The following is a 72,089-nucleotide window of genomic DNA, read 5'->3' on the forward strand; positions in this document are numbered from 1 at the left end:
GTTGTAATTGTTTTGGGGTGATTCATATGTGTTAAATGATTTCAATGTTTTAACGATGGTTTTTTTTTTTTTTTTTTGAAAACGATTGAAATGGTTTATATTAAATTAATAACGATTTTGATAAAGTGAACAAACTTGTTGGTTGAAATTACATAACGAATAACATTCATTAATTTTGGCCAAACCGACCAGTATTAGGTTATGGTACCATAGGATCTGACAAATCCCGTTATCAGACTGCACCCATGGTTATGTGTGGGTTAGGTGGGTAGCGACCGAATCTGTGATTGTTAATTTACCCTTTGGTGGTTTATTAGTGCGAAAGGCGAGATAGTCGAGTCACGAAGGTTTGAATGTTATTAGCGAGATGACCAAAAGTAGTTTCACTATTAAAACGAGTTAAACGATTTTGGGAGAAGTTAAACGATTTGAAACGACTTAAACGAGATAAACGATTGGTTTTGGGTTGTGATTAGATAATGGGACAGGTATAGCATGATAAAAGCATGGTAGATACGCCGCTGGTACATCTTATATATAAGTGCTCTTATCATATTACATTTTGTGTCATTATTTGGCTCACTGGGGAAACGATTTTAAAACGATGTTACACAACGAGGTTTTGAAATAATATAAACCATACAAGTTTTATTAACGAGTTTTTACGAGATGTTTTACAATTTGATTAAATAAATGATTTGGGTTAAGAATCATGGCTACGAGATTTTATAGATTATAACCAACTTGATTTGAGTTGGTTAATTATGTCGCAATACTATATTTTTCAAAACAAGGTTTTAGTTAAGTATTGCAACATGTAAACTAGCCATGAATCTGACACTCTCATAAAACCATGTACTCGCCAGCATTTCTTTGCTATCTTTGTTTTCACATATGTTTCAGGTATTGTTGAATGATGTTGATTGCTAGGATGCATACTCACATAGGACTGGACGAGGCCTTAGTGACTTAATAACAATAATAGACTATGTTTAACTTGTTTCTTAAATCTCAAGACGATGTAAATGTTTAATAAAACGAAACTTCAAATTTCCGTGTGTTTTGAAACAATGATTTTGTTACAACACTCCCCGATGTTTCCGCCACGATTTGTTGTTTTATCGTGATCGGGGTGTGACATGAATGAAATCACAGACCATGTATCCAAGCACCAATTCCAAAAAGAAGAAGAACCATATCATATGGTTGTTCCTATAAAGAATTCTTGTCTTGCAAACCCATAGAATTCTCAGGCAATGAGGGAGCCATTTCAGGCTTGCGCTGGATAGAAAAGACAGAAGCAGTCTTAAAAATAAGTAAATGTGCAGATGAAGATAAAATCATGTTTGCTTCTAGTCTATTTAAGAATGCAGCCTTAGAGTGGTGGAATACCATTCTTCAATACAGAGGAAGTGACAGAGTTTATAACATGGAATGGACTAACTTTAAAGAGATAGTTGAAAGAAAATTTCGTCCTTCTCATGAAAAGGAACAAATTGCTAATAAGTTCCTAAATCATAAAATGGTTGGAGTATATTGCATGGAGTACACTACCATATTCTTTGAATATGCTAGGATAGTACCAACCTTAATATCACCAAAATCAGTATTAATCTCCCGTTACATCTGGGGATTAATTTGTGAAATCAGACATGTAGTCAAAGCAGTTAGACCCCAAACCATAGAAGAAGTGGTAGAACTGGACAACGCTCTAACCGATGAATTGGTACGTACGCAAGAGGAAAACTAGAGAAAGAACCTAGCTTAAAAGCTTTCCGAAGAATTACGTTATGGTAATTCCTACTATGGGAATGGGACAGGTTCTTCCTCTTCACCCAGCTGCAAGTATTGCAAAAGGAAGCACTCTGGAAGGTGCTCAATATATTGCAATTTCTACAAACTATCTGGACATAAGGAAGAAGACTGTAGGAAAAAAGCCAGCAATCGATTATGCTACAATTTTGGAGAAGCTGGTCATATTAAACCGAACTGTTCGAAACTAGCTCTAGCAGCAAACAACAAAGCTAAGGCAACCGAAGGACCCAAGAAGAATGCCAGAGCATTCGTTCTGACAGCTGAAGAAGCCAAGATGATTTCGGATGTGATTGCCGGTACGTTTTTAGTTAATGATGTTTTTGCTAAAGTATTATTTGACTCTGGTGCAAACCAAAGTTTTATCAATACTTCTTTCTCACAAACTTCTCAATCAATTATTAACTAAACTTCAACAAGTCAGTCGGGTGGAAACGGCGAATGGAGATTCCATTAAGATAAGCGAAATCCTGCAAGGAGCCAGGATAGAAATTCTAAACCATAATTTTACTGCTAACCTTTTTCCAATGAATCTAGCCGGATTCGATGTCGTATTCGGAATGAATTGGTTGGTAGTCAATCATGCCAATATTTTATGTGATCAAAAGTCTGTGCAAGTAAGTACACCAACTGGTGTAAAGAACACCATTAAAGGAGACAAGCCAACCAGGTCAACAAAATTCATCTCTGTGATGATAGTTGCAAGCTATGCAAGGAAAGGAGGAATGGTGTATATGATTTGCATAATCATTAACACTAAAGGAAAAGAGTTAAAAGATATTCTCGTAGTATCTAAAATCTCCGACATTTTTCCAGAAGAATTACCTGGATTACCGCCAGATCGAGAGGTTCAATTTAGAATTCACCTAATACCAGGAACGGCACCGATCGCCAAAGCCCCATATCGACTAGCACCTACGGAGATGCAGGAACTGAAGAAACAGTTGGACGAACAATTTGAAAAAGGTTTTATACAACCTAGTTCATCACCATGGGGAGCACCGGTGTTATTTGTCAAGAAGAAGGATGGATCGATGCCTATGTGCATTGATTACCGGGAATTGAATAAGGTTATGATTAAAATCGGTACCCACTACCGAGAATCAATGACCTATTCGATCAACTTCAAGGAGCTCGATTCTTTTCTAAAATTGATTTACGCTCAGGATATCATCAATTGAAAGTGCAGGAAGAGGACATTCCTAAAACTGCTTTCAGAACAAGGTACGATCATTATGAATTTACAGTCATGCCATTTGGTTTAACCAATGCCCCAGCCGCATTATGGACATGATGAACAGGATATGTAAACCATAACTGGATAAATTCATAGTAAGGAGGATCACGCGGAATATTTGCATATACTTTTGACATTATTGAGAAAAGAAAAGCTTTATGCTAAATTCTCAAAATGCGAATTCTGGTTGCAAAAAGTGCAATTCCTTGGACTTCTGGTTAATCATGAAGGAATTCATGTGGATCCCACAAAGATTGAGGCGATCACCAATTGGAAAGTCCCAGAGACACCAACAGAAGTAAGAAGTTTTCTTGGACTAGCAGGATATTATAGACATTTTATTCAAGATTTCTCTAGAATAGCCATTCCATTAACCAAACTAACCTGCAAAACAGTTAAGTTTGAATGTGGACCAAAACAGGAGGAAGCATTTAGGATTTTGAAGCAAAAATTAACCAACGCACCCATACTCGCGTTACCAGAAGGAACTGAAGATTTCTTGGACTAGCAGGATATTATAGACATTTTATTCAAGATTTCTCTAGAATAGCCATTCCATTAACCAAACTAACCTGCAAAACAGTTAAGTTTGAATGCGGACCAAAACAGGAGGAAGCATTTAGGATTTTGAAGCAAAAATTAACCAACGCACCCATACTCGCGTTACCAGAAGGAACTGAAGACTTTGTAGTCTATTGTGACGCGTCTAAGTTAGGATACGGATGTGTGCTGATGCAACGTCAAAAGGCTATAGCTTATGCCTCTAGACAACTTAAGAAACATGAAGAAAATTATACAACCCACTATCCAGAGTTACGAGCCATAATTTTTTACCTTAAGATTTGGAGACACTATCTTCATGGTAGTAAGTTTGTTGTATTCATCGATCATAAGAGTTTAAGATATGTCTTCGGACAAAAGGAATTAAATATGAGACATAAACGTTGGATGGAAATTCTTAGTGATTATGACTGTGATATCCAGTATCATGCAAGAAAAGCTAATGTAGTAGCTGATGCTTTAAGTCGAAAGTATCATGAAAAGCCAAAATGAGTTCGCTCTCTCAGACTAAATCTACAGATAGATTTAAATGAGCAAATTAAAAAAATGCACGAAACAACAATCAAGGACGATGCTAAAGGTTAAAAAGGAATGATTAAGGAATTAGAACAAGGAGCAGATGGAATTTGGAGATTCCATAAGAAAAGGATCTGGATACCTATTCAAGGGAACCTACGAAACCAAATTTTAGAAGAAGCCCATAAGTCTAAGTATACGATACATCCCGATAGTGATAAGATGAATCAAGACTTAAGAAAGAATTTCTGGTGGATAGGAATGAACAAGGATATATCAAACTATGTTGCCAAATGTCTAACCTGTTCACAGGTTAAAGCTGAACATCAGAAACCTTTAGGATTATTACAGCAATTAGAGATGCCAATCTGGAAATGGGAATTGATAACAATGGATTTTGTTACCAAATTACCCAAGACATGAAAAGGCAATGATACAATCTGGGTGATTGTAGATAGATTGACCAAATCTACTCATCTCATACCAATGAAGGAAACTTTCAGTATGGAATAGTTAGCTAAGTTATAGGTTAATGAAATAGTTTCATTGCATGGAATTCCTTTATCCATTGTGTCTGATAGAGATAGCCGTTTTACATCTCATTTTTGGACAAGTTTCCAAAAAGCAATGGGAACCAGGTTAAATCTAAGCACAGCTTATCGTCCTCAAACGGACGGACAAAGCGAAAGGACAACTCAGACAATGGAAGATATGCTTAGAGCCTGTGTAATCAACTTTGGAGGAAATTGGGACGACCACTTACCATTAATAGAATTTTCCTACCACAACAACTATCATATCAGCATTAATGATGCACCTCTATGGATGAAAATGCCGAACTCCAGTCTGTTGGACATAGATTGGAGAAAAACAACTATCTGGACCAGAGATAGTACAAGAAACAACGGACAAAATTATTCAAGTCAAGGAAAGACTAAAAGCAGCACGAGATCGTTAAAAGAGTTATGCAGATAACAGACGAAGACCATTGGAATTTCAAGTTGGAGATAAGGTATTGCTAAAGGTTTCTCCATGGAAAGGAGTAGTCAGGTTCATTATAAGAGGAAAGCTAAGCCCAAGGTATGCTGGACCTTTTGAGATTATCAAACAAATAGGACCAGTAGCTTATCAGCTACGACTGCCAGAGGAAATGGCAGGAATACATGATGTTTTCATGTATGTAACCTCAAGAAGTGCTTAGCGGACGAATCATTAATGGTACCTCTTCAGGACATAGAAGTAAATGAGAAGCTTAAGTTTGTAGAGAAACCACTCAAGATCGAAGATAGAAAGATCAAGAATCTCAAGCACAAGAGATTAGTTCTGGTCAAAGTAAAATGGGATTCAAAGAGAGGACCAGAATACACATGGGAACTCGAGTCAGAAATGCGACGAAAATATCCACACCTGTTCTAGTGAATCTCGAGGACGAGATTTAAAGAAAGGTGGGGAGGATATAACAACCCTCATAAAATGCCCGATTATACCCCGTATACACTAAATTAGACCCATATAACCTTAGTTTTAATAAGAATTAAATAAAATAAACATTTTAACTCGCTTGCGAGCTGCTACCAGCTTGGCCATCTGCCTCGCGGGGCGCGAGACCCCTTTGCTTGATGGATACACAATTTTGAAACGTGTCCCATCCCGTGTCAAGCCTACTTGGGGATCTACCACACCTAGCCGTAGCTAGGTATGACTCGCGGGCCGCGAAAGAAAGACCATAGCGGGTCGCAGGGCGCGAGGGCCTCCGATTTCAGCCTATAAAGGCTTCCAGTCTCAGTTTCAGTCGTTCAATTTTCTTTTCTCTCTCAGTTCCTATTATAGCAATATAGCAGCTCGATATTATACCCCTAAAACACGTAGCTCTGCCTCGTTGTAAGTATTTTAACCCCCAATCAGGTAACCCCTATCGATTGATCTAGGGCTCCGTAACGCATGTTGAGGCTTTGCCTGACTAAGTTTGTTGGAGTTCTGTCTCGTGTTGTATGGCTAAGTGACTTGGGTAATCTTACTAACACGTGTGTATTGTCTATTTTTAATAGAAAATAATCAGGAACACCAATAGGAAGCTGTAGAATTACCTAAGTCTACAAAGTGAGTCATTCTCTTTTTCTACGAATCTGTTTTACCAAAACCTCAAATATTTTCAGTTATACTTATAGTGATTGAGTCGTTGTATTCTACAATTGTTTCCGGTATGTGGGGTTTTGTATACACTACTAGTAAATCGTTACTATTGGACAAAGAGTTAGCCAATAGCAATAGTAATATGACCACAGTCATGGAACTGCCAACATGACAAATACTGAATGAGTACATTGGTAGATATAAACATTGTAATCGCTCTCTATACTGTAAATTTATAAAAGCTTGTTTTGATTAAACTGGGATGCACTCGCCAGTATTTCTTGCTGATAAAATCTTTTTAAAACGTGTTCCAGGTAACTTAATGTGAAGCTATAAGAAGCCAGCTATGGAGCACTGAAGGCTTAAAGAAGTGGCTATAAAAATTACCTAAACAAAAGTTTATGTTTTCAGCAACTAGGGTTTATCCCTATAATGTACTATTAATGGAACATGGGTTTTATCACATTTAATTATAATAAAAGTTTGGTGTTTTGAAACTCTGAAATTATTTCCTAACTACGATCCTAATGTCTCATTTTCGCTGCCAAATTGATAAACACCGATACCATCAGCTGCTGTTCTCGCGGCTCCCGCTCTCGGGGTAGGGGTCGGGGGCTGCGACATCATGGGTTATAAAAAAACATATATTTTTTTAGTTGTAAGTGGGTAAATTAAGGTGTACGGTGAATGCATAAACTTGGCAAATGTTTATGCACCAAACGATCCCGCAGCACGACGGGTACTATAGTCAGATTTGATAGGGATTATAAGGTCAACACCAGGTTCGTGGGTCTTGATGGGGGACTTTAACGATGTTCGGGAACGTTAGAAAGAGTGAACTCAGAATTCATTCCGTCTGATGCCGAAAAATTTAATGATTTTATTACGCGGGCAGACTTGGTCGAATACAACATGCGGGGATTTAAGTTTACATACATGTCCGACAAAGGGGAAAAGTTAAGTAAACTTGACAGATTTTTGTTTTTTCATGATTTTATGGCAAGATGGCCGCTTACATATCTGATAGCATTAGCAAAAGAGGCATCAGATCACAGGTCATTGTTATTGTCCTTAATTGAATATGATTATGGGCATGTACCATTTAGGTTTTTTAATTCATGCCTAGAAATTCCAGGTTTTGTGGATTTTGTCGGAGTATCATGTAGAAATTTCAGATTTTGTGGTCCAGCAGATTTGGCGTTGGCAATTTAGAATAAAGGGTTGGCTAAAAGTTGTGAAATCTAAAAGAGAGGGCCGATATAACTTAATGAAAGATAAGGTGGAAATCTTGGAAAAGGGAAGCTGAAAATTGAAATTTAGATGAAGAAGAATTAAAGAATCGTGTAGAATGTAGAAAGTTTATTCAAGATTGGGACCATTCTCATTGTCAGAAATAAAGGAGGCTGTGTGGGAGCGTGATGGAGATAAGGCCCCGAGGCTGATGGTTTTAACTTCATTTTCCTAAAACGTTGCTGGGATAGGCTCCAAGAGGATTTTATAAAGTTATTTCAACATTTTTATAGTAATGAATCACTGAATCCGGGGTGTACCGCATCGTTTCTTCTGACGTTAGTCCCGAAAATCAAAGACCCGACAAGTTTGATGGAATTTCGTCCAATAAGATTAATAGGAAACATTAACAAAGTTATCTCAAAAGTCTTAGTGAAAAAGGCTAAAAAGTGTGATTGTGAAATTAGTTTCTAATGAGCAGTTGGCATTTCTCTCAGGTGGAAGTATCACAGATGGGCCACTAATACTCAATGAAGTTATCGCATGGATAAAGCAGGCAAAAACGAAATGTATGATCTTCAAAATGGATATCGATAAAGCGTGTGATTCACTTAGTTGGGAGTTTATAGGGTCAATTCTCGATCAAATGAATTTCCCATTAAAGTGGAGAAGTTGGATTTCGGCTATACATGTTTCCAGTTGGGCGGCGGTTTTAGTAAATGGATCCCCAACGCATGAGTTCGATTGTTCAAGAGGGTTAAGACAATGAGACCCCCTCTCGCCTTTCTTGTTCATTCTTGCAATGGAGGCAATATCTTGCATGGTAAAAGAAACTAGTTTAGTTGGTTTAATACACGGAATCAAGTGCTCTCCGATTGGACAGCCTTTGACACATATTCTATATGTGGATGACATCGTGTTTCTAGGGGATTGATCAAGAATAAATGCATTAAATCTAGTCAGAATTCTAAGGTGTTTTTATTTAGTTTCAGGGCTAAAAATAAATTTGGCAAAATGTAGTGTATTTGGAATTGGAGTGGGTAGTGGGGAGATTGGGGAAATCACGTCTTCAGGTGCAAGGCTGGAAGTATCTCGTTCAAACACCTCGGTTTACAAATTGGTGCAAACATGAACCTGTTGAAGTCGTGGAAACCGGTTATACAAACTTTTCAAAGTCGATTATCAATTTGGAAAGCAAAAATACTATCGAGCGGAGGAAGACTGACGTTAATAAAGTCGGTATGAAACACCTTGCCCACTTATTATTTTACTTTGTATAAAGCACCTGAAGGAGTGATAAATGCATTGGATAAAATTAGGCGGGTGTTTTTCTGGCCGAAGATTATTGGTCTAATGAAGGGAGGCGGTTTGGGGTTGGGGTCACTGCGAGAAGCAAATCTATCAATGCTCTCTAAATGGTGGTGGAGATTCAGAGTGGAAAGGGATGGGTGATGGAGAAACGTGATTTGGGATATGCATCAATCATCGAGAATGTGGAATTTCATCCTAGCAAAACTCACATATGGGGGGCCGTGGAAACAAATATATAAAATAAATGAGATTTTGTCAAGGCGAGGTATTAACTTACAAGATTGCATCACCGGAGAAATTGGGAGTGGGAAGGCCATCCAGTTCTGGACAGATGGGTGGATCGGGTTCCTAGCATTGTTTCGACAAGAAAAATATAAGTCTTGTTTTGTATCAGATAGGATTATTGGGGGAGTGGGCAATACCGGATATGTGTGGGAGTGGAAAAAACACCAGAATCTACAGTGGAGGTACATGAATTTCGTCAGTTAGTTTCTACTTGCAGTAACATATCTTTGTCCTCATCAGACGATCAATGGAGGTGGGGATTAGGTGGAGTAGAGGGTTTTCAGTAAAAAGTATAAAAAGAAGGCTACAAGAACAAGGGTTAGAGGAAGTGACTGAACGCTATGGCTGGAATAATTGGGTCCCGAAAAAGTGGTGATTTTTGGTTGGAGGGCGTGGTTAGATCGGCTGCCAACACTGTTTGCTCTAGAAAAAAAGAAATATTTATGTCTCTTCGGTTATATGTCCGTCATGCGGGTTAGCTCGAGAAACAGCGGAACACATTTTTTTCTCATGTCAAATGGCTCAAGATACATGGCAGATGATCGCTCAATGGGGTAAGTTTCCAACTTTTTTTGCTTTCAACACATCAGACTTGTTTATAATGCATAAACATATAGGTTTTTCAAAGAAAAAAGCTAAGGTGATACACGCAGTAATCCTTATCACAATGTGGTGTTTATTAGTGACTGATCAGTCACTAATAATATTAGGGACTGATTTTTATGCACCATATATTAGTTACTAGTTTATAGACCCGTGTATTACACGAGTTTTTACAATATAAATAATTAGTAACGAAACTTTATATAAACGAATTTCTATTACAATATAATGGTTCACACAACTAACTTGAATTTATCACAAAAACAAACAACTGGCCCATCTTAATTAGTAATACTAAAAATATCATAATAGTTGTGTATTACAAAGGTTGAATACTGAAAAACATGTAATAAACAAATTTATATATTATTAATATGAATGAAATTATGTATTACGTTACATATAACAATGTATAAATAATAATAAATTTTATTATTGTGTATCTTTTAAATATAACTTTTATTAAAACTAAATCTCTAAGACCTCAATTTTGTTTACATAAATTTATTATTTAAGTTGTTCTCTTTCTCTTTCTCAGTAAAAAACCTATTTTATTGGTATGATTATATTAGATTTGTTATTCTTACTAATAATTGTTACGCGGATTTAATTAACAAATAGTATTTCTAAAGTTATGAAATAAGTTAAAGGTTTATATATATGATTAATAAAATCTTTTCATTATTAAAGGTAATTGACTATGTCACAAATGGGTATAAAATGAAATTAATATATTTCTTAACACTATTAAATTGAAAACACATCATAAATCAATGTAACTACAAATCTTAATATTATCTCATCTATAAAACTTCAAAACCTTAAGTTCTCTCTGTCTATCAATTTAAAACCGAGTTCAATAAAATTTTAGTCTTGTTGCGAGATAGTCCTCTGGTTAGTTACACTTTTTTAGCGTTTATTTATATGTTATAAAAACTCATATATTGATTTTATAGATAATCTCAGATAAGGATAATAATTTTTTTCTTTTGTAATTTTAAATATTTTATTTTAAGAAGTACTAAAATCATAGTTTTAAAAGTTATAGATCATTTATGTACTTTTTTAATCATAAATTAGAAATAGATATTAATTATTATGTATTATTAATGAATTATCATAAATTAGAATTATTAATTATTATATATTATTAATGAATTAAATATGAAAATGCCATGTGGCATTAATTAGAAGGGTATTAGATGAGAAAATGCCATGTGGCATTTCAAGTATTCTTTTATTAGTATTAGACTAGAAATCAGTCTCTAATATCTAAACACCTTATTTGAGACTAAATTTCAGTCGCAAATATGTTTTCATGGTATAGCGTTTTGGAAGGACGATTATTGACTACTAAATTTTTGTCTCAAATATGTTCCCTCTATAATGAAAAATGACACGTCTATGTTTGAGACTAATATTCTGTCTCCAATATAGATGGAACATATTAGGGACTGAATATAAGTTATTAACATTTTCAAGACAACCATAATTAGGGACTGATATTCAGTTTTGAATACCTTTTTATATAGAAAATGATTGGTGACTAATTTTCAGTGTCCAAATATGTTTAAACTTTTCGAAAACTTATTAGGAACTAATTTTCAGTCTCCAAAGTTTTATACAGACATAAGAAACAGTGATTGATAATTAGTCTCTAATAATCGATACAAATCATTGTATTTTAAAGAAGAAATTACAGGCTCAAAATTAGTCTTCATATTTATTGCAACATACTATATTGTGGACTAGTATTTATTTAAGAAAAGAATTTTTTTTTTTATATAAACAAGCCCAACACGAGCTTCACTTATCAGGCTCCAGCATAGTTAAGTTTGGGCTCGGCTCGGCTTGTTTACACCCTAGTTAATTCGATCAACTGTTATAAAAGAACTAAAGACCGGAAATCAGTCTCTAAAGTACTTGTAAAAACCATATTGGACACTATTATTTAGTGCACAAAGCTTATTTGTAGACATAAGTTCATGGATAACCAAAACACTATTTAAAAAAAAAAAGCATATGCATTATACGTTTAACATAATACATGATATTTCCAAAATTAGTCTAAATGAACATAAAATAAGTGCAAAGTTCAAGATAATACATAATAAAAATTATTAGCATCTAAATCAACCAATTGTAGCACATTAACAACCTTCACATGTCCAAGTAGCACAAGCCTCTAAAACACATCATTGAGCCCAATCCAAACCAAAATCGAGTGTTGTACAACTTTGCCAAACTTTATTAAATACTACGTGTGATTCCTTCCTTGATAATTAAACTTTTACCTGCAAACATAATATTTATACTAAATGATTAGATAACGTAAAACAATTATACTATTACATATATATTAGTAAGAGACAAGTACTTAGTGAAATTTAAATAATCAAAACTCTTACAAAATTTATAGAATGAACATTATCAATCATCATTGTCTGACTCGTCATTTTCAATTTCATTATTGGGCTTATCAACATCTGACTCATCCAAATTTGTCTCTGAACCAAAATCTTCCATGCTATGATCAGAATCATCTATTTCATCAATAATAAAACCATCTATAGTGTCATCAGAATGATGTTGAACATCAACAGTTTCAACAATTTGATCTTCAACATCTTCACGATGAAGGTTGACATCTACTAACATATCTTCTTCATTCTGATTTTCTGGAATATCCCACAAGTGCCTATGGGTAATTCTTTCAATGATTTTCCATTGTGAATTTGGTTTAAGTATATCATTTATATAAAACACTTGTTTTGCCTGGTTTGCTAAAATGGAAGGATCATCCTTATAAGCATGTCGGGACGTGTCTATGCTTATGAAATGAGGTTCAAATATCACGTGCTTTCTTCGTCGATCAGTATCAAACCATGTGCATTTGAATAAAATAATATGATAACCTCTTATGAATGACAATTCAATGACATCATCAAGGTATCCATAGTAATCGTCCTCGATATCATTATGAACGCCCGGTACCGTAACTCCACAATTTTGTGTTTGTCTGCAGTCATCGCTTGACTTAACTAAAAATTTTACTCCGTTCACTATGTATCCCCTTTGTGATGAAACTCGACTATCAGGAAGGCAAGACAGTGCATATAACTCCTCATTAATTTGAGATGGATTTAGCACATACATCTCTCGAACCTGTTGTCAATTTTAAACATAGTAATCATGTTATTAGAGTGCAGTACAATATCACAAAGTAAAGTAAGTAAAATAGAGTGGATTGTTACTCGTTTTGCAAACCAATCCGGGAATGTAGACTGTTGCATCTCAGAAAAATCTGATGATTCCGGATGTTGATTTTTTAAAATTTGTAAGTGTTCCCTGCCACGTGTAGATAAACTATAAATTTACTAACATGTGACACTTAATACTAATATACAACCAAATATTAAAAAAAAAAAAAAACTTACTCTAATTACGGTTGAACCTCTTGACAATTGTTGAAGATAAACCATATTGCTTTCTTCATAAGATTAGTAGGAAGCATATGAACTTCTTTCTTCCCAATACCTCGACCATTCAATCTAAAAATATCTAACGCAAAGCTTCGAGCATCACTAGAGGTTTTGTCAACATTTCTATCACGTTTATCCAACTTTGATTCAACACCTCGTAAATAGTGTGAACAAAATGTTATAGCTTCCTCAACAACATAACCTTCTGCTATCGAGCTTTCGGGTTTTGCTTTGTTTCCAACATATTTCTTTAAATGGCCAAGGTATCTTTCGATCGGATACATCCACCTTGATTGCACAGGTCCTCCCAAAATTGCCTCTTGAGGAAGATGCACACACAAGTGCATCATAACTGTAAAAAATGACGGGGGAAATATTTGTTCAAGCTTGCACAAAATCTTGACTATGTCTTTTTGTAACGCTTCCAACTCTGTGACGTGTAATGTGACTTCAGTAAGTTTCTTGAAAAATTGAGACAGCTCCACTATCGCATCGCGAATTTGTTTTGTCATAAAGGGACGAATTGCAATAGGAATGATGCATTGTATCAAGACGTGACAATCATGTGATTTAAGCCCATATACCTTACCTTCCTCAACACTTACATTTTTAGCTAAATTTCCAGCATACCCATCTGGAAAACGCACTGAGCTAAGTAAATTGCAAAATTTTTTCCTCTCATCGCGAGTTAAAACATATGAAGCATGTGGTTTAACCCAATGATCATTCTTCCTCACCAAGTGAAGCTCTTTACGTATGTTCATATCTTCCAAATCTAGTCGAGCTTTGTCAGTGTCTTTCGTCTTTCCTTCTATGTTTAACAAGGTTCCTAACACGTTCTCACACACATTTCTCTCAACATGCATCACGTCAATGTTGTGACGAATCAACAACTTAGGCCAATATAGGAGTTCGAAGAAGATGCTTCTCTTTGACCAATTTAAATCGTGTGGGTTCCGTTTTCTTTTTTACCTCCATGAGCCTTATGTTTTCCATGCTGATGTATAGTGAGATGTTCTAACTGACGTAAGCAATCATCTCCATTGACAGGTTTAGGTGCAAGCCTAGTCTCTTTCTGTCCATTGAAATCTCGTGCTTTCCTCCAAGAGTGATCAAGTGGGAGAAATCTCCAATGGCCTACAAATGCTATTTTATCTCGTGTATATACATACTACTTGCATCTTCATTGCATATTGGGCATGCCTTGTATCCACTCGTGCTCCATCCGGATAGGTAACCATACGCAGGAAAATCATTAATTGTCCATAGAAGTGCAGCACGCATGTTGAATGTCTGTTTTGATTCGCAATCATATGTTTCAACACCCGTATCCCACAGAAGTTTCAACTCATCTATAAGCGGACGTAAAAATACATCAATATCCTTTCCTGGTGAATCTTTTCCAGGAATCAACAATGCTAACATAAATGAAGCATCGACCATAGACTTCCAAGGAGGCATATTGTATGGTATGAGCACAACAGGCCACATACTATAGGAAAGACTCTTTGCACCGAAAGGATTAAAACCATCACTTGCAAGCCCTAGGCGAACATTTCTAGGATCATTTGCAAAATCGGGAAACGTTGTATCAAAGTGTTCCCATGCCTTTCCGTCAGCCGAATGCCTAAGAACTCCCTCTTCTTTGGTTCTGTATTGATCGTGCCATAACATTTCCTTAGCAGTGTGTCTCGATGCATATAAACGCTTAAGTCTACCTGTGATGGGAAAGTAACGTAAGACTTTTACCGGCTTCTTCCTCCCTTTACTGTTTTCTTCATAACGACTAGTGCTACACACTGGGCAAGTTTGTAAATTTGCATTTTCTTTCCAAAATAATGCACAATCATGTTTACACGCATGGATAGATTCGTATCCAAGTCCGAGAGTACGTAAATACTTTTTCGCTTCATAATGGTTCTTCGGCAAGTTTGCGTCCTTGAAAGCCCGACTAAATAAATTCGGAATCATATCCATTGACACATTTGTCATTTTACATGTTACCTTGACATTCATCAACTCCAATAAAAAGCCTAGTACAGAAAACTCATCACACCCTGGGTATAAAGGCTTCATCATATCGATAAATAACTTCTCCACATTTGGGTTATTACGCTGATCAGCACCGTCCCTAAAGTTTTCGGCTTCGGTATTGCCACCCGTAGGAAAAGCATCATCAAGTAACTCACCAACACCTTCGTTTGATTCGTTATCACTTTCTTCAAACTCAATGTTTGTTTCGTCTGTGTCTGTTTCATAACCCGGCAGATGTTCACCATGATATATCCATACATTGTATGTTGGTTCAAAACCATATTGTATGATATGAACAGCAACAACATCGGGAACATGTCTTCTTGCATTCACACAATTTCTACATGGACAATGTATCTGACCTTCAGTATCAGCATATCTTTCAGCCCATTTTGCAAAAGCTATGGCTCCTCTTATGAACTTTGGATCTACTTTATTAGTGATTTTAGTCCAGCTCTTATCCAAATTCATTGTGAAGTCCTGGTTAACAACAAACATGCATAAACTAAGTAGGCTAATAATGAGAGAAAATAAATTATTTAAAATAACTAAAATTTATGTTGGTATTGAAGGAATAATGCTGGGCCGCTGGCTAATAGTAAAACATGTCCTGCAAAGTTGACCTCCCCCATCACTTTGTTCACTATTTTTTAATTGTCTTAATCTTGTATGTTTGGGTTCATTTGACCCGTTACAAATAAGCTTTAGTAGTTAGACCAAATATAATGTTTTGGGTTCTTTAATTTGACCTGTTACAATTGTTTTTGGTCACCAGAACCAAATAAAGTTTGACATGTTACTGGGGTGTGTTACCCAGTAAGTGTGTTTGTGTTCTTTCGACCCGTCACAAGTGTAATTGCAAATTAAAAGAAATAAAAAGTGCAAGGGCAATCTGTGAATTTGCTTTTATATGGTAATAAACTGCAGATTCTTTGTAACCTGGGACTTGAACGACAGTGCATAATTTTGAAGACCGCTGTTTCAAACTAAGACATTATTTAAGTTCGCTGTTTGGATCCAATACGGTATTTAAGTCCGCGGTTTCAAAGTAAGAAGTATAAAAGTTCGCTGTTTCAAAATAAGAAGTATAAAAGACCTACGCGCGTTATGGACGACTTCGACTAATAATAAAAATATTATATATTTACGACTTCTTACGTTTCGACACTCGTTACGGACCTGGGTCAAAACGGGTTCGGGTCGAAACGGGTCAATTACCAAAAAAGTTGTTTTGGTTCGGATCGAAACAGCTATCTTCTACAAGGTATAACATCCAAACAGCAGACTTCTTAAGCTATTAACTTCAAACAGCGGACTGCGGACTACCTAAGAACGCTTATTATTTTGCAGCCCACCTAGTTTCACTCTTTTGGGGTTCAACTCCCCTATTTATGCAAAAACTCCCTCTAACTAGAATGACTTATTATATAAACATGCAAATTGAAAACTACATGGCATACTAAAAAAAAAAGTAAATTACCTTCTGTAGTGCTTAAAGTCAAACAAGTTTGTCGACCAACTGCTGTTGACTTCCCACCTGAAGAATCTACTCCTCCTTATCACTCAATCACCTTGCAAGAGACCTTTGATCGTTATGAATTTAAGCTTCCTGACATGTTAATTAAAATCCTAAATTTTAAATATATAAAAAACACAAATTGTATTTATATAAGAAAATATGTGTATATATAATCTAGAATTCCATTTAATTTATTCAAAACTTACTAGTACAACAGTGGCGTCAAGCTCTAAAACTCGAACACAATCCGTGCAGTGGCGTGAGGCAATGAGGTTCACAGTGACGGAACAGAGGGGTTCAAGTGTTCAACATCAGAAAGCGATGTCGAAGTGATAGCGATTTGATTTCTAATTTGATCGAGTAATGCCTTTGCAAATTGTTGGTCGATTTGTCGAAGTGATAGCAATCTGATTTCTAATTTGAGAGGGTGATACGAAAGAATGACGATTTAGATAAAAAAAAAAAAAAAGAAAACAATTCTAACCAAAGGGTGCCAATTTGATCGAGTAATGCCTTTGCAAATCGTTGGTCGATTTGTCTAAGAGATAGCAATTTGATTTCTAATTTGAGAGGGTGATATGGAAGAATGACGATTTAGACAAAAAAAAAAAGCAATTCTAACCAAATGGTGATACGGAAGAAGATGACACAATCTTCACATATATAAGTTATAATAATATTGTCTTCAAACATTAATATAATATATTAATTAAGTCATAATAAGATAACACAATCTTTACATATATCAATTTATAATAAAAAAACTAAGTTATAATAAAATCAAATTATATAGTCTGTTATTTTATTATTAATGTTATTATTATTATTATATTATAGATTTTATTTATTTAATTTATTATTAAATATTACAAAAGGGTACATGCACTAATCGGTCTTTCTGGTCTTTCTCCCGATTGCTGAGTGTTATGTGCCTTATGTCCAAGGCTTGATGCAAAAATACTATCGAGTCAGGGGTCTCACTGAAAGCAGCCTCTCTATTCATACGGGGTAGAGGTAAGGCTGTCTACATCTTACTTCCTTAGATCCAACCTTTGCTTTGTTATTGGTGGGATTAACTGAGTATGATGATGATGATAAATAATGGGTTTTTTTAGGCTCGCGGGCTGATGCTTGATAAGTGAAGCTCGGCTCGGGCTTTTTTACTAAACAAGCTTATTTTTAGGCTCGAACTCAAGCTCATTAACAGTAGCTCAGTTCGTTTACCCTCTAGTCACGAGTGATTGGATTTGACTAAGTTTGACTTTGATTAATGAAGTCTAACTTTGGTTGACCAATGTAAGTCGTAATGAGTTATAATGACTCGTGTAACAACTGATGCTCAATGAGGATCAGTTTTAGTCAATGAGGACCAGTTATAGTCGATGTTGTCTATTAGCAGCAATATCACTTGATGATGGTTAAACAAAAGAACTAAAGGTTGCTGGTAGTTAACCTTGATAAAGTGATACGTTATGAATCATTTAGATATATATGACTTAGTTTAACTCGTAGCATCATAATAGAACATATGATCCATTTAGATCACCAATCTTTCGTTTAGGAAAAATGATGAGTAGTTGGTGCAATTGGTGGTCCTTTAATGGTCGTTTAGGGGTCAATGGGTTAATTAGAGATTTTAAGCGTGGTTACGACTATTAAGACTAACATAGCTCACATGACATAACTTATTATAATCAATAACAAGTCCACATCACCAAATAGACTTCTCAGGTGCTCGAGCCTGAAATAGAGTTCGTTTAGTTATCGAGCCCGAGCTCGAGCCTGAAATACCAAGCTCGTTTAGGATCGCGAGCCCAAACGAGCCTAAAAAAAATTTTAGTTTTTTATATATATATATAATATAATAAAGATGATAACATTGGTGAGTCGAGCTCGAGCCGAGCTTTGGCTCGCTTAATCCCTGTTGAAACGAGCTCGAGCCGAGCTTCTAGCTCAATTGAGGTTGTTCTCGAAATAGCTCGAGCCGAGCTCGAGCTTTGTGTTTTACTCACGAGCCGAGCTCGAGTTCAGAGAACTAGGCTCGAACCGAGCCGACCTCGAGCCTATTCGGGCTCGGCTCGGCTCGTTTACACCACTAGCAGTATATGACGTTATACAAAAATCATTTACTTTGACTCACAGGTATAATTATCTAACTAAAATAAGCAGGGGCGTGGATCAAGCCGAACAATCAACGACATGTCATTTCTTTTGTAAGTTTTGAGAATGGAACGCGAGCTACTCAAGCTCGACTCGAAAAAAAAACTCGAACAAGCCGGGCTTAAACGAGCTTGAGCTCGAACCTGAACCTAAAAACAAGCTTGTAATAAACGAGCCCAAGCTCGAGCTTCACTTATCGAGCTCGAGCCGGCTCATGAGCCTAAAACGAGCATACCGTTTTATGTATTTTTCTATATGTATATAATTATTAATATTTAGGGTCGACTCCGCTCGTTTGCACCCCTACACAAAAAGTTAATCGAGCCGAGCTCAAGCTTTAAAAAGTTAAATGAGCTCGAGCCTAGTCAAGCTTAGGGTCGACTCCGCTCGTTTGCACCCCTACACAAAATAAACCCAAGTTTTATATTGGTGTCACAACAGTATCGAATCAAACTAAAAAATATAGATAACATGGAATCAATTCGTTTCACAATATCAAATCAAAAAAAACTTAAAGATATGATGGCATCATTTGTTTAGAAATAAAAAAAACACATATCACACGGTATTATTTAATTTGGGAAACAACATCTTTACATAATTCACTTGCTTCATCCTATGGAGAAACTCTTGCAACAAATAACCAGAGAAATCGGGATGTCAATCCCCTCTATATTCGACGTTCCTTTCCAATTATTTAAACCCCCATTATGCGCCAGTTACTCCCTCACAAAACCCTCTACTCTGACTCCCCTATTTGTCTTGAAGTCGTGCGAAGAAGTTTTGACTTAGACTCACCAAGTCGATCGAGATTTACAGAAGATTAAGGTATCAATTGAACGTTTTTTCCGTATAATAGCATATTCAACCAGTAATAGAAGATATGATTTCTGAATATATTTACTTATTCACGTGATAGATGATATGATTTCTAAATATATCTACTTATTCACTGAATACCATTATGTATGGCTTTCCATTGTCGAGGATTTTGTTTTTTAATTACTGAATTGATAGCTTTCCACCAATTGGCATTTAGGATTTTTTTTTTAATTCAATTTTGCATCAGGTGATTGTCGGAATCAAGACGATTGGAATCGTCTATGCGACTATTGGGAGTCAGAAAAAACCCGGGTTAGTATGCTGATTTATTTACAAATCATAATTTATATTCACTAATTATGTTCTTATTTATTCGGGTTCTGACATGTATGTTGAGTTTTAATTTTGTAGAAATATAGTGATCAAATGGAACTTAACAGAAGAAAACAAGTAAATATAAGCAGGGGGCTCTCGGTCGATAGCCAATCATGCATTCAAAATTGTAAGTTTACGCTTTTCGACCCGTAATTTAATAAGTTATTGTTATGTAGTAGTAGAATGTTATAGAAAATTTCACTTGTTTGAATAAGCAACTAGTAGGTTTATATATGTTATAAAAAGATTGATTTCACTCTTTTTTAGAATATATTTATTCTTCATTATATACGTTTTATGATGGCAGAGAAATCCCAAGACTCAGTTGTCACCTAGCCCATTAGAAGTTTACTACAAGCTGCACTATAATGCCAAGAAAAACGGATGGCTAAATGAAGATTCACGTATTATATATGTAAGCATCTCCCTGTTAAAAGCTTTTGAATTAGATTTTTTTGTCAAATATTTATATTTATTTGGGTCTCAAAAAGTTTTAAACTTATTCTTCTACCTTCTATTATGTTAGGATAATATTTGTAAACATAAAGAGGCGGCCATGGCTAGATTGAATACCGAAGGAACCATCGTTACTACTGCTATGGAACACGACGTGGAGAGAAAAGCCATCAAAAGTGTATGTGGCAGGGCTAAAACAATACAATCAGCATAGGAGGTAGGTGTTGGTCCTATGTTAAGGGAATAAGATAACTGGATGAAATCGGCAGTCGAATCTTCTCAACGAGATTCAACTGAGAACGAAGATTTGAGAAATGAGGTTACTGAACTCAAGGAGGAATTGAAACAGAGTAACGAAAAATACGAAAGAGTGACAGAGTTCTTGAGCCGAAAATATCCAGATTTCGAGAGCACGATATCTACAAATGATGCCGGTGAAGATGATGGTTTGAATGGACTACACAACGAAAGTGACAACACTATCTAGGCAGTTAGTTAAGACGTTTATTACTTTTTTTTTTCTCTAATACTCTTCTAAATTTCAGAATTGTTGAAGTGGTGTTATTTTGATTTTCATTGGCTATTGTTATGACATTAATGCTTGAGTTTATTGTGAGTTTAAGAAAGCTAGAATCATTTTGACAAATAATATTAATGTTGTGTTAATGAGAATGGTTTAATATATAAAACTATAAATTCTATCGGGGACTACTTTTTAGTCCTAGAATATAGTTGTTAGGAATTGTAAATACATGTTAGGGACTCAACTAAAATTGTATTTGCAACTATTTTTCAGTATGTAAAAATCCATATTTAAAGTGACACATAGTATTAGAGACTAAAAGATAGTCACTAAAAAAGATATTTGGGACTAACTTAACCGACTAATTTTCAGACCCTAAATAAACATATAGGAGACTAAAAATATTTGTTATCTTAAACTAATTATCAGTCCCTAAAAGTACATATTAAGTATTAAAATAACATAGTATGTGAGACTAATTTTTAGTACTTAATAGAAGCATATTAAAGACCGAAATCATGTGGTACTTGACACTAATTTTTAGTCTCTAAAGCATCTTATTGGATACTGATTTGACATGGAATCACGAACTTAACAAAACTTATTAGGGACAATACAGACATGTTTATAGGACCGATTTTCAGTCCTTAAAGTAATACGCCTGGGACTAAACTATCATAGTATCCGAGACTAATTTTTTAGTCATCGAAGAAATGCATCGGGGACTGAAATGACATGGTACCGGGAGGTAAGTTTAGGACTGAATTTTTATGTATCTGAGACCGACTATTAGTCCTGTTTGGTGTTGTACAATAGGGACTGATTCTTAGTTGTTAAAACTAGTATCTAGTACTAGGTATCCAGGACTGGCTGGCTGGGGACTGGCAAATCAGTCCCTGATAACCATTAGGGACTGATTCTAACGCATCAGATACTGATTTTTCAGTCCCCAAAAGTCATTTTTTTTGTAGTGTAACCCCGTGTTCAATGCAATCGGGGGTCGTATTGGTACTATGGCAAAACCGTCGGACATATCATATGAAGAAGAAGATTTGTCATATGTGTGTCTTGGAGTGCTATGTGGTGAAGGAAACCGTAAAGTTCTTTGTCGCTTAAGTGGCAAGATAAGTTGATTCGGGTTTGGGTAGAGGAGGAACCAAGGGAGTGGATACTGGATTATTTAGAGGATGTAGGTGATGAGGATTGTATGTCGGAGTCGAAAAAAGATGAGGAGGTGGAAGTTATTCAGTCGGAGTTGAAAAAAGACGAGGAGGTGAACGATAATCAGTCGGAGTTGAAAAATACTAGGGACGATGATAAGATTTATGAGGCTGTAGAGCAGAACACTGAGGACACCATTTCAGCGGCGAACAAAATCGTAAACACAGCTGTTAATCTGAATGTTAATGGGGCGCTGGGAACTAATACTGTGATGCATGAGAATCTAAATGTTAATGAGGAGAGTGAAACTAATAATGTGATGCATGAGAAGAGTCACGAGGAGCACTCATTTGGAGGGGATAATACTAATCAGGGGGTACACAAGAATGGTAATATAGATAATTTTTTCGGCTATGCTTTCGGTACTATTAAAGCTGGGAAAAAAGTTGATTTAAAGAAATTTAAAAAGATGGGTAGGAAAGGAAGACTGCAATCAAAGTCTCCGCAGGATCGGGTTCGACCAACTAAAAGGGCCAGAAGTGGAGACAATTTTGGATTAAACGCTTTGTTGGGCATCACCGATGATAGTTCTGTGTCAAGCCAAGAGGGTCTTTTGGGCATTAGTATGGTTAATGCAGGTGCAGAAAGTAGCTCGATGAATGAGACGGCTGGTTATTGTACTCCTGATTTGTAAAAGACATTGAATAGCGACTCGACTAAAGATTTATCTCAGTCGACGCAGCTGAATACGGAGCAGGTTATAGATGAAGAAGCGAATGATACAGTTGATTTAGGCCATCGGTTGGGAGCCGAAAACATTGGTGAGTTCAAGCAACATGTTATTGATTCCACTGAGAAAGAAGGTTTTCAATCGGTTCCCTCATGAATTTCATATCGTTAAATAGTTAAATATTCGAGGTTTGGGAGTTCAAGCAAAAAAAGCATGGTTGAGGGATATAAGGGTTGAACAACAAGTGGGGTGTGTCTTACTTCAAGAGACGCTTTGTACTAATGTTGTAGCAAAAATCTTGAAGGATTTTGGGGTAGAGATAATTTTGTATTCGGTTTTGTTGATCCAGTTGGGAGGTCCGGGGGATTGGTTACTATGTGGGATACATCGATTTTTGATCTACAGGTCACAGACAGGAATAGGAACTATTTGGTTTGTGCGGGTGTTGTGAAAGGTAGTGGGGATATTATTAATATTCTTAACGTTTACGCGCCTTAGGTGGAAGTAGATAAGCGTCAGTTGTGGGCGAATCCGGTTAATGTCATCAGGGGGAAAACCCGGTTGTGGGTTGTGGGAGGTGATTTTTACTCGGTACGCAACGAGCACGAAAGGAGGAACTCTTTTTTCAATGTGGCGGCCTCTAGAGATTTTAACGGTTTCATAGAAGATTCGGGCTTACACGAATTATCTCTAAGAGGTAGGAAGTTTACGTTCTCTGTCGGTAACAAGTTAAGTCGAATAGATAGATTTTTGGTTTGTTGGGAATTCTTTTGTAAATGGCCCTCAGCTGAGTATAGGGTGCTACCGAAAGGAATTCCGGACCATTGCCAGGTTACTCTTAAGACGTTTAATTACAATTATGGGCCGAAGCCATTCCGGTTCTTTGATTCATGGTTGGATAGAACTGATTTCTAGCAGTTGATTATCACGGCTAGTAATGATTTTCAAGGAGTTCGGTTACCGGATCGAATTTTACTCCAAAAATTTAAATGCTTTCAGTCTTGTATTGGTGCATGGCATAGTATTATTAAACAAAAAGAAGCTGAGGAGATGTCTATTCTTAAGGAGGAAATGGAAGCCGTGGATGAGTCCAAGGACAATCGCGACTTATCCGAAGAGGAATTATGGGTCTGGGACGAATCTCGTAGAAGATTGAAAGAACTGTAAGATTTTTATTATAAAGACATTCAACAAAAAGCTAGATGTAAATGGGCTTCAGATGGAGATGACAACACAAAATTCTTTCATGGGTTGATCAATAAGAGGAAGGCTTCAAATAGTATACCGAGGTTGATGATTAATGTGAATTGGGAAACGAGACCTCATAAAGTTAAAAAAGAGATATATCGATTTTTCAAAGACAAGTTTGTGGAGGATATGAGGTTTAGACCAAAATTGCGGGGATATAATATGAAACGGTTGAATGAAAATGAAGCCGCGTCTTTAATCGCCCCCTTCTCCGAAATTGAGGTCAAAGAGGCAGTGTTTGGTTGTGGGAATGATAAGGCACCGGGTCCGGATGGTTTCCATTTTAAGTTCTTTAAAAAATTTTGGGGTATCCTTTCGGCCGACTTTTTGAATATTGTTAATGAATTCTATGAGACATGTACTATTAGCCGAGGTGTTGGGTCCTCCTTCATAACCCTTATACCTAAATCTTCGGCCCTGTCAGGTCTAGGAGATTACCGCCCCATAACTCTTATCGGAGTTACGAGTAAGGTTATTTCCAAGATCCTTGCAAATAGAATGAGGGGAAGATCATGGGAAGCATCACTTCAGATACACAATCGGCGTTCTTGAGTGGCAGGTTCATTTTGGATGGTCCGATGATGATTAATGAGCTTATCGCTTGGGCGAAACAATTGGGGAAGGAGATGTTTATTTTCAAAATTGATTTTCAAAAGGCGTATGACAATGTGCATTGGGGTTTTTTATTGGATATGCTTCAACAAATGGGATTTCCCCCACGATGGTGTTTATGGGTAAAAGGTGTTCTCCACTCAGCTAGGGCATCGGTTCTAGTTAATGGTTCTCCTACTTTCGAGTTCGATTGTTAAAAAGGCATTCGCCAAGGTGATCCTTTGTCGCCTTTTCTATTTATTGTCGTGATGGAGGCTCTTTCAAGTTTATTAAGGAAAGCTAAAGACATTGGCGCTTTTGATGGTATTCGTCTTCCGAATGGCGGCCTTGAGGTAAATTAGTTTTTATATGCTGACGCTGCTATGATTTTGGGGGAGTGGTCTACTTTTAATTTTAATAATTTGAGAAGAATATTGAGAAATTTTTTTCTCTGTACGGGTCTCCATATTAATTTACAAAAAGTCGACTCTTTTTGGTTTTGGTGTGGGTGAGGAGGTGGTTTCTAGTAGGGCCGAAACTTTTGGGTGCATGGCGGGTCGTATTCCGTTTGTTTATCTAAGAATTAAAGTGAGGGCTAATATGAACCAGATTTCTTGTTGGGAACCGGTTATGGAGGTTTTTCGAAGTAGGTTTTCGAGATGGAAGGCTCACGTCCTTTCTATCAGTGGTAGATGCACTCTAATAAAGTCAGTTTAAGAAAGTTTGCCATGTTATTATTTTTCGTTATACAAAGCCCCAAAGAAAGTTATATCTAATTTAGAAGCCTTAATGAAAAAATTCTTGTGGGGAGGTAGTGAGGAGGTGAAAAAGCTCCATTGGGTGGCCTGGGATAAGGTGGCGTTGCTTATAGACAAAGGGGGGTTGGGTGTCAATAAATTGGAAAATTCAAATATAAGTCTATTGTTGAAGTGGTTATGGCATTATAGATGCGAGAAGAATGCTCTATGGAAGAAAGTGATTGATTCAATCCATATATCGGCTCAATAGTGGGATTTATATCCGGTTCAAAATAGATTCAAAGGTACTTGGTTCAATATTGTTAAATTGGGCCGGTTGATGAAAGTAGGTGTCGTGGGTTTTAATAATTTGATTTGAGCTGATATTGGTGGTGTTGGGTTGTGGAGGATTTGACTAGAGTGTGTCAAAGCCACTGATAACCCAGATGACTAGACAAATCGTCTGGGTTATGACTTAGCTACAACTGATAATCTAGATGCCCAAATAACTCGTCTGGGTTTTGGCAACTGATATGGGTTGTGAAGTTTTTTCTCCAGAGATGAGGTTTATTTGTTACTATAGCTTAAAGTCAACAACCCTAATATGTATCCCCTATAAATACTTCTCATTCATGTACTGTAACTTTTTAAGCACCTAATACAAAGAGCAAACTAGTTGTGGAGAGTGGACGTAGGTCAAGCTTGATTGAACCACTATAAATCATGTGTTCTTGTTCTTGTGATTTAATGTGTGTGTGAGAGAGCTATTGTGAGTGTGTGTTCTTGTTGATTGTGTCATATATCCCTAGCAACTGGTATCAGAGCTCAGGCTCTTGATCGATTCACACGAACTAGGTAAGAGGTGAAGAAGAAGAACACTTACCTGTTGAAGAAGAAGCCGTGGTCTCGGGTTTCAGTCACAGTCGCAGACATAGCGTCTAGGGTTTCTGAACCAGTCGCCGCTAGCACAGCTGCCACCATCGCCGTTAGTTCCTAACTCCGATTAGGGCTCCGATTGAAGACTCTGCTGTAGATTGCGACTAGGGTTTCGATGACCCAGTAGCCGCCGCCACCTAGGATTACAAAATTGAAGACCATTGTTGCTAGATATCCAATATAGGGTTTCAAAATCGAAGATTAGGGTTTTTTGTTATTGGACTTTGGTGACTGACTTTGTGGAGTGCAGAGAGCAGAGCGTGCAAAGAAGGAAAAACCAGGCCTTTTTTTTGTTCCTTTTAAGGGAATCAAGTTTCCCTTATTTGCAAAAAGACCCCTCAATCTTTGTTAAGATCAATTTTTTTTCTACCAGTGAACCAGCAGGTGTTTAGCCCGTCTGTTTGAAGATCAAAGAAACGTGAATCAGGTGTTTTCTGCTTCTATTTGTTTCAGTGTTGGTCTTCTATTTGTTTCAATTTCAGTTTCGTTTTAGTCGTGCTTGTGTTATCATGGCAGAAGACGGGAAGGTGCAAATCGAAAAGTTTGACGGGAAGAAGTTTGGTTGGTGGAAGATGCAGATTGAAGCACTACTTTGTCAGAAAGACTTTGATTTAGTGCTCGAAGATGAAAGGCCAGAAAAAATGCCACAAGCAGATTGGGATAGGATGGATAAGAAAGCCAGAGCAGTGATAACGCTTTCTCTATCGGAGAATGTTGCATTCGACATCCAGAAGGAGACCTCAACTAGAGGAATGATGGCAGCATTATCGAATATGTATGAGAAGCCTTCTACAGCAAACAAGGTTTATCTTATTCGAGAGCTTGTGAATACCAGGATGAGGGAAGGTGATTCAGTTACAGTGCACATCAATAACTTAAACTCGATATTGTCTAGATTGGTGTCTGTGAACATCAAGTTTGATGATGAGGTTCAAGCCCTATTGTTATTGTCCTCATTACCCGATAGTTGGTCCGGAACCGTAACTGCTGTTAAGAGCTCTTCAGATACGAGCAAGTTTAAGTTTGTCAAGATGCGGGATCTTATTCTGGGCGAAGATGTCAGAAGAAGAAATTCGGGTGGATCATCGGGTGATTTAATGCATGTTGGCAGAGGAAGGAAGAATAACAGATGTAGTGGCAGCAAGAATAGAAAGAGGAGTCAGTCAAGGGCTCGAAATGATGTGACCTGTTGGAATTGTAAAGAGGCTGTACATTTTAGGAATCAATGTCCAAACGACAAGAAAGAAGTTAATGCTGCAGTAGACCATTCAGATGATGAAGTTTTGATTTGTAATGTGGAGAACAGTGTGGATTCTTGGGTTATGGATTCGGGTGCTTCATTTCACGCTACCCACAATAGTGAAGCATTAAGGAATCTTAAAATTGGGGATTTTGGCAAGGTACGACTTGCAAATGATGAAGTCTTAGATGTCACAGGCATGGGTGATATTGACTTAGTTACTCCAGTCGGATCTACGTGGAATTTAAGAGACGTGAGAGTTATTCCAGGCTTGAAGAAAATGCTTATTTCAGTCGGGCAGCTGGATGATTAGGGTCACGAAGTTAAGTTCAGTAGTGGACAGTGGAAGGTAATTAAGGGAAATTTAGTAGTTACACGTGACAAGAAGAGGAGCTCATTGTACATGGTCAGTGTATCGCCTAAGGGAGAGGTTCTCCCAGTTCAGAAGAAGACCAAGATCCGGTTCACAGAATCTCATGGGTAGAAGAAGGTTTGTTTTGCAGATGGCAAACCCAGAGTCACAGGTCAGATTCAGGTTGAACATGCTAGAAAAGGTTCAGTAAAACCAGTCAGGGGCATTCGTGGCAGTGGGAGCACGGGTCGTGCTTCAGTCAGAGTTACCAGATGACAGTGGGTTAAGAGAACCAGTATTCTAGCTGTCAAAGTCTCTCCAGTTGATTATCTGCTTTATTCAAAGAGTGTTTGTTCTCAGAACATTCCAGGATCGGGCAGTTCGTGTCAGTGGGAGCCGACAGGGACAGAGAACGAGTCACGAGTAGTGACTGATGAGTTGAAGCTCAGTGGGAGCTTCAACGAGCCTTCAGGTTAATTGATGAGAAGGCAGCCCACAACTAGTAAAGATGAAGAGGTTACAAAGGTACTTATGAAGTTGCATGGAGTGCAATTTGATGTCGTCAAAACCTCCAAGTGGGAGATTGTTGGGTTGTGGAGGATTTGACTAGAGTGTGTCAAAGCCACTGATAATCTAGATGACCAGAAAACTTGTCTGGGTTATGCCTTAGCTACAACTGATAACCCAGATGCCCAAATAACTTGTATGGGTTGTGGCAACTGATATGGGTTGTGAAGTTTTTTGTCCAGACCTGAGGTTTATTTGTTACTGTAGCTTAAAGTCAACAACCCTAATATGTATCCCCTATAAATACTTCTCATTCATGTACTGTAACTTTTTGGGCACCTAATACAAAGAGCAAACTAGTTGTGAAGAGTGGACGTAGATCAAGCTTGATCGAACCACTATAAATCCTGTGTTCTTGTTCTTGTGATTTAGTGTGTGTGTGAGAGAGCTGTTGTGAGTGTTTGTTCTTGTTGATTGTGTGATATATCCCTAGCAGGTGGAGGTGATAGTATTCGGTTTTGGTTGGACCTATGGATTTGTGATATACCTCTTAAAGTGCGCTTTCCTAATCTATTTAGAATCGAAACCGAAAAATTTTGTAAGGTGTAGGAAAGAGTGTTAAAGGTTGGAGGCGCAAGTAGTTTTGCTTGGCGCTGGAGACATGACCCGACATCTTTAGATGAAACTTTGGAATTGACCGATTTTTTTAATTTGCTTGCGTCTGTGACACTTTCTGAAAAGAAAGATTCATGGACGTGGCATGGTACCGGCTCCGAGTTCAATGTGGCGAATCTGAAGGCATGGATTACAACTAATGAGGTGTCAAATACAGCGGCTATCTTTGATTGGTGCAAATGGCTTCCGCAAAAATGTAATATATTCATGTGGAGGGCTAGATTGGAACGGTTACCTACTAAGGAAGCTTTGAGCAAGAGGAACATTCACGTTGAAGATAATTTATTGTTTTTTTGTGAAGATAGAGCAGAGACGGCAGAGCATATTTTTACAGGTAGCATTTTCTCTAATGTGTTGTGGCAGGCTATTGCGAGATGGTGTCGGCTCCCGGTGTTTTATGTTTGTGATTTACAGGACCTTACGAGCATTTATAAAAGTATGAGAGTAAATGTGACTACGAAGAACATGGTGCATGGCTTGGTGATCATCGGATGTTGGAGGATTTGGAAGGCTCGGAATGACCGTATTTTCAATAATAAGAATACAAAGATTGACGAGGTCATTTCAGATGTTAAGGCTTATGGGTTTCTTTGGTATAATAATAGGAATACAAATGTAAAATGCACTTGGGACGAATGGTGTAACTGTGATATGTTGTAATTTGGTCGTCTAGGTCCTCGCCTTGGGGATCTAGCGGCTTCTGTTTTTTGGTGGTTATGAAGTTCAATTTTCAAAAAAAATATATATATATAGTTAAATTAAAGTTAAAGAGCAAGTACAGACACAAAAAGAGTCTGAAAAATGGCAAATAATTACATCAAACCAACACATAACAAATATTTGTCAACAAAAGATTCTTGAATACACGATATGATCAAACAACTTAAGCACCAATGGTTCAAAAGTTAAGCCACGAACCACATGAAGAACATCGACCAAAAGGTAAGTGAGAACGATGCCAAACCATAAGTCCACAACATAATCACCGAACACTCAGTCTCACCAGCTCCAAACAACTGTGTAATCGTACCTATCATATGAACGTACAAGTCTCACAAACTGTGACAAAAATCCAAGAAAAAAAAAGATAGTCAAATCAGCCACCACAACACGTACCAATGTTCATGGCCGGTGGAAGCGCATACTGTAGTAGAAGAACAAAAAGATAAAGAGGATCTACATGCACTAAGCTAAAATAAATCGCTCCTTTGACGATTAAAATTCCAAAAAATGGCAACAAGATAAGTCGTACTACTACTATTCCCATGATAAGTGACGATGAGACGCCAGATCGTTTGAGACCTGCAATTTACATCTATATATATCATTATATCTCATGAAACTGTTCATGGAGGAAGCGAAACTTTTTAGTGAGGGGGTCATCATATGGTTGTCTTCTCTACTAGTTAGAACCAGTGGTCCAACTCATATTTTGTTAATAAAACACAATACTTTTGTTATAATAATCCAACAAAATCTAGTCATCAGAAGGTTGGCGGACCCTATTGACCCCCCTGTTCCATCACTTGTTCAAGTATGATGGATGTCAATTTATGTTTAACGTTTACCTCTTAAGAGGTTGCCACCTACAATCAATGTCATGGTTGGGATTGATGCGTCCCTAATACAACATCATAGTACAAAACCACTTTTTGGTGGTGTAAATTTCATGTTTTTTGTGCTATTTTATAATAGAAAGCACCAAATAACAAAACACACCACTTAAAAATAGATTACACACCATACACCACCAAAAAATTAATTATTTGAGGCTTACAAATTATACACCACCAAAAAATTAATTATTTGAGGCTAAGGTTGCTAATAGCACCAAAATAAACAATAAAATTGATTTTTTAGGCGTAACAACAAGTTGATTTTTTGAGGCTTAACTTTTAAATAGCACCAAAACACCAAAATAATTATCTTTAACTTTAAGTGATAAAATTCAAAATCTATATCTAACTTCTTTTTCTCTTCTTTCTCTGCAACTCATTTTTTTTTCTCATTCTAATCTCATAACCTATAAGCCTTCATTCTTCTTCAATCTATAATACCATCAAATTAAAATAAGTCATTCTAATTCAAGGTATCATATTTGTAATATGTTTTAATTTAATTTCATATTTCATTTTTTATGTTTTAATTGAATATAAATTGTTATTTGTAGCTAAAGGTGGAATTACTCAAGTTTCTTTAAATCTCATTCAATCATCACTTTAAGGTAAGAAATTTAAATTTTATTACCTTTATTATGATTTCTTTATGTATTATATGATTATGTATGAATAATATTTGTGTATGTATATTTGTATGTATGATATGTCATGAGTATACGCATATTTGGAGAGTTAAGGGAAAATGCTACCATTTTTTCTTAGATAGTGAACCCGTTAAGATGTATACATATGAGATAGAATATTCAAAAAGTGGGTTAGGATCCACCATCTTAAAGCGTTGGTTTACACACTAGTACAAAACCTGTTTTTAGCAGCTGTGTATTTGGTTTTTAGAAGCGTTTATAGAATGCTCTCAAAAAATAGCGTTGCTTTTGAAGCGTTCAGAAAAGCGCTGCTAATAAACAAACCCATCAGAAATAGATAACATCTTAAGCAGCGGTTTTGAAATAATATGATAAATAATATTAGTGGTTTTAGGGGCAGTTCCTAAATGTTTTTGAAAAGATAAATATGGGACGTTTTTAATGATTTCCAGCTAAAAAACAATTTTGCTAAAACCTGCAATTAATAAACCACAATCCAGTATCTGCAACTCAATACACCAATCCAATATTTATATTCAATAGGGAGTAGCACAAATACAAATTTTTATAAATTCAACGACATTAACATGTACCAGATTTAGGTCCAACTTCAAATACAGATATAGAAAGCATCGGCATTATGATCACAAGTAAGTCGTCAATATCTCTGTGTAGCAACTCTCGTTTCTTGCCAAATCTACAAAGAAATAAATAGAAAAAACAAGTCAACATAACCATAGGTGCAAATGAGCTGAGCTACTCGCGAGCTTGGCTCATTTAGCTAGGGGTGCGAATGAGCGGAGCTACTCGCGAGCTCGACTCGAAATGAGCCGAGCTACGACAAGCCTGAGCCCAAGCCTAAAAATAACCTCATTTAGTAAAGGAGCCCGAACCCGAGCTTCGCTTATTGAGCTTGAGCAGGCTCGCAAGCCTAAACAAGCCCAAAACACTTGTTACAAATACCATCTTGTTGCATAGAAACATAAAAATGCCTATACGAGCTCAATTCATCATTTCGAACGCACCGACTGGTTAATAATAATTATAATTAATATAACTTAACTAATTAGTAATAAACGAGCTAAGCCCGAGCCGCGCTCGATCTTGAAAACTTCCCTACGAGCCGAACTAGAGCTTTAAAAACAAAGCTCAAATAGAGCCGAGCTCGGGCTTGGATGGTTCATAATAGATAAAATCCCTAAAACAAAGCAACAAAATGAAAATACTTGTTTGGTGTAAACCTACTAATTAATACTTGAGCCCAGTCAGTCCACAACTTCACATAGGTTCTCACAGTTGGCTTCTTGGTTTCCATATCTGAAATAATTTAAATAATCAATTTTATTTGGGGAGATCCAAGTATGCTATCATCGGCTCATTTTAATTGATGTCGATAATCCAAAATTAGAGATGTCAAATTCCAGATGAGAAGACCACTCAGATTCAGAGGTATGGACTTTGTTCTTGAGATCTTAGAAAGATAGATCTCAGGTTGTAGAAGATATAAATAAACCAAAACATGAAAATAGTACCTGCATGGATGTTGAGGATCATGAACATTTGTAAGACTTGGATCTTCTGTAAACTGACCACCATTTGTAAGACTTGAATCTTCTGCAAACTAACGAGCGACAAGATATAACAAGGACTTACATTATTAAACTGAACAAATTACCCCTTCATTTCTACTAGACCTGTCAAACGGGACGGGTTTGGGTCAATTAAAAAAGGGGTTGTTTTGGGTCGGGTAGAAACGGGTTCGGGTTAAAACGGGTAGAAACTAGTTCACATCAAGAGTAATTACTCACTACGTTGAGTATTATATCACTTTGGCTGGATTTCAATGTAACTTGTAAATATAACATGGACAATAGCATGATTAAACACATAAGAACTTACAGTTTTACCATCTTCATTATAACCTCAGTTACTTGTCTAAAAGAATTAGCATTCTGTACAATCAAAATCAGCAAGAAGAAAAAAATATAAAGAGATCATTTGCAGCCACGAAACAAGAAAAGATGAAATACAAAACAATCAAGTTTAAAACCCATAATCTCATTTACTGGTTTTTTGAGTCAAAACATATAATACTTTCAAAATCAGCATAAATTAAATTAATTAATGATTTATGGAATATAAATCAACATCTGACATCAATTTACTACTAAAAGTAGAGGTCCCCAATGCATTCACCTCTGACACGGATACGAATCACGCACACGACAGTTAAATTAAACATGTCGTTAACCCAAACATGAACATAACCATGTTTAATTAATAAGTTACACAACCCATTTCCCAAACCCGTTCACAAATAAATACAGTAAAATAAAATGGCACATCGAAACCCTAAATCTGTTTTTATTTTTTACAAAAAAATTCATGAGCATATATAGGAAATTAGTAACTAAACTAACTCTGAAAATGAGTAACTCACCAGCAAATCAAAGAAGATGAACCAATGAAAAAAGAAAGGCGAGTAGGGATGATAATGAACCCATAAACCGACGTCCGAAGATGGCTGCTTCAACCATCAGCAAATCAAATCGAAATCACAAACAACCATTAGCAAAACAAAGTACATAGAAAGAAACTTTAGTGAAATTAGAACAATGGCTTGTGAAATCGATGAGTTACCTGGTGGGCTAGGCTAGGGTTCGAAGAAGACGAAGACCGATCGTTGATTTAACACCTGCGAAGATTAGGGCTCGGTTATCATGAAACGAGATATGTGAATCTATAATTCTAGGGAGTTAAAATACGTGGAGGGAAAAATATTAAGGGCGGGAATAGCCAAATATTTTACAATGTGTTTTTGAACCACGTTAGGAGCGATGGGAATTAGGGATAAGCTCGGTACCAACCGGTATCGAAAATACTAAAAAATGTGTATTGGTACTCTCAACTTAAGTCGCTTGTCTCATTGTCTCATTGTCTTCTACTCTCAACTTAAGTCGCTTGTCTCCCACTCTCGTCGTCCATGAAATGTGGCTACTTTGTAAGATTAAAAAAAAAAAAAAAAAACTTGAAACGAGTTGCTTTCTCTATCTCTTCATACATGCCCTAAAGAGTTATATTAGGCCTTGATATCACTTAATGAACATTACGGCCTTTGTTATGTAACATTATGTATTAAAGGGTTATATCATGTTATAATGAGTCACATTTAATCATACTTGACAATAACACGTCATGGATCATATTGGGCCTTGATGTCCCCATTATGGCCGTTGTTATGTAACATTAGGTAATGAAAGGATATATCATGTTGTAATGAGCCATATTAGATCGTACTTGACAATAACAAGCCATTCATTCACTAAAAACCATATTTGTACTTAATATCTCATAAGTTTACATCATTTGTTTGTTTATTTTAATTTTTAGATGGCACGTGCTTATTGGATGTACGAAATTTCGCGTGCTTCATCAATATATATGGAGGGTGTTAAAAGTTTTCTTAAGGCTGCCGAAGCTAATCGGGTGAATAAAGGAAGCAGGATGATTTATTGTCCTTGTCAAGTTTGTAATAATTTTATGAGCTTTAATGATATCACAGACATAGAGTTTCATTTGGTGAAAAATGGTTTTATGCCTAAATACACTTGTTGGTCAATGCATGGAAAGTCACTACTTGATCATAGCACGTCGTCGATCAACTCACACATTAATGATAACAGAGAGAACAACGATACAGACCTAGATGCCGATAATGACCATTCAAATTCAAATGAACCCGATAGCAATTTAAATGAAATGTTACATGATATGGAGACTAATATTAGTGATGATGAGCAAGAAAATTTACAACACCTAATTGAAGAAGCAGAAAAACCATTATATGTCGGTTGTAAAAAATTTAATAAGCTTGATGTTGTGTTGAAGTTGTTTAACGTAAAGTCGAAAAGCGGATGGAGTGATAAAAGTTTCACAAATCTATTAGTGCTTTTGCATGACATGCTTCCGGAAGGCAATGAGTTACCAATTTCGACATACCAAGCGAAAAAATTGATGTGTCCAATGGGATTCGAAGTTGAAAGAATACAATGCTTGTCCAAATGATTGTATGTTGTATAGAAAGGAGTTTGAGGATCTACATGAATGTCTTATATGCCATGCATCAAGGTATAAACGTAAAAAAGAATCAGATGAAGATGCATATGACAATGATGTGACAAAAAATGGACCACCGGCTAAAATGTTGTGGTATCTCCCCATTATACCGGGACTCAAAAGATTATTTTCAAACGAAAAAGAAGCAAAATTATTACGTTGGCATTCAGATGAGCGTGTAACTGATGGTAAACAAAGACATGTGGCAGATTCCCCACAGTGGATGAACATTGATGACATGTATCCAGAATTTGGAAAAGAGATTAGAAATATACGGTTTGGGCTTAGTTCAGACGGGATCAATCCTTTTGGGAACAGGAGCAGTTGCCATAGTACGTGGCCGGTTCTTTTATGCATCTACAATCTTCCACCGTGGTTATGCATGAAACGAAAGTACATTATGATGTCATTGTTAATTCAGGGTCCAACACAGCCCGGCAATGATATTGATGTGTATTTGTCTCCTTTGATTGACGACTTGAAAACTCTATGGAGTTCAGGTGTCGATGTGTATGATGCTTATATGAAAGAACGCTTTCAGTTACGGGCCATGATTTTTTGCACTATAAGTGATTTTCCAGCATACGGTAATTTGTCAGGATACAGTACAAAGGGTAAGAAAGCTTGCCCTGTTTGTGAAGAGGAGACAAGTTCAATATGGTTAAAAAATTGCAAAAAAACGGTATACATGGGACATCGAAGATTCCTTCCAGCTGGTCACATTTTCCGGAAAAAAACGACTGAGTTTAATGGAAGCACCGAGCTCGGATCGGTGAGGAAACGATTTGATGCATTTTCACGAGTCGAAAAATTAACTACTGTGTTGGGAAAAAGAACTCGTGTTAACAAAAGAGCCATTGATAAAAAAGCCGGTAAAAGAGCCATTATCAGAAAAGCCGATAAAAAAGCAATTGATACAAAAGCGATCTGGAAAAAAAAAGTCAATTTTTTGGGTTTTGCCTTACTGGAAGCATTTAGATGTTAGACATTGTCTAGATGTTATGCATATTGAAAAAAATGTATGTGATAGTTTGTTAGGCTTATTGTTAGACATTCATGGAAAAACTAAAGATGGGCTTAATGTTCGCAGAGACATGGAGAAAATGGGAATACGTAAGGAGCTTGCCCCCGTTGAAAGAGACAACCGTTTATATCTGCCACCTGCTTGTTATACTATGTCAAAGGCAGAAAAAGAAAAATTTCGTAAATGTTTACATGATATCAAGGTTCCATCAACTTACTCGGCAAACATTAAAAGGTTGGTGTCGATGAAAGACCGTAAATTGCTTGGAATGAAGTCTCATGATTGTCATGTTTTGATGACACATATGATTCCCATCGTTATTCGTGGACTGTTACCAGATAACATCCGACATACAATCACAAAGCTTTGTTTGTTTTTTAACAACATCAACTCAAAGGTTATTGATTCGGAAACTTTGGATGAATGGCAAAAGGACATTATCGTTACCCTTTGTGAACTAGAGATGTACTTTCCACCGTCATTTTTTGATATAATGGTTCACCTAATATGTCATATCGTACAAGAGATTAAGGCTTGTGGTCCTGTATTCCTACGGTACATGTACCCTTTTGAAAGATATATGGGTTTCTTAAAAGGTTATGTAAGAAACACAAATCGACCTGAGGGTAGTATTGTCAAAGGATATACTTGTGAAGAGGTGACTGAGTTCTGCCAAGGTAATTGTATCACAACAAGTATAATATATTCCAATATTTTATATACATATTAATGTTATTAAGTATAACTTACAATACAATATTTTGTTTTTTTCACAGGTTATTTGGAAGGTGCCGAAAGTGTTGGTGTCCCTAAAAGTCGTCATTCGGGTCGACTTGATGGTAAAGGAGTAGTTGGTATGAAAACATACAAGCCAAATCATGATAATTTACAACTAGCACATTTAGTGGTCCTAAAACACATGACGTGTCTTTCTCCATATGTTGATGAACACTTGAACACATTACGGTCTACATACCCGGGTAAGGAACAAATGTGGTATGTAACGAAGCATAACAAAGAGTTTTCGAGGTGGATGAAAAGTAAGGTAATGGGAGCTGATATTGACAAAACGGTGAAAAGGTTAGCACAGGGCCCAAACTTTATAGTTAAATCTTACCAAGGGTATGACATTAACGGTTATACATTCTACACCAAAGATCAAGATCTAAAAAGTACAATGCAGAATAGTGGAGTTACAATAATAGCATCAGCCACCGAATTCGATAGAGTGGATCATAATATAATGAGACAAATCGCCAACAATTCTTATTACGGTGTTATACAAGAAATTTGGGAATTGGACTACTATGATTTCATTATTCCTGTGTTCAAATGTAAGTGGGTGAATAACCGTACAAGTGTTAGAGTTGATAAATATGGTTTTACACTTGTTGACCTTACAAGTAATGGCTATGCATCTGAGCCATTCGTTCTTGCTAGACATGTTACACAAGTGTTCTATGTCAATGACCCGAGCAAACCAACACACCACATCGTATTACAAGGTAAACGGCGGATTCTTGGGGTTGATAACGTCGTTGACGAGGAAGAATATGACCATTTTGATGATCTACCACCATTTTCTGTCGGTATCGAACCGGGTAACTACGATAACATTAATGGCACCCCATACTTACGAACTGACCACACCGATGGGATATATGTTGATTAAGGCGTGTTTGATTATTTGTGTTAAAAGTTCGTTACTATCATCGACTGACAACCCAAATTAGTGTTTTGATTATATCGACTATTTTTGCTTTTTTAGTTTAAATGGATTTGATTTTCATTTAATACAGCTCAAATGAAAGGATGTATTATATATTTTGGTTTCACTATTTTTATGAGTTCAATTAATACAGCCCAAATGAAATGATGCATTACTTCATTTAATACAGCTGCCGAGGCGCTCGCTCCGGTTGCGCTCGCTGCGGCGATGTTGCGGTTGCGGCGCTGCGGCTATGGGTGGACAGTTAAAATGTGAGTAAAAACGATAAGATATATGCCATGTCACTGTAACCCATCTCCATACGGATGAAAGCACCACTTTTATCCCTTGGTATAGACGCAGCCCTGCAAACAATGCATTGAGACAAAATATTCATCCACAAGGTAAACCATACAAAGATTTCACTACATAATTGTCTGCAGTTAGAATTATAGGCGTTTTGAACACTGGAAAATGGGCCCAGCAAATTTCTGTTTCAATCTCTTGGGTTGGCTCAGCAAAGTCAAACTATATAAACAAAATAATAACTTATATGATAATCTCAAATTTAAATATTGATCTTGCAGCTGCATTACATAATTGAACTAATACCCTTGCAAAAGGTATTCCAAAGTCAAACAAACTACTTTTTAATAGTTATCCATCATAAATCAAAAGTCCCAGTAACCAAAACACACCCTTTTTCTTCGAATCCAAAATAAAAAAGAAACTAAGGGCAAAAATTTCATGTTGCGGTTGCGGCGCTGCGGCTATGGGCACTCGTTGCGGCTGCTGCGCTCGATGTTCAAACACACAAGATCAAAACTTACTGAATGTCATGAACAGACTATTAATAGTAAAACCAACCCTACCTATTTATTCCCCAAAAAATGGATGAAACAGAATATATATAAGATTCAATTACCTACTGTCTGATGCGCTACGGCTGCGCTCGCTGCGGCAAGTTGTCTCCGCTCGCGGTTCTAGATAGTCTTGTACAAATGTATTTATTTATTTTATTTGATATGATATTCTTATAAGAACATATTAATTTAGGGGTGCTAAACGGGTCAATTGGCGAGTTCAACCCGAGCCCGAAAATTTTAGATGAACCCGAGCCCGACAATCTTGTCATATATAAGAACCCGAACACGACCCGACTATTAGCGGGTTGACCCGAACATGACCGTACAACCCGAATTTTCAAATTTTTAATTTTTTTTGCCAAATTAATATATTAATATTAAAATTTTATCATAAAACACAAAAGTTTATAATAAAATTGCTTTTTAAATATAAAATTTTATGTCAATATCTCCTTTTAAAGTTATAAAATGGGTTAAACGGGTCAACCCGTCAACCCGATCGGGTTGAACCGAACCCAACCTGTTTAACTAAACGGGTGCGCGGATTCAACCTGAAACTGACCCGAACCCTGTTAGACTAAACCTAAACACGCGAATTTCGTGTTAGGTTCGTTTTGGATAGTGTTAGAAATTCACACCCCTCTATTAATTAATGTTAACATATATTAATTTGTGAGGTGAAATACACACTACCCCACCAAAAAAATTATAGGGCACCAAAAAAAAACATTAATTTAAACCAAACACTCACACTCCGATGATAGCCCATATGTTTATTTGGGATCATACCCATTTGGTATATTCTCCTCGACCTTCATAAAAAATAAGGGTAAATTACATTTTTCGTCCTTTATGTTTCTATCGGATTGCAATGGATGACCTTTAACTTCACTAATTACAATCACAGTCCTTTATTTGAAAAACTCATTACACTATAGGTCCTTTGGCCCTAACCTGATTAAATTTTTCAGTTAGATCCAGTCATGTGCATTGCACATGAGGGTAAATTCGTCTTTTTACCATCTTAGGGACTATTTATGTAATTTCTTAAACTTTTAAACCAAAAAATAAAATAAACTTGTTTTACTCTTTAATCCCCAGCGATAACAACCACCATCATAGTCAAACTACCACCATCTTCAACCAGTTCAACCCTGTCTATGAACCAAAGTAAATCCCCAATAAAAATAATGTTGCAGACCAAAAAAATTTATGCCCGGCAAGACGCCAGAGCCACTTAATCCGCCACTACCGTTGTTCTGATGTGTCTCACCCAGCCCCACCAGTAGTGAAATCAAGTGTTATCAAATTGGAAGAAGCAGAGATTGAACACACCATATTTTGTGATAACATATGACAACTATTTTCTTGTTGAACACTAAAAAACGAAATCCAAATATTCGTGTTACAAAGAACGAACTCCCTACTATCCAAAAGCCATATATTTTGTGATATTTTCTTGTTGAACTCCCAACTGTTATCCAAATACACAAAACTATTTTCTTATCACACCATGTATTCTGATATACACTTACACTTTATACATCTGTTTCCAACCTCCGATCAACCACCGCTTGCCCTCCACCACCAAACCCGAGCTCACCTTCAACAACCTCTGACCAACCACCGCTCTTCCGCAACCAAACCCCACCGTCAATCCATCTACAGATAAGGATTTAGAAAGATAAAATTGTGTTTGTTGGAAGAGAGAGAGACAGAGAGAAAGAGTAGCTAGTTTGTTGTATGTAGAGAAACTGAGAAAGAGATGTAGGCAACGATCCATTTCGATCTAGAGTTTCAACGGCCTCTAGAGAACCAGATCTGGGGATGTTTTATATGACGACGGAGATTGCGGCTAAGATCTAGGGTTTCCGGTAGCGACGATAAAGATGGTGCCGGATTTGGTGGTTATTCCGGCGGCGGCGGTAAAGATGGTGCCGGAATTGGTGGTCATTCCGGTGGCGGCGATTGTCACAAAAATAGGTGGTGTGGGGGTGAGAGGTGGTGGTGGAGGTTAGGTGAAGAGAGAGATGGCTGGAGATAGGGTTTTTTATGTAAATAAATGAGTAAAAATTACCAATCTGCCGTTGTGTGATAAAACTTAACTTTAAATTTTAACCTAGTTAGTGTTAAAGGACCTAGGGTGTAATGAGTTTTCTAAATAAAGGATTGTGATTGTAATTATTGAAGTTAAAGGTCATCCATTGCAACCTGATTGAAACATAAAGGACGAAAAGTGTAATTTACCCTAAATACAGGGACCAAATTACGAAAAGTGTAATTTACCCTAAATCCGGCGGACTTGCAGGGACCAATTTGTCTTCTTCTCCAATTTGCAGGGTCCAATTGTGTATAAACCAAAAATCTTACAAACCATCATGCCGCGAAGGTGATGGCGCTGGTTATTTTTTTGGACCCATAAGTCCCTTCGTCGTGGTGTTCCAGGCGCTATACGGCGCTATGGGGCAAAAAGCCAGCCACAAAACACCCCACTACAGGGGGTCTTATGGTTTGTGATTTTTGCAGAGTTGATCCTAAGACTTTAATAATTGCAGAATTGATCTCAGTGATTGTAATTTTTAAACTCGTGTGGTCTTTATCACTAACGTAGGTTAAATTTCTCGATTAAGTGTTCATGAAATGTCTATTTTACCCCTAATGTTAAAGATAAAACAATTAAAAAAGTTGGAAAATAAAACATATGAGCCCACCAACACCCACAACCTAACCAAAACCTCAACGTGAAACATAATCCCCAAATTGATCAGACCTGATCCCTCTTCCCATCTTCCCCTGAAACCCTAATCAAATTGACCAGACCTGATCACATAATCATCTTCACACATCTTTCAATTTCAACAAAATCACACAATAAACACACACTTCACGTTAAAATGAGCTCAGATTAGAGAATTGGTGGTCAAAATCCAGAAAACCGACGAAAATCTACGACGGAGAAGGCACCACCTGTTCGAATTTCTCCTTAGAAGGTGACGAAGAAGGCACCGCCGGTCGGAATCCACATCATTTTCTGGTGAAAAACTTGTTGTGTTTGTGTGTGTGTGTGTGAGAAATTGGGGTTTTATAAGGCTTTAAGGGATTAAATAGTGGTAGCAATGGCGGCTTAAGGTGTTTGGGGTTGTTGGGTTTCAGGTGGTGGTGCTGGTGTGGGTGGGAACTATCGGATGAGGGAAGATTTGATAAAATGAGAGGATGATCGAGTTGTTGGGATGTTACTGTGATTGTGAATTGTTGATCTTCTGCATATGTGAATTTTTTTTTTATGTTGACAATTTGATCTTGTACACACAATCTAGGATTTTTGAGAATGTTCAAAAATATAGTTGAATGACAACCATATAGGGGGTGTTTGGGATTCCTTCTCAATAAGGACTTATTAACTTGAGTAAACTTCTGTTTTGCTCTCTGTGGTTTGGTCACTTTAACGGTTTTGTCCCAAACCTTTAAAAATAACCATTTTACTCCCTGATGTTTTGGTTTTGTTGCCAGTTTGCTCCCTGCGGGAAGCAAAATGGAAAAACAAATAATTTGGATGGAGTTAGAGGCGGGGAGCAAACTGACAAAAAAACCGAAACATCAGGGAGTAAAATGGCTACTTTTAAAGGTTTGGAGCAAAACCGTTAAAGTGACCAAACCACAGGGAGCAAAACGGAAGTTTACTCTATTAACTTATATAGAGAAGTTAGAAATTCTAACTTTTCAAAAACAACTTCTCAGCACACATAACTTTCTTAAATAAGTTAATCCAAACACTACAAAAACAACTTATTAACTTTTATAAGGGTGAGCGGAGTAGGGCGGTAAACAGATCGGCAAAGCGGTTTACCGAACGGTAACACCGCCGCCGTCTGTGTTTACCGCTCGGTGAAGGTTGATGATCGGTGAAGGTTTACCGATGAGGGAAGGGGGAGAGATGGGTGTGTGGTGGGGTCCATTCCTTCTCAACCAATCACACATTTTTCTTTTTAAAAAAATAGTTTACCTAAACCATATTAGGTAAACCACCGCCAACGTTTTTGAGCATTAGGTAAACAATTTGGTGAATTGACGTGACACTGTCTGATTGGGTGAATGAGGAGTTTACCTATTCCAAATAAGTAACCACTCCCTTCACCCTAAGTCAATAAGTCATAAGTTACTTCAAAATAAGCTAACCCAAACACCCCCATAAACTGCAAACAATTTGTTATATGGTAGGGTTTTTGAGAGAGATGAGGAAGAAGATGAGTGATAAAAGTGGGCCATATGTTTTATTTTAATTTTTTTATTTTATCTTTAACCTCAATGGTAAAATATACATTTTTTATATACTTAACTGAGAAATCTAACCTAGATTAATGATAAGGATCACCCGAGTTTAAAAATTGCAACCACTGGACCAACTGAAATAAAAATTGATGGTTCGTTTTTCGGAATTTTTAATAACCGAAAATATCGATTTGGTTTTCGGATAACCATTTTCAATAACTGAAAAAACCGAATAGAACCGATAAGGTTCAAAAAAAAAAGTAGGCCTAGTCCATATATTTTTATGTTTAGGTATAAGTGTTTAACCCATGCTAGTAGAAATTATTAATTTTATTCTTGATAAGTATTTAAAATAAAAAACATCAACATGTTTGTTATAATTGAAATGATTTATTTATTACTTACAACAAACTACAAAACTTGATACGGAAAATAATCTTCAAAGTACTATAAAAAAATGTTTTAATAAAACATTTGGAGAAACATAAAAATAGAATGGAAGGTTAGGTTTATGTGAATAATATTAATTAAAAAGGTTAAATACAATAACTTAAATGTAAACATATAAGAAAGATTCTTAAATTTTAAATTGTACTTTCTTTTTTAATCTTACATAATTTTGTTCCAAAAACCGAAAAACCGAACTGAACCGATGTAAAAACCTAAAAAACAGAAACCAAACGTTTTCAAAAAACAGAAACCGACATTTTTGTTTCGGTTTTGCCAAAAAAACTGAACCAAACCGAACCGTGCACACTTATGTTAGACATAAGTCACGTCTGTAGTTATGAAATACACAACCTAAAATACATATTTACCTTTTTGTTTATGTGACACATATTGCTCTTGTTAATGCATATGTAAATGTAGGGTACGTGTGACATTGTATCACACTTTTACTTGTGTATCATCTAAAGCCGCCTCTTTGTTGGTAGTTAACTGACGTTTATGAATGAATTCTCAATTATGACGTTTATCAATTTCGTTGATGTAACCTTCATCTATTATATAATGGAATGATAGATAATCTCGTCATTTTAGCATATAGAGATTAAAAAGCACATAGAAAGATACTGATTTGTAGAGGTTTGTTAGAAAGTCCACTCAATCAATATAGAATACAAAAGCTACTGAATAAATTGTTGTCGTGGTTTGGTTTGTTATGTATAGACCGATTGTTTATGGGAATTGACATATGTCTCGTTTTTGTTTGCTGTTTTGGTAGACGAATAGCAATTGTAAATGGTCAAAGGTTAGTTGTAGTTGGTATAAGAGAAAAGTACAACTTTGTTCTACATGTCATAGTATAGTTTTGAGAATTGTTCGTATTCCAACCATCTCATTAGGTTGTAATATATGTTAGCAAGTTGGTAGAAGTTGAATACTATGTGTACATTTCAGGCACACTTCTTATTACGCAAAGCGATAGTAGTTTATAATATTGTGCGCTTGAAGCCTTATTCAAAGGGTTGTATGGTTTGACCCTCAATATTGACTTACCGTTATCGGTTGCATCAACTACATGGTGTTAGTGGCAATGCCTTTCTATTAATGTCGTCTGTAATGGGGCGGTATATGCCGCCTTTCTTGGTCATCACGCCCCATAACGCCCGGCCACATCGCCTTTTTTTGGTTTTTTGAACGGCGTAAAGGTTGTTGAAAGTTTTTGGTTTATACACATTTGGTCCCTGCAAATCGGAGAAGAAGACAGAGGAGGCGATATTGGTTTGTTTTTTGCCGGAAAATCGGAGAAGAAGACAGGAGGCGGTATTTGATTTTGAAAGTTTTTAGTTTATACACATTTGGTCCCTGCATTTTCTCAAATATCTAAAATTGATTTTTAAAACTTGTTTTTCTCTTATTTATAAGTTTAAAAATATGGCAGTTTTAGTACTTGTAAAATAACTTTAAAAAACTTAATGTTTTTTTTAATTGAATGTAATGGTTTTTAATTTAAAAAATTAGAAATTAATTAAAAAAATTGAAAATTAATTAATTGAGTAATGATGAGGTATGGGCTTTATGACTGACTACGGGCTCTAGCGATATAACGCCCCTGTGAGACGTGGCACGACATGTGTCACATAACGCCCCAAAGAGGCTTTACACATGACCTTAAAAGCAGATATTATATTTGAGTTAAAATACAATATTTGCATTTTAAAGATAAAAGAGTTCTAAAATTTTGTTTATAAGGTAGTGTTATGTAAGAAATCATATGCTTCCCTACAAATGTAACTACAAGGTGGCTTTAAAGTATGAGTTGTGTATTTATTCAATAAAAACCAAGTTACCAATAATCTCCACAAGAACAAACCCCGTTCTTGAAATGATGAAACCGATGCAAGTCACGTACAATAATTTCTCGGTTCTCAACAAGCGATATATACTTAGTCGCGTTATGACAATCACCACACACACGAAGGTTCTTTCTGATGTGTATAGTTGTTCCCGGACGCGTATTTAAAAGTCCAAACGCAATAGCAAGCTTCTCACTATGAGTACTCACCATTTGTTCTTGCAGATCATCTTCTACATCCTGCATCAAATCTGTCGCAGGTACATAACCAACATCCTTAATCTTATCGATCAATATTTCAAGAAAATTATAAATCTTGTTAGAATCCGAATGCCACGAGCTCCCAGAATAAAACGTATGAACTTCATTTTCTAACTCAACCGAACTATATCCAGGTGTTTTCCGTATCCCTCTTTCGTCCATTTTACTCCTGATTTCGGTCACTTTATCCCACATTGAAGCCGTCGCGTATATGTTTGCTAAAAGTACGTAATACCCGCCATCGTTAGGGTTTAACTCAAACAATCTACCTGCTGCCATTTCCGCCAGTTCGACATTTTTATGAATCTTGCAAGCACCTAACATTGCACCGAAAACGTTAATCCCGGGCTCAACGGGCATGTTTTGAATGAAATCCCAAGCCTCGGTTAGCCTACCGGATCTGCCTAACAAGTCCACCATGGCTCCGTAGTGATCCATCGTGGGCTCGATTTCATATTCGTTTTTCATTTTGTAAAAATACTGACACCCCTCTTCCACAAAACCCGAGTGGCTACAGGCTGAGATGATACATAAAAACGTTATATTGTTTGGCTTGATATCTCCGGCTTCCATTTCTTTAAAAAGTTTTATAGCTTCCGTTCCATACCCGTGTGTCCCGTACCCGTCAATCATCGCGTTCCATGTTGTTACGTGTCTGTCGTTCATTAAATCAAATAGCTTTCGACCAGTCGTAACCGCTCCACATTTAGCATACATGTCCACAAGAGCGGTTTTCACAAAGACGTTTGTATCCAAACAAGTTCTTGTGACGACCCCGTGGACCCACTTTGCTTTGCTTGGCGTAATACTGAAAATTCGGTAACGGCTGCTATGATGCTTACCATGGTGAATGAATCAGGGTCGATGTTTTTTACTTTCATGAGACGGAAATGATTCAAAGCATTGATTATTTGACCGTTCTGAGCATATCCAAGTATCATGGCGTTCCACGAGACAAGAGTTTTTTCTTTCATGTTTTTAAATATTTCAGCAGCAAGGTCGACACGTTTACACTTGCAGTACATGGAGATTAGAGAGTTCATGACCGAAACATCATGTTTAAGTCCTAGCTCATTAACTAACGAATGAACAAATTGCCCGCGTGTAAGTTCACCTGAATCAGCACACGCGTGGAGAGCTGCCATAACAGTCACACCAGTTGGTTTAAATCCGTTATCCAACATTTTTTCAAAGAGCGACAAAGCTTCTGCATAATCGCCATTTTGTGCATAGCCATCGATCATTATATTCCACGAGACCACGTTTTTACTACTCATCTTGTCAAAAATCACACGCCCCGTGCTTAAACACCCACATTTCAAGTACATATCAACTAACGCAGTGGCAACATTTCCATGACGTTCATACCCGGACTTAAAAACATAACCATGAATCGCCTTCCCGACTCTCAAATCACCAACATTACCGACAGCAGGCAAAATGGAAATAACCGTAACGGGATCCGGTCTTAATCCTTCACTTAGCATCTGTGCCACTAATTCTATTGCTCTCCCAGCAAAACCATTTTGAGCATAACCCGCAATTATCGTATTCCAACACACGAAATCTCTCTCAGGCAATCTAACAAACACCTTGTATGCATCCCCAACCAATCTACATTTCGCATACATATTAACAACACAAGTCATAACATAAACATCCCCTTCATGCCCATTCAAAATCACCTGCGCATGAACCTCTTTCCCTTCCCTAACATAATTATTCTCACCACAACCCTTCAACAAATACGTGATGTTATACACTACAGGCTGCACACCATCTTCAAGCATACGACAAAAGAAGGAAAACCCATCAGAAATAGAAGAATTCTGAGCATACCCTTTAAGCATTGTGTGATAAAGAGCATCGTTTTTATCTTCAATTGGTTCAAAAACACGGGTGGCTTCGGTTAAGCTGTTGTATTTGCAGAACAAGCTCACGAGCTTTGTTTGAAAGAGGTGTTCTTGATAAAGACCGTTTTTGATGATTAGAGGGATGATTTGGTGAAGTTCTTGGAGTGAAGTGCAGAGTTCTAGGAGAATTGCTGCTGGGTGTTTGTAAATATGAGCGGGAATGTGGATTCTTTGAGTGAGTGTGTGTTGGATGCGAGAAGATGAAGATGATATGGGAGATTGTGAGGTTGTTGAGAGTGATGCAGTAGGTAATATCAGTGAAGTCATCACGATTTGCAGTTTCTTCAATTTTGATGCCTACGAACAGTTGAATTTCTGGATTCTGGTGGTCATGTTTTGAAGATGGATGATGATATCTCCTTTTTCCAGATAGACTTCAACCGAGTATATTTTAGATACTAGTCACACATTCTATATTATATTGTTCCCGTTGTTTGTAACCGCCATTTGGGTTAATTACAGCCGTTCAAAGTCACCAACTTTTACTCTCAGCCGTATAAAGTCACTAAATTCCTTCTAGAAACAGCAGTTCATGGCAGTTCCACACTCTCTCACCCATGATCTTGCGGTTTCCTGTAGTTTATTAAGATGCACCAATCAGAATGCATTATTAGAACATGGGTCCTAGAAAAGTGCAAGTTATCAATTGACGGTTAGAAGGGTGTTCCTTATTTTCAGGAACTTAGTGAGGTAGTGGACACATAACTGAATAGTTTGCTGGCTATATAATAGGGGTTGAGGCAGCATAATCTTCCATTTATTTTTTAATTATATATGCAACCAAAGTTTAAGCATTCGAATGGAGCAGATAAAGATGAAAGCAATGGAGCATATAAAGATGAAAACAACAGATCTAAATTCCAGGGTATTTTACTTGATAAATTGTTTTGATACTTTTACCTACTAATTTGAGAGTTTCCAGGGTATTTAACTTGATATATTGTATTAGTACTTTCACCTACTAATTTGAGAGTTTCATTTCATACCAGGTTGAGCCAAAAAAGGCCTTGCAACTGATGAGAACGTTGAGACCTGCAACCAGTTTACCAGTCTATTGACATCCGCTGTGACCTGAAAGTGTAGGTTAATTATATTTAAAAATGTTAGTAATGAGTTTGATTTGTTCTCATGAATATTTTTTTTCTTTTTGGAGCATACAGGAAGATATGGGGTTAAAAAACACTACCTCTGTTGTCTAAATGGAAGATCATCATAAAAAAACACAAATCATTTGACCAAGGTACTCTTTCCATCATATTACACTTTCAGCTTTGAAACTCTTAACATAAAAAGGACACAAAGATGATGGTGAAGCATGGTGAATTGAAGGTGAACTTGTATTCATGTACTTTCTTTCATTCATTGTACAAGTACTTAGTTTACAATTTCATCTTTAAACATGTAATTAAAAAGTTCAAATTTCTGCTTTTATGTAAACAGAAAATTTGAACTTTTAATTACAACTTTAAAGATGAGATTGTAAATTTAAATAAAGAAAATGATAAACAGGTTTAGAAGATGAGACCGAACATGATAAATCGAAGGTGAACTCAAGTTCGTGTACTTTCTTTTTTTCAGTTTACCATTTGATCTTTAAACATGTAATTAAAGATTCATATTTTCTGTTTTTTTTATTTAAACAGGATCGGATCAGATCGAATGGCAAATGCTGTATTTGTAATTTTTAACCTTAAAAAAACTTAGAAAAGATTTAGATAAGGTTTCTTTAAATATGGTAATTTTGCTTTTTAAATGTTTACACAAGTTTACATAATGTTTTGTTTTAAAAATGTTAATTGGTTTTTTTAGTGGTTTTCAAAACATATAATGCCTTCTGTATATTTTACACAAGTTTCATATTTTTTTAAAAGGGGCAATGTGTTTTTATAAATGGTTTTTAATAAAAGATAGTTTGTCTTTTATACATTTCACACAAGTTTTACTTCCTATTTTTTGGTTCCTTAAATTAGTGGGTCGAATATTTTTGACTTCTTAATTTGTGCTCTGTAAATAAGTTGTTTCAGTTGTTAAAAAAAGTAAGTATTATGATCATTTTCATGTTCCTAATGTTGTAAATTCTCTTTTCAAGTGGTGTAAATGAAATGGGATAACACATGAAAGACTTGAAAAAATAATAAAAAGATATAGTAGTGTCCTGAAGGTACCACATAGAAAGTACAAGTTGAAGCAATTTTGATTTTTCTTACAAAAGCCTCTCATTTGTAAACACCTTCTTCATAGCCATTTTAAATTATCTTACAAAAACCTCCCATGTGTTAACACCTTCATAGTCATTTTTTAATTCTCTTACAAAAACCTCTCATGTGTTAAACCTTCAATACAGAGATTAGTAGACCTTCAGAGCCATTTTGAATTCTCTTATTAAAATATTTACAAAAATCCCTCTTATGTTAACCGCCTTTTTAAACGAAAAATACAAAGGAAAACAACAAATGAAAAAAAAAAATTACTATTGTAAATACGTGTGGATTAGCAATATCCCCAAAATGTTTCAACATAAACCTTAAAAAAACAAAACGACTTAGACAGACTTAGATTAGTAAATCTGTAAAATTATATGGAACTAAAGCCAATCTAGGCAATTCGTATAGACAAATGGAAAAAAAACTAACTTTTTTGGTATAAAGATACGAGCGAGAGAGAGAAGAAGGTCCAATGAGATGCATAGGAGCAACTTTGATCTTGTATCTGTGACAGGTGCATATCTTCCGACAGCATAAAACCTCTCATGTGGCGTGAAGTCTAGATGATGATGATCAATCGTTCAAAAAGACAAAACTCTTTTGAAATACAAAACTTAACAGAGAATCAATAAAGATAATGATCTCTGGTTTAAACTAATGAGAACAATTCATCTTAATATGCTATGAAACCCCAAGACGAGAGTTGAACGATCTGGAATTTTTGGAAAAAAGGATCTCTGATAGTCTTTTACTCTTTTATACTGGAACCCTAGCTTGAGAACTTGACCAGATCCACAAAGCCCAACATCAGCATGTATTGTAATAGTCTTCAGCCCAGCAACTAGCCTCCTGAGCCCAGCAAGTAAAATATCATCTATATTCTAGCCCAACCCAATCCTCAAAATATATAAAAACAAACTCTTTTATTAAAACTAAGAAAAACTCATAATAAAAAAATATAATTATTAAAAATAAGGAAAACTCATAATAAAAAATATAAACGTCACACTTATATGTTTAGATATAAAGTGGATTATAAAGCTATATAGGTGTTGGGAATATTTGTGCTTATCTTTGTAAACAATAAAAGCTTTCAAATTATATTTTATCTATCTCATAAATTTTGTTTGTTATTATACTATGAATTGCACCAAATATTTAGTATTCTAATGTATATACCACATATACCTGATCCTTGAACCCCATTGAAAGCATTTCATCAGCCTCATCAAGAGCAAACGTCTTGATGTAATCAGAACGAAGGGACTATCTACGTACTAGAGCTCCGAGACTGTCGCCTACAAGTGAAAGTTTTTAGGATGACAAATCATGCAAATAAATAATTAGAGCCCAGAAGAATTAATGCCATATACAAATGAAAAGAAAATTAACTTGAACAAAAATAATTATGAAATGTGAAATGACAAAATATACCACCTTAGTTCCAACGATGCGACTGTTCAAACGAGCTACTAATTCATGGAAGTGTTTAAGTTCTGAATCCACATTCGTTTCCTAAATAGTAACAATCACAAGTCAAAGGGTTAAATATGAGTTTTAGGTAGACCTGGCAAACGGGTCGGATCGGGTCGTGTCATTATGCCGTTAAGATACCCGGCCTACGGACGGGTACTCAACTAGTTTACTCTAATTCACATTCGAAAAAAAAAATATCATTTGTTTTCTCCTGATTTCATTTAATTCATCATAATCTAGGGTCACCAAATTCATGTGTATAATTTCATCAATCATGGCGGTTCCGGCAATGGCAGTATATACAAGTCATCCAAGTAGCGTGTGTACATCATCGTAATTTCAGCAGCCGTTCATTGTCCCTGTCAACGACCACTGCTTCGACGTCGCAAAAACTGTTGTCGGCGGTTTGTCATCTTTTTTCTCCTTCATCCTATGAAGTTGAAAAATTGAGAGGCGGTGAAGACAATTTGAACAGTTGTAATACATATGCACCGTTTGGAGCGTGTTTGAAACGCAATCACATTCATTAAAGTCCGGTTTCAGTGATTCAAGGTTTCAAACGCGATAGGATCATGTATCGATTATTTGCTGGATTTTTGATCACGTGTTAATTTAGTTGAGGAACTTACATTCATTATGGATGATAACAATTTGAACGAAACAGTCTCTGAGGCGTATGCTAAACGTATGAGGCCGAAAAAGAGCATAAGGGACAGATTTTAATTGAGTTATTGTTAACTGATGTCGTGTTGTCTTATTGTTTGTTTAAATGTACTAGATCTCTTATTATGTATTGAAGTTATTTTATTGATGTTTAGATAGCTATCAATACCGATTTAAAGTTTTGAAATGGGATTGGGAGGTGAGTGAATATAATATCAAATTGGTAATTTTATTTATTGTATATGAGACATGTTATTTATGTAGTTTGCTTAAAAATTGTTCGAATATCTTTGTTTTGGTGTATTATATAAACCTAACAGTAAGATATGGTTTCGTTCTTCTCATTGTTTTGTAGGTAAGTGATACAACAAAAAGAAAAGCATATTTCGAATAAATATAAAAACTTTATCCAATATAGTGCTACTAAAACACTCATAATCAACATCCTCCTGCAACACGTGGGCTGGCTCTAACTCGTTGCTTACTAGTTTTTTTTTCTTCGAACGGCCACGTTGCTTACAAGTACCAACCATATTCATCCTCCTTTATATTCTCTAGTCTCTAGTCTTTGGCTAAAGCAATAAACTAGCATGTCGATGCAGCCCAATAAATGCTCGATGTCATCTTTACCATCTTTCTTTCACTTTGACTGCTCTATAGCGAGAATTTAATATAGCGAGAAGAAAGTAGGTTGGCCTCTATTTTGTGTAGTGACATCTGGTGTTTGTCTTCATTTCAATTTCTATCGAAATGATGGAAGTTCAAGTCCATAAAAGGGGCATTAGGTGTATTTTCTGTGTAATTTTGTCGTTTTGTAAAATATAAATGAAACCAAAATAACACTTGATATTACCTTTACTTTTTATTTTTAGTTCTATGGTAACATTTTAAATAGAGTAAACTGCAATTTTACCCTCTGAGGTCAGGGGTCATTGGTATGTCTACCCCCCATAAGGAAATAATTGCAATTTTACCCCCTACTGTTTGGGGTTATGTCGCACTTTTACCCCCCGGACCAAGTTTTCGTTAGATGTTAGCGACTTCTGTTAATGGTCAAAGGGCAATTAGGTAATTTCGCTTTAGTGTTGACCTGCAACCTCATTTAATCACCAATTCATCACTTTGAAACCCTGAAGAAACCTAAATCGAAATAGAAGACCTCTGCACCGGCGATCAGGCATTCTTCAACAATTACAACAGATTAGAAGTCTGTTACGAGCATGGATCTTCGATTGTGGAAGATACGAGCTGAAGATCAGTATTTCGAACCGGGTGAAATGTACCGTAAGTGACATGCAAGCTCAAAGGGGTCTGAATTAGGTAAAAGTTTAACTTTTTTCTATGTTAATTTGTTGTTGATTTGTGTTTACAGGAGAAACCCCATCTCAATTTACCATTAAAATTCACCATGGAGGTAGTTTTGTAGAAAACCCAAATAGGAGATACCTTGGTGGGAAGGTGAACTACATTGATCATGTAGATTGTAGAGTGTTGAATACTGATGTTTTAGAGGAGATGGTTAAGAAATTAGGATACAATGATGGTTTGTTTTTCTGCATTCATTACAAGGAACCGTACTGTTCGTTGGATTTTGGTCTTAGGACATTAAAATGTGATGCTGACTTACTAGGGGTCTTTGCTAATGTGCGTCAAGGAGCCAACATGATAGACATGTATGTTGAACACGTGATGTCAAAAATATTGGAAAATACAAGTGAAGGTCCTGTAGGGGCATGTAAAGCAATTGTTCCAGCATCATTTACAATAAGTAATCAGAATCATAGTATGAATGAAGATGAAGAAGAGAGTGAAGGAAGTGATCCTGATTATGAGTATGTTTAGGAAGATAACTTGGTTTATGAAATAAAGGTGGATATGCAGAGGTTCAGGGCTAATGTTGATTTTACTAGGGAAGAGCTGGATGGTTCAAGTGATGGGGATCATGATGATGACAGAAGCGAAGAAGGTCATGTGCCTGTAGACCTGGAGGATTTTGAAAGTGGATCGGATGAAAATTCAACCCTTAGAGATAAGGTTGCCAGGAAGATAAGGAGGAGAAACAAGAGTGCTTCAAAAGGTCCAAATGATCTGCCATTCTATATTGGTCAGCTTATTGATGATAAGAAAAAGATGAATCAGATGGTGAAAGATTATGCTCTTAAGGCAAGGAGGGATGTGTTTATTCTAAAAAATGAATTGTTAAGGTATAGGGTAGTATGTTTTGGAAGCAATCCACCACTACTTGGTCCTGTAAAAAGAAAGGGAGAAGAGGGGCAAAATAGTAAATGCACCAAAGTAGAGCAAATATACAAGCACCTTAAAAGGCATACCAAGCCCACATGTCCTTGGGCAGTTCACATCTCAAGGAATACAGACAAGGATAAGTGGTGTGTGAAGACCATTCATAATCAACACAATTGTTTGACAAGAGTTCGATTGCCAGAGAGATCCAACCTATGATTGAAAGCAATCCAGACATGCCAATTCAAGCAATCCAAAGTCAACTCCTTCGGAAGCATCAACTTGAAATATCACTACATAAGGTCTTCAGAGCTAAAAGGATAGCAACTACGAAGATCTATGGTGATTACCAAGAACAGTATGCTCTGCTAAGGTCATACTGTGATGAACTTCTAAAAGCCAACCCAGGTAGTACAATTAAAATTGATGTGGAGCCATGTGGGAACTCAGCTAGTCCTACAAGGCAGTTTCGGAGGGTTTATTTTTGTTTTGTCTCTATGATGAGAGGATTTAAAATGATTGGAAGACCATTGCTGGGTGTAGATGGTTGTTTCATGAAAGGTCCATTTCCTGGACAGATCTTGAGTGCTGTAGGTATTGATGGGAACAATAGCATATATCCAGTTTGTTATTATAACACCCCGTGTTTTCGAATGTCAAAGTCAAAGTCAAAGTCCAAGTCAACTTTGACTTTCTTTAACTGTAGATAGTCTATTTATGTTTTAGTTGTATTCTGTGGAGTAAGTGTTGTAATCAAAAGAATCGAAGTAATCGAATGTTTAATCAAGCGACCGATTTACGACTGGGAATGGTAGGAAGTAACAATGCGATAAAGTTAATCAATCAATAATCAAGTTAGTCGACTCATCAATCAAACTTGAGGCTCGAATTATGCGAATTTTGGTATGGTTATACGTGTGTGTGTGCCTTATGTGTTACTTGTGCGTGTTTACTTTATGTTTTGTGTGGTATTCAAGCGAATCAATCGAAAATCGAATCGAAACACGAAGGACAATCGAACTCAAACGAAACCGACATCGAAACGTGACTCATGGAAGATTGTATGTTAGATATAGTAGTTGAGACTGAAAGTAATTTGACTAGGAACTCTATCGTATTCGTACCATCGTCCATCGAAACCGAAACATCGAAAATCGTCACGAAATACTCGAGAGGGGTCGCGGATCGAACAGGAGACATCCTGATCGAACAGGCCAGCCGATCGGCTAGCATGTTCCTAGCCTATCGAGCAGCCCATCCGATCGGAGATCCTGGCCGGTCGGCTGACACTTTCCTTTTTTGGAGCCTATAAATGGGGATGTCATTGTCACACTTTCTATTTTTGGAAAGCTCTGACCGAACCAGCCTTCTTCTTCACCTTTTGTCAGATTTCTCTCAACTCCGGTAAGATTTCACTCCAATTCTTGTACGTTTTTTATCACTACATGATTCTACACCTTTCTATCTTTCAAAACTCAATTTCTAACCGTGAAATCACCAAGATCTAAGTGTTCTTGGGTGATGTCATTGATGAAACAATGGTTAACCGGGCAGGGTTAACTCACTGGTCTCGTCAAGAAGGGTTAATCCCTTCCTCTCGAGGATCGCTGGCTGGATCACCGGTGGGTTGATCTCCTGCACAAGGAAACAAACCGTGACTCGTAACAAGGAGGATGGGGTGGGGTGCTCCTTGTTACCACTCTCCGGCGTGAGAATCAGTAGTTTGCTTGGGAAGCAAAGTAAGATAGTAGTAGTAGTGAGAGAGTTGTGAAGAGATACCTCAAACCTGGTTTGGGGTTGGTATTTATAGCCGAGGAGTGAAGGAGGAGGTGGATGGATAGACTGACGGCATGTTGCACCTTTGCAGGTGTGTCAGACATGTCGGCCGTTGAGACGACGCCACGTCAGTCTGTCGCTTTCGTAGATCTGACAGGTGACTGCCATTGGTTCCACTTGCACTGTGGTGTCAGTCCCACTTGTTGAGCGTATAGGATGCGGTGCTAGCCGCATCGCTGTCTGCGGTAACATCTGATGTTATCGCGTCTCTTGCTAGTGATCAAGAAATACGCGAGATGCGGTGCTGGCCGCATCGTCGCCTGTGGTGACTGTTGCTGTTCTCCAGCTTCCTTGTATTGATAGAAGTGTTCACTGGACGCGGTGCGAGGCCGCATCGCTGTGAATACTTCCCTTTTCATACACCAGATGTGATGCTATGTCGCATCACTCTACCGTTCTCATGTTCCATGTAAGTCCTCCTTCGTTACTAGATAGATTGGATTCACCCCTTGTGTCAATGCGTTCTCGCATGGGCACAAGTAGGCTGTTAACTGGTGGGGGTTTTGATAAGGGTAATGGTCACTCGCGGTCGATGCTGACGCGAGATCTGGACCATACCCCTTCAAGTCCCCCCAGTCTAGTGTTGCTGCCACATACAAGTTGTATGTGGGAGGAGTACTGGACTATGGTGTTTAGAAGGTAGTTTGGAGTCTGGAGAAGATCCTAGACCATGTAGATGGTCTTTTCTGTTTGTAGATCAAGCTGGAGGTCTGGAAGGGTCATTTGACGCCTCTTCCGTACCGGTGAAAATGTTTCGTCTGATACGAAATTCTCAGCCTTTGGCTGGTTGCCACCTGTTGGTGTGCCGAACCAACTGGAGGAATTAGTTGGAGGAAGTGTACAAACTTCGAACCAATCTTTGAGATGTGGTTGAAGGTGTGCACAAACTTCGACCAAACCTTTGAAGTGGTGAATGAAGAAGAGAGCATGTTGTTCCCATGATTGGATATCTAATGATGATTCCGTTCGTGGGGTGTTCATGTTCTTCCCATTAGCTCTCAAGTAACCGCATGTCTTTTGCGGTTACCTCGTTGCTTGACATTGTTGGCCACGGTTGTGGGAGCAACGTTGGGTACTTGCGTCATTGTTGGCCATGTTTGGTCGAACAATGTGATTCTGGATAACGGTCAAATAAACATGATCATAGGCATGGTAATGCCCATCATTGTTTATTCTATCCGACGTACAAGTAGGGTAACAAAGTCATAAGCAGACTTGTTACCGCTTGTTCGGCCGCTTGTTGTTCGACAAGGGCTCGTGTGATTATTGTGGATTTCGTCCGCATCTCTTCCTTAGGCACCTTCCTTCCCGCTCCAATACCGAGGAGTTTTCCTTGGAGTAGTTTCGTTCCTCGATGTGGAGTTAGTTGTGGCTCCACCGTAGCAACCATTTCCGGAAGCTATGGTTATGTCCGCAGTGACTCATGAGTGTCTGCGGTTTTGCATTCCCATATTCGCTCGAAACGGGTGTGTTGCTCGGATGTGGCTCTTGAAGGTTCAGGAGTCAGGGTTGCTGATGTGCGCGTGCGTACATTCCCTTCCTTCTTCAAGTTAAAGAAGGTGTTCATGTACCCTCTGCGGTTGTGAACCGGACAGGAGGGATTTGAAGCTTGAAGAGAATGAAGGCAATGCGGTTTACCTATTTCTGAGATGCGGTTCAGTCCAAAGAACAACGCTGGTTCTGAGTATCTGACACACCTGAACGGGCTCGTGTGTGTCATTTCCGCATATTCCACGTGTGCTCGTGGGTAGTGCGGAAAGGTATTATACCCCCTTACAGTGTTAAGACATATATTTTCGCCTATTTTTAGGGGTATGTAAAAAAACGATATGCGGTATGGGTTATGGTGCCGTACACCAGAGAAACCGCATGCCGCTTGTAATTGGATAAGGTAGTCGCTTTTTGTTGCATACGTGGCTGATCTCACGTGTGAGTTGGTGGAAGTTGGTGAGATCTTTCTAGCATGTGCTGAAATGAAAGGACGTTTGCACTGCCCGAGGCATTAAATGCACTGTAGCAGAGAGTGTAAACGTCTCTTATGTCAGGCGCGTGGGCGGCCACGCACGCGTGATAACTGTCAGCGAAAACGGCGCTTGACACGTGGTGTCGCGCAATTCGTTCTTTTTGAACGTGATGATTCGTTTTCTCCCTCCGCATTAATTACGATGGGTATATAAGGGGAAACCATTCGTGGTTTCCCCTCACTTGTTCGAAATTTCAAAAATTTGCCGGTGAGAGAAACCTTTCCTTTGTCTTCTCCGACGATATTTGTTGAAAATTCCGGTGAGGTTGTTGGTGTACATCTTCTATATTCTTGATGGCTGAACCGTCAAATCCACACAATGTGGAGGGTGAAAACCCTGAACAGCCGGTAGTAGCGGCTGATGAAGACGAAGATGATGACGTTGATGTTCCCGGTGGTGGGTTACCGGTGTTGAAGTGGTCAAAGGGTGGTTTTAAACTCTTGATGACCACTGTTCAGATGGCCGACGATTGGGATGCTACTTACCCACAAGAGGGGGATACCGGTGCCGATGCTCCGGCCGGTTATATAACTTTGTGGGCTGATTTTTTCAACGACGGCAACCTTAGGTTGCCGGTGACGGTGTTCGTTGCGGAGGTGTTGGAGTATTATCATCTCCATATCTCCCAACTTAGTCCCTTTGGAATGTTCCGAATCAGGAACTTTGAATATACATTCCGTGCCCATGGCTTGCCCATCACTGTTGAAAATTTCCGGCGATTCTAGCAGTTGACGGTGAACACTGGTTTTTTCTCGTTTACTCAACGGCATGGGAGCTTGAAGTTGATGACGCCTCCTAAGGGTGTGACAGGCTGGAAGAAGAAATTCTTCTATGTTAAAGCCTGTGCGGTCTATGCCAGCATGTCTTTCAGGAATGTCAACGTTGGAGTTTCTGATGAAGATATTCCTGTTGCCACCGCAAAGACTGTGGATTGGTTCTCTAGGCTGCGGCCTATTGAACTCAAGAAGTTGGATAACAATCAGCTGTGGGTGTTGCGGATGATGCTCACTAGACCGGATAGGAAGGCAAGGCCCGTTTTGCGGGAAAAGAGTGGTGGTAAGTTTGTTACTCTTTGTTGTTTGCCTTACTTCCTAATCTTGGTAGTAACCTGCATGCATGTGTTGTATCAGTGGATGCGGTTGGCTTGTGGAGAATGTTCGAGCCCGATTTCGAGGGCCGGGTTGAGCTTATTGCGGTTGAGCTGAAGAAAGGCTTCAACCTAGAAATTCTTAGCAACTTCCGCGTGCCGTCGCGTGCAGTGCTGGATGCCCCGGTGCCGGGAGACGCAAGAGGTAGTTCGTAAGTTGCATCTGTTTTTCCAGTTTATCTTTTTGACTGGTGTGCTTGATTGTTTCAATGCAGGTATCCTTGCGGATTTGGGGAAGTTTGAGAAGCGCATCCCCAAAAAGCATGCGGAGAAGAAACCGGTGAATAAAACCGCGCGGGGTCGTGGCAAGGGGAGTTCTGAAGGCTCAGTTGCCCCTTCTTCAGTTTCTGAAGCCGCAGGTACCTATCGATCTTGTTATCGCGGATATACCGATTACGTGGTAGTGTCTGACACCCTTGAGGGTCTGGGTGTTATAGGTAGAGGTGCGGCTGCGGGTGGAACTGCTGCGGGTCCCCCCGTTGTTGGTGAGAAAAGAGGACCAGAGCAGAAGGCTGCTGGTGGTGGTGAACCAAAGCGTCGGAGACTGCAGACCAAAAGGGCTGCTCCGGCGCAAAAGAAACCTGCGGTTGTTACTGGTAAGTATATCTTTTGTCATTGTTTTGCATGTACAATATGTTGGATTAACAATTGTTGCTCTTTGTGTTGCAGAATCCCAAGGTGCAGGTTATTCTTTCTTTGACTTCCCTACGTCTCCCCTGCATACTGCTGCTGCGGTTGCGGGTGTACCGAAGGAGACTGTTGTGCCCAAGGAGCCTGCGGCCCCTTTTGTTGGGCCGGTTCACGATCCCACCGTGGAGAAGACGGTGGAAACGACTGCTGACCAGATATTCGACACTGTGGATTCCTCTGACAATCTGATCTCTCCTAATGAGGGTGATGGATTGGACTTGAGGTTTTCAGATGCTGGTAAGCAGAAGTCTGATGCTGAGGTGCGGCAGCAGGATGCTGAGCCGCAGAAGTCTCCTGCTGGTGAGAAGGGTACCGGTTCGTCTGCCGGTGGTGTGGGTTATGATGGGCCTCCAATTCAGCCTGGGGAGTCTGAATTGGAGTATTATTACCGCACCTATACCCAGGGTCGGAGTACTGTTTATCACCGACCCCCCTGGACTGTTATGCAGGGGGATGATATTTCCAACGACCCTTCTGCGTGTAAGGAGATTCTGGGTGGTTTGGGCACCCCCTTTGAAGTGGAACGTGCCCGTGCCGCCCCTCGTGAGTTGCGCATCAATCAACTCTCCACCTTGCTAGTAGGAAGTTCCATAGTGGCTAATGCCATTTTGGAAGACTACAAGGTGTTAGGCCGCAGAGAGGATGAAGCAGCTCGTATGCGAGCCGAAGCGGAAGAGTTGATCAAGGCTGCTCGTGCGGGTGCGGAGCAGCTTGAGAAGGATAGAGCTGCTTTTGAGAAGCAGAAGCAGACCTCGGAGTGGGCTGCTACTGCTCAGCTGAAACAGGTTCGTTCTCTTGCCAAACTTCTTTCTGATGAACGCAAGGGTTGGAATGAAAAGTATTCCAATGAGCGCAAGAAGTGGAATGAATCTTGGGCGAAGCAGAATGACAATCTGTTTCGTGCTCGTCAGGAGTTGACGAATGCCAAGGCAGCGAACGTTGCCTTGGGCAAGGAGAAAGCTGCAGCTGAAGCAATTGCGGTTAAAGCGTAACAAGCAGAGGCCCTGGCTGTTAAAGCGCTGGAAGAGGCCAAGGAAACGGGGGCCCGTACTGCGAAGGCCCTGGAGGAGGCCAAAGAGAGGGAGAGCCGTTCTTCCAAGGCTCTTGAAGAGGCGAATGCTGAGCGCATTCGTTTGGATAAAGTTGTTGCCAGCCTGCAGGTATGACTTGGTACCTTTGTTTTACATCTCCCTGCTTTTTGAGAATGTTTACTGAGTAAACTGTTTTCTGCTCTTTGACAGGCTGAGGTTCAGACCCGGGAGGTCGCGGTCACTGACCTCACAGCCCGCATGGCTGCAGCAGAAGAGCGAACTAACACTGCTGTTGAGGCCAAGGATGCCTTGGCATCTTCTTTTAACCAGCTGGAGGCTGATCGCGAGTGGATGCGGAGTCATGGCATCGCGCGTGTAAGTATGTTGTGATGTTTGAGCCAAAGGTTGACCATATGCTGACTTTATTATCCTTGTGTTGCAGATTGTTCAGGCCATTATGGATGCTCCTGAAACCGCAGCTGGTTTGGACTTGGTCAAGCAGCGTGCTCGTGACGCTGGCTTTAAAGCTGGTTATAATCGTTGCATTTCCCATATGAACGTCATGTCCATAGGCGGTGTTATCGAAGAGCGATCCGGTTTTCGGGACGTGGATACCGAAGGTCGCCTGAACGCAGCCGTAACCTCTTTTTATGATACGTCCCTCTCTTGTGTGGAGAAGTTGGACGACTGTTTAGAGGCTGCGGACTACGTTGACCGGCTGCGGATGCTCTATGCCGATGCAGAAGAGGAAGATCCCGCTGGTGGTGCTGGAGATGACGCGGGTACCAGCGGTACGAAATAGGGTTTAGGTTGGCAAGTGCGCCCCCTTTTTGTTTTCCTCTTGTATATACTAGGAACTTTATGTAAATCCATTAAGCATCGCGTGGGTGCTTGAATTTTTTGAATATAAAGTTTTTTGTTCAGTTTGTACAAGTGTTTTTAATTCTTGCATGTTTGAACGTATGTATGCGGAACTTTACCCATTTGTGAATGGGGTCAAGTATACTCCATACTTTTGTCGTATGAGTACGCGTCAATTCTGTTATTTACCCCGTTAGGGTTTTAGAATTGTGTAAGCTTTGTAAAAGCTTATATATCCGGAACTCTACCCATTTGTGAATGGGGTCAAGTATACTCCATACCTTTGTCGTATGAGTACGCGTCAATTCCGTTATTTCCCCCGTTAGGGTTTTAGAATTGTGTAAGCTTTGTAAAAGCTTATATATCCGGGACTCTACCCATTTGTGAATGGGGTCAAGTATACTCCATACCTTTGTCGTATGAGTACGCGTCAATTCCGTTATTTGCCTTTTTGGGCTCAGGAATTGTGTTAAGTGTTAACAAAACTTGTTTATCCGGCCGGATAAATATGCAAGTCTTTTTGCCTTTTGCTGGCCTATTACAATATTTGTGTGTGGTTACCACTTTGTATGGGTATCGCGAATGAAGATTTTGCCAATCTGTTTTTGGGATACCGCAAAGTGGAACACGCATTTGTAATAGTAGTAACAAACAATAATGTATAAAATTGCTTATTTATTTATTTGCCAATGGCCTGCGGCCCGATATATTACATAGAAAGTGTAGGAACATGGCTTACATATAACAGCGTCGAAGCTGTTGTGCGTTCCATGTTCGTGCGATAGGTTCGCCTTCTAATGTTTGTAATTTGTATGCGCCTTTCCCTAAGACCTCTTTGATGAGGTAGGGTCCTTCCCACTTGGGGGCAAGTTTGCCTGGGCGCTCAGCATTAGATGCTTCGTTGTCGCGTAGGACGTAGTCTCCTGGATTGAAAGTACAAACGCGGACGCGCGTGTTGTAGTACTTTTCAAGTTTGGATTTATATTTGGCCTCGTTGATGGCCGCGTTTTCGCGCCTTTCTTCCAAGAGGTCCAAATCGATCCTGCGTTCTGTGATGTTGTCTAGTTTTTCAATAGCCAACATTCTAGGAGAGGGGAGACCTACTTCCGCGGGGATCACCGCTTCTGAACCGTAGACTAGGCTGAAGGGTGTTTCCCCATTGCTTGTTTTTGGGCTAGTACGGTGAGCCCATAAGATACTTGGGAGTTCATCGACCCAGCCATGCCTGGCTGTTCCCAACCTTGCCTTGATGCCCTCGACTAGGCTTTTGTTGATACTCTCAACTTGGCCGTTTCCTTGCGGATGTGCCACGGATGAGAATATGTGTTCAACGTGTAGTTCTTTTAGCCATTTTTGAAATTCGTCAGCAGCAAAGTTGGTGCCATTATCGGTGACAATGCACATTGGTAAACCGAAACGGCAGATGATGTGTTCCCAAATGAATTTTCTTGTTATCATAGCAGTGGTTGAGGCGAGCGGTTTTGCTTCTACCCATTTTGTGAAGTAATCAACCACTACTATGATAAATTTGACCGCACCCGGAGCGTCAGGGAAAGGTCCCACAACGTCAATTGCCCATTTCTGAAAGGGCCATGCGGTTGTGACGGGGACTAAGTTGTTCTTTGGCCGCAAAGTTTTTGGAGCATGACGTTGACAGTCGATGCATTTGCGCAACTCTTTGACGGCGTCCAGGTGCATGCCGGGCCAGTAATACCCGGTATTCATGATTTTGGCCACTACCATGCGTGGTCCAGCGTGTATGCCACATATGCCCTCGTGTATCTCTCGGATGAGGTATGTGGCATCCTGGGGGTTGACGCATCGTAGTAGTGGTCCTAGGTATGATTTACGGTATAGGATACCGTCTCCCATTTGATAATGGCACTCTTTGTATTGTAGCTTGCGTGCCTCTAATTTGCTTTCGGGAGTCACACCTGATTGCAGATATGCGATAATAGGTGTCATCCATGATGTTGTACCGTATTGAATGACGTTGACTTGGCGCAGGGGTACCGAAGGATTTTGCAGAATTTCGATGCGTATCTCCTTTGCCAAGTGCTGGAAGCTGGTGGATGCAAGTTTTGATAGTGCATCCGCGGACTTGTTTTCACTTCGATTAATATGTCGGATATTGAACGAAGCGAATTGGGATGTTAGTTGCAGGGCTTGCTCGAGATAGAGGATCATGATATCCCCCTTTGCGGCATAGTCGCCGCGTATTTGTCCTGCAACCAACAGAGAGTCTACGTGTGCTTCCAGGTGCTGCACGCCGAGTTTGACTGCTAAACGTAGTCCTGCCAGTAGGGCTTCATATTCGGCCTCGTTATTTGTGCTTTTGAAATCGAGGCGGATGGCATACGTAAGCTCCTGGCCATCAGGGCTGACGAGTCGCAGACCTGCGCCCGCACCTTCCTCGTTGGAGGCACCGTCGGTAAATAGTGCCCAAGTTTCTGAGGAAGATGGCGTTGGTGCAGGGTTTTGTGCTTGTTCGCATTCTTGGATGCGATTCACCGGTACTTCAGCAGCGAAATCAGCTAAGATTTGGCCTTTTATCGCGGGGCGCGGTTTGTAGTTCAACGTGTGCACGCCCAGCTCTATTGCCCATTTTGCTAATCTCCCAGAAATGTCAGGTTTGGATAGGATCGGGCCGATCCTGTAATTGGTTAGCACTGTGATAACGTGATTTGCGAAGTAGCGTCGCAACCGTCTTGAGGCGTGCACCAATGCTAGCACCAATTTTTCCATTATTGAGTACCTTGTTTCTGGGTCGTTGAGCATCTTGCTGATATAATAGATGGGTGTTTGAACCCCCTCCCGCTCCACTATCAATACCGCACCTACCGCGTTGTCCGCGGCAGATAGGTATAATATGAGTGGCTCCTCTTTGCGTGGTGCGGTTAAGGTTGGGAGTTGTATCAAACACTCTTTCATTTCCTGGAAGGCGTTTTCGGCCTCTGCGGTCCACTGGAATTGTTCTTTCTTTAAACAGTTCCGCAGGGTTTTGATGAAAGGATAAGACTTAGTTGCATGGTTGGCTAAGAATCTGTTGAGTGCCGCTAGCCTGCCGGCTAGTCGTTGCATATCTTTCATCGATGAAGGCGATGGCATGCGCTCGATCGCCTGGACTTTCTCCGGGTTTACCTTGAATCCATCTTTTGTCACGATGAACCCAAGGAATTTGCCTTCTTCCATTCCAAACGAGCATTTCCCTGGATTGAGCTTTATGTTAACGCTTCGCAGAGTCTGGAATGTTCTTTCAATGTCTGTGAGCATGGTATCTTCCTCCATGCTCATGACGACTAGGTCGTCCATGTAGATTTCGACACTTTTGCTTATTTGGCCGCGGAAAGTGTCGTTCATCAGCTTTTGGTAGGTTGCGCCCGCGTTGCGCAACCCAAACGGCATTTTTGTATAACAGTAATTCCCGGTGGGAGTGCGGAATGCCGTTTTGTCTTCATCCTCGATCGCCATTTGGACCTGATGGTACCCTTTGTAGCAATCGAGGAAACACTTCCATCTGAATGGTGCGAGATTATCGACCTTTTCGTCGATTTCCGGAAGTGCGTAACAATCCTTGGGGCAGGCTTTGTTAAGGTCTTTGTAATCGACGCACATGCGCCAGCCCCCAGATGGTTTTTTCTACCATAACTTGGTTGGATAACCAATTCTGGTATTTGACTACCCGCAGGATGCCTGCGGAGAGCAGTTCTTCGACTTGCTCTTGCATCGCCTGATTTTTAGCGGACCCAAGGTGGCGTTGGCCTTGGATCACCGGCTTGATACCCGGTGAGGTATTCAAGTGGTGTTGCGCAATATCACGCGGGACCCCTGTCATGTCTGCGGGTGTCCATGCGAAAATGTCCTGGTTCCCGAAGAGAAGCTGCTTCAGGTGCGCTCTTGTGGTCGGGGACAAGGCGTGACCCAATGTAACCTTTTGTTCTGGGTATCTCGCGTTGAGAACCCATTTCTCTGGTTGGTCGTTGGGGGTAGGCCTTGCGACCTTGGTCGGACGTAGTTCGTCCGTCATCATTACGTCTTTTCGTGTGTAGATTATCGCGACCCCCGATTCGGTTGGAAAACCGACCGCAGAGTGGGGGACGGATGTAATCATATTGAAATCGCCTTGGGATTCTCTCCCAAGGAGTACGTCATATCTGGAGGTGTGAGGTAAAACCATGAAGTTTACCTCTTCTATTCTTGTGTGTCTGCCGCTGGTAAGACGCACAGGAAAAGTGATTTGGCCTAGGGGAAAGACAGTTTCCCCTGCGAACCCGGCCAATGGGTAATCTACTGCTTGCAACCGATCTTTGTCCTCCTGGTCGAACTGGTTGAAGCATTGTTCGTAGATTATGTCAGAAGTACTGCCCGGGTCGATGAATAGACGCTCGGTGCAGTAATGTGCCAGTTGGCCTGTAATAACGACGGCGTGCCTATCGCGCGGTCCGCCTCGGACTTTTGGAAAGACGACTTGCTCGTCTTTCCAGTCATTGTCCGGCCTTCTCGCCGCTTTGTGCGGCCTACCTTTGCCTCCGTTAATCATGTGGGTGGAAACCACGTACATGGTTCTCTTTCCGGAGGAGGTACCTTCGCCATGAGGGGTGATGCGCTTGGTGGGTTTTTGCCCACCTGGCAAAAGGTGTTGCAGTTTTCCCTCTTTTAAGGCCCGCTCAATCTCCAGCCGGAGACTGATGCAGTTGTTGGTGGTGTGGCCCGAGTCCTTGTGATACTCACAGAAGAGTGTGAGGTCCTGATTTTTCTTGGACTTCATTGGTTGGGCCGGTCGCAAGAATTGCGGGTCCGCAAGAAGGACCTCGCTTGGCGACATGTTGATCTCGGTCCAGTTACGGTCCCGAGAATCTTTCTTTGGTGCCCGGTTGTCCCGTTGAGGGCTGCGTTTCCTCGGGTCAAACGGGTTGGTCCGCGGGACGTATGGTTTGGAAATATCGCTACTCCCTACGTCCCGGTTGCGTTTATTGTTACGCTTGGACCCGTGGTTGGAAGTTTCGGCCTGGGGTGCTGCCTTTGTCACATGCGGTTCGAGGGACCGCTGTGTCTGGGCATATGTCTTGACTGCGGTCATGACATCTTCCCATTTTTTTGGCAGGCCTTCTTTGCCGGAGATGGTCATAACCATCTGCCTATCTTTCACGGCCCTGATGAAATGGTTCCGTGCCATTTGATCTGCCACGTCGCCTATTTCCAGGCACTCCTTATTGTATCGGACAACGAATGCTTCTAGGGATTCGTTGTCTCTGCGCCAGATATTCATGACGTCCAACGAGTCACGCGTGTGACGTCGTTGTTGGCTGAAATGAGCGAGAAACTTGGCATGAAAAGTCCTCGAATGAGTCCAGTGATGCCACTGGTAAAGAATCGAACCAAGCCCTGGCCAGACCCGTAAGGGTCTGGGGGAAAAAATTGCACCAAGTGGGTTCGTCCCACTGGCCGTTGCACCCTGCGCCTATGAAAATGTTCATGTGGTCATCCGGGTCGGATGAACCACTATATTTCCCAACGTTGAATGGGAATTTTGTTGTGGTGACATGGGCGTGGGCTATTCGCGGGGCGAATTTGAAGTTTTCGGCCGCAGCTTTCGGCCTATAGGGCTGGTTCTCAGGGCGTTTTGCAGCCCTGAGGTATGTACTGCGGGGTGAGTGGGAGGAACATAGTTGCGTCCTCCCGGTCTGCTGCAGGTGTCATGTGAATCCCCACAATATGTACGGTCGTCCGGGTCGGTACGACCATACCCTTCGGTGTATGGTTGTGGGCCCAACCGGCTCTGAATTCCAGAGCCATGTCGGGATGCAGACCGTCGTCTGTCCTCAACATAAGGACCTAGGCGGGTATGCACTGGTCCCCTGGTGTGGGACTCGTATGCGGAATCATCCTCGTTGATTGTGTGGACCGAACAGTAAGATGATCCGCGGTCCTCGCGTCTGCTTCTCGAAGCTGGACGTGAACGCGCCCTGCCTTCGTATTGTAAAATACGATCGGCAGGGGTGTGCGGTGCTGGGGTTGGCCCAGCTTGTATGTGCGCTTCCGCACAAGCGCGGTTGTATGTTGCGGCCAGCAGGGTGGCCTGTTGGTCATACCAGATGTGGGGGTCCATGTTCGGGGGGATCACAGATGCGTACTGTGATAAGTCATGCCCGAACGTTAGGGATGGACCCCTTTGCGTTGATGTGCCGATATGGCCCGGATTCGGTTCCGGTAGGGTACTCCCCACATTTCCTGTGTTGGTGGGGAGTGGATTATCCCCTGTAGTATTGTTTTGGTGATCAGTCATGATTTTGAGAGAGGACAAAGGATGATCGAAAAAGTGCTAAGAGTAGCGGTGGGCGCCAATGATGAAACAATGGTTAACCGGGCAGGGTTAACTCACTGGTCTCGTCAAGAAGGGTTAATCCCTTCCTCTTGAGGATCGCTGGCTGGATCACCGGTGGGTTGATCTCCTGCACAAGGAAACAAACCGTGACTCGTAACAAGGAGGATGGGGTGGGGGGTGCTCCTTGTTACCACTCTCCGGCGTGAGAATCAGTAGTTTGCTTGGGAAGCAAAGTAAGATAGTAGTAGTAGTGAGAGAGTTGTGAAGAGATACCTCAAACCTGGTTTGGGGTTGGTATTTATAGCCGAGGAGTGAAGGAGGAGGTGGATGGATAGACTGACGGCATGCTGCACCTTTGCAGGTGTGTCAGACATGTCGGCCGTTGAGACGACGCCACGTCAGTCTGTCGCTTCCGTAGATCTGACAGGTGACTGCCATTGGTTCCACTTGCACTGTGGTGTCAGTCCCACTTGTTGAGCGTATAGGATGCGGTGCTAGCCGCATCGCTGTCTGCGGTAACATCTGATGTTATCGCGTCTCTTGCTAGTGATCAAGAAATACGCGAGATGCGGTGCTGGCCGCATCGTCGCCTGTGGTGACTGTTGCTGTTCTCCAGCTTCCTTGTATTGATAGAAGTGTTCACTGGACGCGGTGCGAGGCCGCATCGCTGTGAATACTTCCGTTTTCATACACCAGATGTGATGCTATGTCGCATCACTCTACCGTTCTCATGTTCCATGTAAGTCCTCCTTCGTTACTAGATAGATTGGATTCACCCCTTGTGTCAATGCGTTCTCGCATGGGCACAAGTAGGCTGTTAACTGGTGGGGGTTTTGATAAGGGTAATGGTCACTCGCGGTCGATGCTGACGCGAGATCTGGGACCATACCCCTTCAGTCATCATGGTGTTCTTGAAGAACATCATGCTTTGGCCTCATTCAACCATGAATAGCTTAGATCTGACCGATTTCCATATAAACAAACAAAGATCTTCCATAGATCTGAACATTTTCACATAAATCCAAACCTTTTAAGAGGATAAAAGAGTTGAATGAAGTAACTACGAGTTTTCCTCAATCTTTTGCACTCAAACCTTAAAACCGATAGAAACGGAGCTCGAACCGACTAACTAATCATCCTAAGAGTTAAGAGGTTCAAGATCCGGATGCTATCTACGAGGTTCACCGATTTCGGGTTAAACATCAACTTACCGTTCTGAACAATTCACCGGCCGGACTTGGGTGATTCCTGTCCGAACCGGAGAAACAAGTAAGAACCCGTGTTCTATGGTTTAACTCGCTGTCAAAATGCCTCAAAATCATATCAAAACAACCAAAACAGCGAAGTGGTAGACGACAGGCCGACCAGGTCAGAAATGATGGCCGAACGGCTAGGCTGTTCGAACGAACAGCCCAGCCGATCGGACATACCATCCGATCGACCGGGCCAGTCGATCGGCTAACACTAGATCCCACACTTTTCAAACTTTATGAAGTATGCTATTGACGAGATGATGTTCGATCGAATATGCTACTCGATTGGTAAACATTACTCCTCGGATCATGAGATACTATGCTTCAACACTTGACCAATTTTACAAGTCGTTCGTAGTAGGGAATGCCAGCCGATCGAACAGGCTGTTCAATCGAGCGACATCCTGTTGAGAACTACTCCTGAAGTTCCTAGCCGATCGGTTAAGCCGACTGATCGAATGGACCGTTCGATCGATCGACCTGAAAGGTAAGAACACTTTAGTGTTCTCATATACTACAACGAAAACTTCAAAAGTTCAAACCATCATACACAAACACACTAGAGGAAGAAACAATCCACTCGAATGGTCCAGTCGACCGAGCCTACCGGCCGATCGAGCAGGACTGTTCAAACAGACTTACCAGCCGACCGAACCGCCCGTTCGATCGAACCTGCTGTTCGATCGACCAGGCCACTCGATCCATTCACACTTGTTTGCATTTCAACGTTACTCACTGTTATGCTATCTAACTATTCAGGCTAATCCTACCCTCAGCGCTCCCTTCAATCCATAATCAATCACTGTGAGTATACTCGATCCCTTTTTGCTTTTAGCACTTTTGGGTGTTACATACGTTGCTTATATCAAAACACAATCGATCACACTACTCAACTATTTGAACGCTAACCAATATGTATGTATTACGTGACTTAATGAATACTTGTTGATTGTGTTTACACGTGGAATGCTGTCTACCCGCCTTAACGACGTAGTACTATAGTTTAGACTCAGCACCCGTTCACACGGGGGTTGTTAAGGACAATTACTTGCAGGGATTACGGTGGTAATCATGTATTGCGAACCATCTCGGACGGTCAACCCGCAGTCATTGGTATTGATAGGTCCATGTCGATAATTAACATGCTTCGTTTTCCTCTGTGTACGTGCTGGTTATGCGTAAACTATTCGAACTCTATATGCTATTATCAAACTTGTATGCTCACCTTTACATTATATGTATTGACTTTATTTTAACGTATGTGACAGGTAATTAGGATGCTTATTTGCTAGGAAAGCGAGGCTAGAATAAGTTTCTAGAAGCCCCCAACAAATGATTGTCTGCCAAGAACAAGCGTCTGGGGCATAGTTATCTGTAGATCTTGTCCTCTGGCAATACAGCCAGAAAGTCAACAGAATAGGGGTCTAGAAGCAGATAAACAATTGCTGTAATAATATTTCAATCTGAGTTGTCGGAACAGAATTTCTTGTTTGAATGTTATCTGTAATAATATATTTGTTTATTCGGGATACGGTATGGGACGTATCTTTAACTGGATTATATGAATAGTTGTTATGGAAACTTCTGGACAATCTGTTTCGCTCAGTGCCATGCCCCGATGATTCCGCCATCGGTTGGGGTGTGACAGATTGGTATCAGAGCCATAACTATAGGGAATTAGGTTAGACATGACCTAGTCCGGTCGCTGTCTTAGAGACCTAGACTATAGTTAGGAGCCAACAGACCAAACTAACAGTAGCAGGACTCGCTTATTCTACACTATCCCTGCACTCGAATTTTCAATGGCAGTCAAGCGATTCAGTCAGGAATAGGTGTGAAAACCGCAAACTCCCGACTAAATCGACTGACTTATGATGATTTTATCCCTTTATTCATGCTTATCTTGATATTTTCAGTAACCTACGAGGAGAATTATACCAAATCAGGAGTGAAATCCCCATTTTGATGAAAATTCTCCTTAGATTTTCTTAACAACAAGGAAGAAATTGCTAAGCCAAGGGGTGAAACCCTAACATTGGCAGTTTGTTCTGGATTTTAGTTATCTCACCAAAGTCTCGACGGATTCCAACGACCTGAACTCACGAAGTATGACTTAGGGAATACGTGTTCAATGCCCAAGAATCGAGGCAAGGACACGAGCCCGAACGTTGAAAGTGACGACAAGTTCGTTGTGAATAGTCGAATCGCTTTGGGTAGTCGATGTCTAGTAGCCGCAGACAATCCAACTCTCGAATTTTATGTATTTTGATTTCGAGCCGCTATTGCCTACCCTGATTGTTTATTGATTTTTATGTGTTTATATGGTTTATGTTTACTTGTTGATGTTCTGAGGTACTATTGGTTTTGATCTAACGCCTTTTGT

At 39.2% G+C, this 72,089-nt stretch overlaps 4 protein-coding genes, 1 long non-coding RNA gene and 1 pseudogene across 7 annotated transcripts; 3 read left to right on the plus strand and 3 right to left on the minus strand.

Moving 5' to 3' along the window:
* Window positions 1-14,316: 14,316 nt before the first annotated feature.
* Window positions 14,317-15,675, minus strand: LOC110907263. The gene has a single exon (XM_022152270.1). It carries the CDS (start codon window positions 15,673-15,675, stop codon window positions 14,317-14,319), a length of 1,359 nt encoding a protein of 452 aa, XP_022007962.1.
* Window positions 15,676-19,470: 3,795 nt separating this feature from the next.
* On the plus strand, window positions 19,471-20,777 carry LOC110909204. Its single transcript, XR_002575241.2, has 5 exons — window positions 19,471-19,711; window positions 19,953-20,017; window positions 20,117-20,207; window positions 20,388-20,495; window positions 20,607-20,777. It is a non-coding gene; the product is annotated as an uncharacterized LOC110909204 (long non-coding RNA).
* A 7,757-nt stretch (window positions 20,778-28,534) lies between these two features.
* On the plus strand, window positions 28,535-29,896 carry LOC110907264. Its single transcript, XM_022152271.1, has 2 exons — window positions 28,535-28,579; window positions 29,171-29,896. Exons 1-2 carry the CDS (start codon window positions 28,535-28,537, stop codon window positions 29,894-29,896), a joined length of 771 nt encoding a protein of 256 aa, XP_022007963.1.
* A 2,113-nt stretch (window positions 29,897-32,009) lies between these two features.
* On the minus strand, window positions 32,010-34,280 carry LOC110909205. 3 transcript variants are annotated; one of them, XR_002575242.2, is made up of 6 exons: window positions 34,140-34,275; window positions 33,940-34,023; window positions 33,399-33,451; window positions 33,032-33,120; window positions 32,745-32,816; window positions 32,010-32,196 (listed from the first exon to the last, which is right to left on the minus strand). XR_002575242.2 is itself a non-coding variant. In XM_022154235.2 (6 exons), exons 3-6 carry the CDS (start codon window positions 33,413-33,415, stop codon window positions 32,082-32,084), a joined length of 312 nt encoding a protein of 103 aa, XP_022009927.1. In that variant the 5' UTR covers window positions 33,416-33,451; window positions 33,940-34,023; window positions 34,140-34,280; the 3' UTR covers window positions 32,010-32,081. The 3 variants fall into 3 exon arrangements, 1 of the variants encoding a protein (XP_022009927.1); XM_022154235.2 differs by having other exon boundaries at window positions 32,726-32,816; window positions 34,140-34,280; XR_002575243.2 differs by lacking the exon at window positions 33,399-33,451.
* A 660-nt stretch (window positions 34,281-34,940) lies between these two features.
* On the plus strand, window positions 34,941-38,311 carry LOC110907265. Its single transcript, XM_022152272.1, has 4 exons — window positions 34,941-35,479; window positions 35,580-36,595; window positions 36,654-37,316; window positions 37,416-38,311. The coding sequence occupies exons 1-4, from the start codon at window positions 34,941-34,943 to the stop codon at window positions 38,309-38,311; spliced, it is 3,114 nt and encodes a 1,037-aa protein (XP_022007964.1).
* A 7,421-nt stretch (window positions 38,312-45,732) lies between these two features.
* LOC110909206 lies at window positions 45,733-50,898 on the minus strand (annotated as a pseudogene).
* Window positions 50,899-72,089: the final 21,191 nt, after the last annotated feature.

Source organism: Helianthus annuus, chromosome 14 (assembly GCF_002127325.2).
Source record: "Helianthus annuus cultivar XRQ/B chromosome 14, HanXRQr2.0-SUNRISE, whole genome shotgun sequence".
In the NCBI taxonomy this organism is placed as follows: domain Eukaryota; kingdom Viridiplantae; phylum Streptophyta; class Magnoliopsida; order Asterales; family Asteraceae; genus Helianthus; species Helianthus annuus.

What these genes read in the sequence shown, in the direction of transcription:
- LOC110907263 (XM_022152270.1), bottom strand. Translation starts at nt 15,675, where the DNA reads ATGAATTTGGATAAGAGCTGGACTAAAATCACTAATAAAGTAGATCCA.
- LOC110907264 (XM_022152271.1), top strand. Translation starts at nt 28,535, where the DNA reads ATGAGAAGGCAGCCCACAACTAGTAAAGATGAAGAGGTTACAAAG. An exon ending in AAGATGAAGAGGTTACAAAG is followed by an intron (nt 28,580 to 29,170) that starts GTACTTATGAAG and finishes TGTAAGGTGTAG; the next exon opens with GAAAGAGTGTTAAAGGTTGG.
- LOC110909205 (XM_022154235.2), bottom strand. An exon ending in GATCCTCAACATCCATGCAG is followed by an intron (nt 32,817 to 33,031) that starts GTACTATTTTCA and finishes AAATTATTTCAG; the next exon opens with ATATGGAAACCAAGAAGCCA. An exon ending in AGTAGGTTTACACCAAACAA is followed by an intron (nt 32,197 to 32,725) that starts GTATTTTCATTT and finishes ATTTCTTTGTAG; the next exon opens with ATTTGGCAAGAAACGAGAGT.
- LOC110907265 (XM_022152272.1), top strand. Translation starts at nt 34,941, where the DNA reads ATGGAGGGTGTTAAAAGTTTTCTTAAGGCTGCCGAAGCTAATCGGGTG. An exon ending in CTTACTGGAAGCATTTAGAT is followed by an intron (nt 36,596 to 36,653) that starts GTTAGACATTGT and finishes ATAGTTTGTTAG; the next exon opens with GCTTATTGTTAGACATTCAT. An exon ending in GGTGACTGAGTTCTGCCAAG is followed by an intron (nt 37,317 to 37,415) that starts GTAATTGTATCA and finishes TTTTTTTCACAG; the next exon opens with GTTATTTGGAAGGTGCCGAA.